General features: G+C 35.2%; 1 long non-coding RNA gene across 1 annotated transcript; it reads right to left on the minus strand.

Annotated features, from left to right (window-relative positions):
• Positions 1–36,288: 36,288 nt before the first annotated feature.
• LOC118500444 lies at positions 36,289–56,925 on the minus strand. The gene is made up of 3 exons (XR_004903020.1): positions 56,770–56,925; positions 48,298–48,302; positions 36,289–36,325 (listed from the first exon to the last, which is right to left on the minus strand). It is a non-coding gene; the product is annotated as an uncharacterized LOC118500444 (long non-coding RNA).
• Positions 56,926–72,089: the final 15,164 nt, after the last annotated feature.

Below are 72,089 nucleotides of genomic sequence, written 5' to 3' on the forward strand. Positions count from 1 at the left end.
AAGGCTTTTCTCTGACCCAATTAATTCCTATTTTCCTCGTTACTGAGACTTATTTCTTTGTTACTGTTATGGAGGCGAGAGACAGACCTAAGTCAGGAGGCTCCCCTCCCCCACCTTGGTTCTTGTCTCACCCTCAAGAGAATAATTGAAGCTGTAGACAAACAGGTATAATGGAAATGGGCTAGCAAGTTTACTTATGAAACACACAAACACAAAGCTCAAGCAGGCACCCAGCTAGTCTAAATGCACCATGCATAGAGGAAAGAAAGTTGTTAGTAAGTTTGTTAGTAAGTTAGTGAATTTGTTCTACACACTTGCGCCAGGACTATAATGGGTACTTAGCTAATCTAAGTATGCTGACTATTGGGGCTCAGGGGTTATTACCTCAGTCAGCTTCTAGCCACCCCCCTTCTTCCCTTGGGAATACTTCGCAGCTACAAAGCCTTTCTTTCTCAGTTAGTAAAGGCATTTTGTCTTAATGAAATTATTACAGAGGCTGCCTTTCTCAGCACAGAGTCTCAAGGACTCCTCTCCTCCTGCACGGTTCCTGCTTGGGATGTTCCGGACAACCGGCAATCTTAGTGAGATTGTCACAGAGGCCCCCTGTTTCTCAGCACAGTCTCGAGGACACCCCTTCTCCTGTGCTATTTTTGCTTGTGATGCTCGGGACACCTTGCAATCTTTTTTTTTAATCATTGTTCAAGTACAGTTTTCTCCCCGCTACTCCCATTCCAGCCCACCCACCCAACACTCCGCCTTCCCCCCCATTACCCCCCACCCCTAGTTTTTGTCCATGTGTCCTCCAAATTTGTTCCTGTAAACCCTACCCATTCCCCCCTGAAATTCCCTCTTCTCTCCCCTCTGGTCACTGTCAGACTATCCCCTATTTCAGTGTCTTTGGTTATATTTTGCTAGTTTTTTTTGTTTTGTTTAGATTCCTGTTAAAGGTGATATCATGTGGTATTTGTCTTTCACCTTGCAATCTTATCAAACCAGGCTCAGGACTGCTGAGTTCATTGGCGAAACATGTCTCCCTTTTGCTTCTAGCCTCCTGTATTAAGTTCTTTGTTAGATTGTAACGGTGAGGGCCTGCTTTTATCTCTTCTCTGGCCATTCATTCCTAACTGCTACCTAACATTACTAAAACCAGTTGTTGGCTGTCTCAGTCTTAAAAGTTGAGAAATATTTTTTAGTCCTATAGACAAGAAAGCTAACAGTAAATTGAGGTAGAGAAAATAGTTGCCATGTAAGGTGAAAGTTTTCCAAAACATGTAAGCTATTCAAGTTAAAAAGAGACTTTTTATGCAAAATTAATTCTAGACAAAAAATACACGGCAACACTGTCCAATAGACATATAATATGAGCAACAAACGCAAGGCACACAAGTAATTTTAAATCTTTTAGTTTAGTTTTTAATTTCTGGTAGCCATATTAAAATAAAGTGAATAGAAACATGGCAAATTAAGTAACTATTTCAACGATATATTTTGCATATATAAAATCTTATTTCAAAATGTAATCAATATAAAATTGTTAATATATTTACATTACTTTGTTTATACCAAGTCTTCAAAGTCCAGTGTATATTTTTACATGTCAAGCAAATCTAAATTTCAAGTGCTTAATAGCCACATGTGCCTAGTAGCTGTTGCACTAAACAGCACAGATCCTGAGTGACTTCTGTAGGCCTTACCAACTCTATCTGAATCTTTTCTTTTTCTAAGATCTAAGTTTCTTCAGTATGCCCTCATGAATATAAAAAGTTAATAAAGAACCACATATTTACCAAGCATCTCATAGATGCTCACACATCATTTCTCTCTGTCTGACTTCAAGTACCTTACTTTATAATAAAAGAAAAACATATATAGAAATAACCATAAGATGTAGAATAAAATGAAGTAACATTTTTAAAGATATGATAGGGCATATGTCTTGAAAGAAATTAATATTTAATAAAATTAATATGTCTTCTATGCCCCCATTTTGTAGCATTTGCTTTCTGCTCATATTGCCACATCAAATCATTTCTCCCTACTCCATGAATTAGTGATAATAGGAATTGAATTTATCTTAGTTTTAAAGCAGTTAAAGAAATCGAATATGTTCCTTATTTTAGCAATCATATAAAACTAGGAATTGTAAAATGTATTTTATATAATAAAAACATGCCTCTCAAAATAAAAAGTCAATGCTAGCAATCAAGAGATTATAAAGGAAAATAAAAGAAAGAAGAAAAAATTCAAAGAATAACATTCCCAAAGGAACTATTATTGCATATCATTAGGCTTTATTTCCTATTTCTCTGATTAGAGGATATAAAATAGTAGTGCACTGTTGGTGGGACTGCAGACTGGTACAACCACTATGGAAAGCAGTTTGGAACTTCCTCAGAAAACTAAAAATGGATCTGCCTTATGACCCAGCAATTCCATTGCTGGGACTCTATCCTAAGAACACTAAAACACCAATACAAAAGAACCTTTGCACCCCGATGTTCAGAGCAGCACAATTTACAATAGCTAGGTGCTGGAAGCAACCTAGATGCCCATCAGTAAATGATTGGATCAAAAAACTATGGTACATTTACACAATGGAATTCTATGCAGCAGAAAGAAAGAAGGAGCTCATACCCTTTGCAACAGCATGGATGGAGCTGGAAAGCATTATGCTAAGTGAAACAAGCCAGGCAGTGAAAGACAAATACCACATGATATCACCTTTAACAGGAATCTAAACAACAAAACAAAACAAAACAAAAACTAGCAAAATATAACCAAAGACACTGAAATAGGGGATAGCCTGACAGTGGCCAGAGGGGAGAGAAGAGGGAATTCCAGGGGGGAATGGGTAGGGATTACAGGAACAAATTTGGAGGACACATGGACAAAAACTAGGGGTGGGGGGTAATGGGGGGAAGGGGCGAGGGTTGGGTGGGTGGGCTGGAATGGGAGTAGGGGCGAGAAAACTGTACTTGAACAATGATTAAAATAAAAAAAAATAGTAATCCATTCTTAATAATATCAGGGTCTACTGGAAAATTCAGAGTAAGTAGTTCCTTTGTCAGTCCAATCTTTAAACTCTTTTTTTGTGCTATTGAAGATAGAAATTTCATTCTGCCCTCTTTTGCATATGAATATTTACTCTTAACCACAAATAAAGAAAAAGAAGCTGAATGGATTTACACTTTGCTGTCTCCGATATTTAACACTTCTCTGTGGGAGGTATATATGAATATCTGTTTTATTCTGTGGGAGAGATATGTGAATGTTTATGGTTTATTTAGTAGTTATTCAGTTGAGGACTAAGTCTCACAGATCGCTTAAGCAGTAGACATGAATTGGAAAAGGAGACAAAATCCTATGGCCAAATTTGCATGGATCTGAAGTAGTGTTTCTCTAAATGGGTCAGCATAGAGATTCAAACTATAAAGTTATGAGGAAGAATGTCCTCTTCAGAGGAAAGAAGGCCTATGTGCAGGGCACTGAACCTAGGTAGGAATATGTTGAGTCCACAAGAGAATTCCTGTGGATGGGGTTTAAACTTCATATGCATTGCCTATGAAATTAAAAAAAATCATATTTAGCAAATATGTAACCATTCAGTTTTTAATATGCAATCATTATATATTCAATATTCACCCACTCTTCAGTATAATCTGATACACCCGACCAGCTACAGTGGTGGAAGGTAAAGGACAAAAAAGAGGAATGGGATCTGCTTCATATCCATTTCTTCACCCAAGGCCCATGCAAAGGTAATACAGAGGTAATACAAAGGTAATACAGAGTCCCCATGCAGAGGACTGTCAGGGAGTAGAAGTTCAGGTAACCACCACAGATCTTGGTAAATTTAGAAGCAGCGTGCAGGAACATAAGCCACTGGGAATGGGGCTCCCAAGTGCTGAGCCAGTGATGGATTTGAAACACCCCTCTTTAGGTCATGTATCCAGAGAAGGATTATTTTATTGGGCAGAGATGACATATAGAAGACATATAGAAGGAAGACTGCAGGAATGTGTACCTCATTTTTTCCATTGTTATTCCTAAAGTAGAACACGGTAGTAATCAAGTAGTTAGGGGTCTTAAGTTAGATAGATAAATGTTTGTATACCACAACTACCCATAAATAGGTATGTGGACTAAGGCAAGTATCTTTTCTTGATGTTCTCAAAGGTAGCAGCTAGAAATGAGTGGCCAGAAGGGAAATAAAGGTAGGGCCCTTGCCATTACAATCTAAAAATGACCTTAATACAGGCAGCTAGAAGAAAAGAAAGACATGTCTCACCCATGAACTAAGCAGTCCTGAGCTTGGCTTGATAAGACTGCCAGGTGTCCTAAGCATCACAAGCAAAACAGTGCTGGAGAAGAGGAGTCCTTGAGACTGTCCTGAGAAATGGGGCTTTGGTGACAATCTCAGTAAGGTTGCTGGGTGTTCTGAACATCACAGTGGGGACTGCACAGGAGAAGAAGAGAGCCTATGCTGGGAAAGGGGGCCTCTGTAACAATTTCACTAACTAAGGCAAAGAGCCTTTACTAACTGAGAATGAAAGCCTTGTAGCTGTACATTATTTCCAAGATTTTGAAGGGAGAGAAAGGGAGGGAACCTAGAAGCTGACTGAGGCATATAACACACAGACCCCAATCGTTGGCGTACTTAGATTATTAGCTAAGTACCCAGCTCTCAGACTGTAGTACCCAGCTCTAAGTCCCCAGCTCCCAGGTCTGAGACTGTAGTCTCAGCTCAAGTGTATAGAATAAAATCACTCACTAACTTACTAACAAACTTACTAACAACTTTATTTCCTCTATACATGAGGCATTTGGATTAGCTGAGTGCCTGTTTGTGAAACTGGAAAAGCCGGCATTCATGCTGCCTGTCACCTACCAGACCCAATTAGCAGAGACAGGGAATTAATTTTTATGGGTGCTTTATTCAGATGGCCATGGATCTGAGAAGATGACAGGTTTGTACCCTAAAAGACCACCCTACATTTCCTCTCAAGCCAACCTTTTTATAACAGAGAACAAAGTGCAGTGAGAGGTTTAGAATTCAGGGAAAATTAGATTTAAAAAAACCAGCAGCTTCTTTCACCCTGGGAGGTTAACCATGCCTAGGCTGTCATCTGTCTCGCCCTGGAACACAATGGCTCACATACCATCTGGACTGCTTATGGTCTTTTTTGGAGCACAAAGGCCAATCCCTTGTGGTCTCCTGGAGTCAGGGTGGACCCTACCTGCAGTTCCTGAAACAATAGCTTTTCACACGCATTAACTACTAGGCTTATTAACTATTGCCTTAAACTAAAATTTTCCCACTCTTGAGTTCCCTGTCACTTGCAGCTCTGTGCTTGTGTGTTTCATAAATAAACTTACTATCTCATTTCCACTCTACATGTTTGTCTCTCACTTGAATTATTCTTTTGAGGACAAGACAAGAGCCAAGGGAGAAGAGAGAACCTTTGGACTAAGGTGTCTCTCTTCCGATCCATGACAGTTCTACCAATAAAATGAAAATAATATTAACATCTCCTCTCTAGTGTTGTAAGAAATAACATATTGAATATAAAGCTTTTAGTTGAATGTTTACCATAGAGTCAAATATTTTTAAAGATTTTATTTATTTATTTTTAGAGAGAGAAGGGAGGGAGGGAGAGAGAGAGAGAGAGAGAGAGAGAGAGAAACATCAATGTGTGGTTGCTGGGGGTCATGGCCTGCAACCCAGGCATGTACCCTGACTGGGAATCGAACCTGCGACACTTTGGTTCACAGCCCACACTCAATCTACTGAGCTACACCAGCCAGGACTTTCAAATATTTAATATTATCTAATACGATTGGTCTTTTTACTTTAGTCTCTATATTTTTATGTTAATATATTGAATATTTATTACTTTAATAATCAGAAAATAATTCAGTTTAACACTCTGAATAAAGATATTTCTATGCTGTGCAAAGAAAAAAGATGGCTATTAAGTGAATGTTCTGAAATTTCAAAGTAAGGCGTTCTTATTTTTAGATGAAGTTTTGACATTGAAGAAATCTCTAGTCAAGTTGCAAATCACTTTCAAAATACATTTATTTATTTTTATTATTTAAAAGTCACTTGCACTAAGAAAACTTGAGATAATACTAAAAAGTCATCTTTAGAGCAGTTATAATTGAAACAAGTGAATAGAAAGTAAGCAAGCAAATAACATGGATAAATCTAGGAAACATAAGGACTGCCAAAACAGTAAACAAGAGGCAGATTAGAAGCTTTAGACAGATTGGAGAACAAAAGTAAGCACAATATGTTGGAAACTAGGAGGAAGGAATTTCATGAGAGAGAAGATAATCATTGTCAAATGTATAGAGAGAACAAGGAGAACTAACAGGATTCTTAGTTAAATCTGGCAGAAGGTCATAATGAAAACATTTTTTTTAAATTAACAAGTAAGTTGCCTAAATGTTAAAATTAGCCTAATTTCTAAGAACTTTAAAAAAGAATGAATTGATAGTGGAAGAATTAATCAAAGGAGGATAAGTAAGGGAAAGAATATTTTTGGTATACAGAAAAGCTGACCACTTCAGAGGCAGAGAAAAATTTGGAGATGTATTTATTGGCTCTAAGACATTAAGGATTCAAGTGTTTACAATTGCTGAAAGGAAGTACAACCATTCAAAGCTGTCCCAACATCCCAAAGTAATAAATCTTGGAACAATCTTGATAGAAAAAGGAGCAAACATATGTTTGTCACCCTCTGTTCAGTGTGGGTCTGTCTGCATGGTACTTTACATAACAGCTCCCAACCCACAAAACAAAAACATCAGTATCATTTATCTAAATTTACTATCTCTGACAAGGCTATGCAGACTGTTAGGTCCCTTCTGTTTCCTTCCAAATCTTCCCTTTCTGAAAAAGTGAGTGTATCCTCCTGACAATCATATAATTTCTCTTCAAATTAGAACCACAGGGAAACCAACTATACAAGTTATTTCTCCTCTAAATTGGATCTTTCACCTTTGAATATTATAAAGTTCTTAAAATACTCAAAGTTTTTGAAAAGGGTTTGAAGAATCTGCCACTGTAACCCACTCCCATGCCAGATTTAATACTGATATATTAAGCTTTTTATTTTTATTTTTATTTAATCTTTTTTTTGTTTCATTACCATTTAGCCCCCAAATATCCTCCTTCCCAAGCATCACCAAATTGTTGTCCGTGTCCATGAGTCCTTTTTCCTTTTTGCACAATCCTCCCACACTCTAACCAGCCCCTCACTAGCTGTTATCTGCTCTCCATCTATGAGTCTGTCTCTGTTTTGCTTGTTAGTTCAGTTTGTTCATTAGATTTCAATTTAAGTGAAATCATATGGTATTTGTCTTATGCTGGTTTATTTCACTTAGCATAATCTTCTCCAGGTCTATCCATACTGTCACAAAAGGTAATTTTTTTTCTTTTTTATAACCTAGCAGAATTCCATTGTGTCAATGTCCCGTAGTTGTTTTATCCACTCATCTCTTGATAGAGACTGGGGCTGTTTCCATATCTTGGTGATTGTAAATAATGCTGCAATGAACATAGGAGTGTTTAGGTAGTAAAAGTGCACATAGCATTATTTTACCTGATATGTCTCCTCAGGCTAGGGAAACAAAAGAAAAATAAACAAATGGGACAATATCAAACTAAAAAGTTCTGCACAGCAAAGGAGACTATCAACAAAATGAAAAGATAATCCATTTTGATTGGTTGTGTCCTCATTTTCATTTGTTTCAAGGTATCTTTTGATTTCTTCCTTGATCTCATTGTTCACCCATTCATTGATTAGTAACCTGTTATTTAGCTTTCATGTCTTTGTATATTTTCAGTGTTCTTCTTGTGACTGATTCTAGTTTCATAGCATTGTGGTCAGAGAATATGTTTGATATGATTTCAATTTTCTTAAATTTTTTGAGGCTTCTTTTGTGTCCTAACATGTGGTCTATTCTAGAAAACATTCCATGTGCATTTGAAAAGTATGTACATTCTGCTGCTTTGTGATGAAGTGCTCTGAAGATATCAGTTAAATCCATTTGCTCTAGTGTGCCATTTAAGGCCACTGTCTCCTTGTAGATTGAAGCCAATGGGGTGTTACAATCCCCAAGTATGACTGTATTTCTGTTGATCTCTCCCTTTATGTCCATCAAGATTTGTTTTACATATTCAGGTTCTCCTATGTTGGGTGCATCAGTGTTTACTAGGGTTATATCCTCTTGTTGGATTGTTCCCATTATCATTGTGTAGTGTCCTTCTTTGTCTCTTCCCATAGCCGTGGTTTTAAAGTCTATTTTGTTGGACACAAGTACTGCTACCCCAGTTTTTTTCTTTTCCATTGTATGAAATGTCTTTTTCCAACACTTTGCTTTTAGTCTGTGTGTATCTTTTGCTTTGAGATGGGTCTCTTGGAGACAGCATACTATGAGTCTTGATTTCTTATCCATTGGCTACCCTATGTCTTTTGGTCAGAGCATTTAAGCCATTTACCTTTATGGTGGTTATTGATAGATACGCATGTAGTGCCATTTTATTTGTTAGAGTGTTTTCCTCTTTTTCTCGCTCTTTTTCTTAAAGCAAGCCCTTTAACATTAGTTGCAGTACTGGTTTGTTGTTAACAAACTCTTTTAGCTTTTTGTTGAGTAGAAAGCTCCTTATTGCTCCTTCGATTTTAAATGATAGCCTTTCTGGGTAAAGTAGCCTTGGTTGTAGGTCCTTGCTTTTCATCACCTTGAATATTTCTTGCCATTCCCTCTGAGTTGAGTAGTTTGAGAAATCAGATGCCAGTCTGTATGGTGATCCCTTGTAAGTAACTACCTGCCTTTCTCTTACAGTTTTTAGGATTCTTTTCATGTATTTCAGCCTTGTCATCTTAATGATGATGTTTCTTGGTGTAGTCCTCTTTGGGCCCAATTTGTTTCAGACTCTCTGAACATCCTGGACTTGTGTGACTTTTTCCCATACCAGATTAGGAAAGTTTGGGGTCATTATTTCTTCAAATAGTTCTTGACTCCTTGCTTACTCTGTTCTCCTTCTGGTACTCCCATGATGCAGTTGTTGTTACATTTCATGTTGTCCAAAGTGTTTTTCTTTGGAAGTGTTAAGCTCTCATTTTTTAAAATTCTTTTTCCTTTTGGCTGCTTTGCCTGGGTGTTTCTTTCTACCTTGTCTTCCAAAACACTGACTCAATGCTCTGTTTCACCTAACTTACTGTTTATTCCTTCAAAATTAGAAAGGAAAAAGTAAAGCTGTCTCTTTTTTTTGCAGATTACATGATACTGTACATAGAGAACCTGAAAGATTCCACCAAGAAACTACTAGAACTGATAAGTGAATTCAACAAATTATCAGGCAACAAAAATAATATCTGCCTCAAAATAATAAAATACCTAAGTAAACCTAACCAAGGATGTAAAATACCTGTACAGGGAAAATTATGAGACATTGAAGAAGATACAAATAAGTGGAAACACATACAATGTTCATGGATAGGAAGAATTAGTATCATTGAAATGTCCATACTACCCAAAGGAATCCATAGATTCAATGCAATTCCAATCAAGATTCCAATGACATATTTCACAGAATTAGACCAAATGTTTCAAAAATTTATATGGAACCTCAAGAGGCCACGCAAAGCAACAGTGATCCTGAGAAAGAAGAACAAGGTTGGAGGAATCATACTGCTTAACATCAAACTACACTGTAGTAATCAAAACAGCCTAGTATTGCTATAAATGTAGACACACAGATTGATGGAATAGAATAGAGATCCTAGAAATAAATCCACACCTTCATAGTCAATTAATATTCAACAGAGAAGCAAGTATATACAATGAGCTAAAGATACTTTATTCAAGAAATGGTGTTGGGAAAATTGGACATATACATGCTGAAAAATGAAACTAGAACACATTGTTATACTACACATAATAATAAATTCACAGTGGATCAAAGACTTAAATGTTAGACCCAGAACCATAAAAATCCTAGGAGAAAACATAGGCTGCAAAATCTCAGACAATGCTCATAGCAATTTTTATTGCTATGATTGATATATATTGATATATCTCCCAAGACAAGGAAAACAAAAGAAAAAATAAATAAAAGGTACTACATCAAACTAAAGTTTTTACAAAGCAAAGAAAATCATCAACAAAATAAAAATACAACCCGCAGAATGGGAGAACATATTCACCGATACATCCCATAAGGGGTTAATATCCAAAATTTATAAAGTACTTACAAAACTCAAAACCAAAGAAATGAAACAACTCAATTAAAAAATGAGCAAAGGACCTGAATAGTCACTTCTCAAAAGAGGACATACAGATGGCCAACAGACATATGAAAAGATGCTCAAGTCACTAATCAGCTAAGAAATGCAATTTAAAACCACAATGAGATGCTATCCCACACCTGTCAGAATGGCTATCATCGATAAATGAACAAACTACAAGCACTGGGAAGGGTGTGGAGAAAGGGGAACCCTTTTGCACTGTTTGGTGTCCGTGCAGACTTTGTAGCCACTGTGGAGAGCAGTATGGAGATATCTCAAAAATTAAAAATGGATCTGCCTTTTGACCCAGCTATCCCACTTCTGAGAATATAGCTGAAGGAACCTGAAGCCTTATATTCTTATAGTTGTGGTTCTCACATTGTGGTTCCTGGACTAGGAGCATGAGCTCCACCTAAGAACTTGTTAAAAATGTACATTCTCTTGACCCTCCCCAGATCAACTAAATCAGAAACCACGATTGGAACTTACCAATCTATGTTCTAAGTCCTAAAGGTGATTCTTACATGAGATAAAGTTATTTGTGTCAATATGGATAAACCTAAAGGATATTGTGCCAAGTGAAGTAAGATAGTAACAGTAGGACAAATACTGTATGATTCCACTTATATCAGGTATCTGTGACAGTCAAACTCATAGAAGAAGAGAGCAGAATGGTAGTTGTGAAGGCTGAGGGCAATGGGAAGTTGTTGCTCAATAGGTATAAAGTTTCAGTTATACAAACTAAGTAAGCCTTAGAAATCTGCAGTACAACATAGCATATAAGAAATACTGTGCACTTCGAAATATAACAAAAAAGATAAATGTCAATTTATGTGTTCTTATCATTAAAAAAACACAGAATAAACACAAGAAAATATTTGGAGGTGAATAATATGGTTAGTACCTTGATTGTGATAATGATATCAATGGTGTTTGCATGTGTTCACACATCAAAATGTAACCGTTGGATGTGTGCAATTTTTCTTTATCAATATTTTTAAAAACTTTTAATTTGGAAAACCACTGTATTAAATAAATTATTTTCAAAATCTTCCAACAAAGCAAAATCCAGGCCAAAATGTTTCATTGGTGAGCTGTACAAAACATTTAAGAAAGAAATATATACCAATTTTATACCAATTCTCTAGGTAATAGAGAAGTGGGAAACCTTCCAAATTTGCTTAGTGAGGCCATCCTAACTGTGCCACTAAAATCTAACAAAGTAGTAAAAAGTAGAAATGTACCTAAAAATATCTCTTAAAAGTATGGGTATAATTGCAAATATCATTTTCAATAATTAGCAAATCAAATTTAAAAACATATGTGGTAATTTCTTATTGCTGCTGTAATAAATTACAAAAAACTCAGTATGTTATAACAATACAAAATGGTCTTAGTCTTTTTACTTTTTAAATTACAGTTTCTATTCTTTATCAATATTATTTTATATTAGCTTCAGGTACACAGTATAGTGGTTAGATAATCACGTACTTGACAAGGTATTATCCCCAATATTTCCAGTACCCACCTGTCACCACATGTAGTTGTTACAATTTTATAGACCATATTCCCTATGCTGAACTTTACATCCTCGTGACTGTTCTGTAACTACCCATTTGTACTTCCTAATACATTCACTTTTTTTACCCATTCCCCAAAACCTCCTTCCCTGTGGCACCCATCACTTTATTGTCTGCTTCTAAAGCACAAATGTATTGTCTTACAGTTCTGGATGTCAGAAGTCTGAAATGGATTTCCAGCAGGACTGCATTCCTTTTAAAGCCTCTAGGGTAGAATCTATTTCCTGGCCTTTTCCAGGAAGGCTGCCTGTATGCCTTGAATTGTGGCCCCACATTACTCAGACATCTGCTTCTTTGATCACATCCCTTTCTCTGACTCTATTCCTTTTATCTCTCTCTTATAAGGATCCTTGTGATTACATTGGACCCACTAAAATAATTCCAAAATAATTTCCCTAGCTCAAAGTCCTGAACTCAATCACTATAAAGCCTCTTTTAACATATAGGATAACATTCACAGATTTCAGGAATTTGGATGTGGACATCTTTGGGACATTATTCTAGCTAGACAATAGGTAAAAAGATTACGAGTCACAATCAAGTGGGATTTATCTCAGGATTAAAAATAATGGTTCAATATATAAGAATAATGTAATTCACCTTATTAGCATAATGAGGGAAAATATATATATGGTCAACTCATAGTAACCAAATAGAATTTGATAAAAATTCAAATAGCGACATGATTAAAAAAAAATTCTCCCAAGGAGCTGAGGTGTGAGGTGTAGCCTCCTGACTGCTGAGGGCCACTCTTGGGGCAGCAGATAGATGCTAATGGAAGCCCCACAGCAACAGCTCCTCTTCTCCCCTCCCCTAGCATCACCACCAGACCCATGGGCTGCCAAGAGCCAGAGCCCAAGAGGGCTCAGCATCACCACTGTGTTTGCAGCCAGCGGCATTGTAGTTGCCCTGCAGCATTCCAGCAAGTGTATGCTTAGCAGGAGCCTGAACTTGAAGCTACTGCTGGAGCCCCAGGAGAAAGAGGCATGGAGGCTGAAGCGTGAGCCTGTCCAAGAAGCCTGCAGGTGCCGGCCACAGGTGGCAGCTTGCCACAAGGCTTTAGCTGATCAAGTGTATACCATACTTTTATTGTCTTTTTTTTTTTAAAGATCTTATTTATTTATTTTTAGAGACGGGAAGGGAGGGAGAAAGAGAGGGAGAGAGACATCAATGTGTGGTTGCTTCTCCAGTGCCCACTACTGGGGACCTGGTCCACAGCCCAGGTATGTGCCCTGACTGGGAATCAAGCTGTGACTGTTTGTTTTGCAGGCCTGCACTCAATCCACTTGAGCCCAGCCACACCAGCCAGGGCTGTCTTTTTTTTTTTTTTTTTTTTTTTTTAATTCTTTGTGTGGGTCCTACTGACAACTCCAGTGTTAAGTAATGAGGGAGAATCAGATACTCTCTGGGATGATGCAACTGATTTTCACCTGACATAGTCATCTCAAAATCAGAAAGACAAGGATTACCATATTTTTCAGACTATAAGATGTACTTCCCCCCGCTAAATTTGGGAGAAATAATGGTTGTTAATGCTGCTGTTGAGTTCTGTTTACATTTACATTGGTGAAATAGTATGTTATTTATGTTATTAAATATTTTACACATTTTTTGCTTCAAAATTTTTTTTCCTATTTTCCTCCTCTAAAACCTAGGTGTGTTTTATGACCCAAAAAATATGGTATGAACATGCAGAAAAGTGCTTGTAGTCACCTTTTGTCCACCTTTTAACTTCTTCAGTCTCTTCTCCCAGCACAAATGTTAGCTGAAGTAGCTAGATATTAATAAAGGAAGGAAGCAAAGGGAATCAGACATCAGGTCCCAGAGGGTGGCTGCAACCTCTGCCCTCAGGACCGAATCCAGGAGGCAGGCAGGAAGGATTTTACCAGTCATTAGCCAGGATTACTAAAGGGAAGATAAAAACAGTAGGGGAAATTCCTCTGCTGGGCCCATGCCCAACAGAAGGCGAGTTGTCACAGGAGAAGTCCCTTATCTTTGAAGCCTGCATAATGGGAGCCAAAATGGCGACCACGTGTGGGAGGAGCCTAGCCTGGAAAAGAGCCCAGTTAGATAAGGGACACAGACCCTGGAAGATCTAGAAAATGGATTGGTTAGGGGAAGGATCCAGTGCCAGCCAGGAAGGATTGGGAAATTGGTTATTTTGAATGAGGCATGGTCCTTCCCCATCTCCAGGAAATACAATCCAAGCTTAATAAAACTCTCACTTTTTCTTTCTCTCTCCTGGTAACATGCAACCGCCGACTTCATTTACCCATTCTCTCTCCAGAGCAGCCATGTGGTTCTAGCAGCTGTGCAGTGCCCAAGCATTAGCCTGGGTACAGCAATGCAGTGACTGCCAGAGCACACCTGGGAACAGAGTTTAAGTTAGCCAGATGGAGACAAAAACTAAAGTGGACTAAGCTTTAATATGGACTGAACCAATGGCACAGAATTTCTTGACCTTGGCCTTTGTTCTGGGCTTGATGAAGACAAGTGTGAACTTTTTCCACAGTGGGATGGACAGTGATGGGATATTGGGAACCTGAGGGAAGCCTTCCATTTCTATCCCAATAAATCTTACCACAACCCCCAAACCTCCAATTGTGTGGGTTCCTGGAAATGCTTTTCTCACAACTCAGTGAAAGAACCCCATTTCTACTGAAAGTACACAACCAGCTGCAAAGGGCTTTTGGCTTTCTCAGCTGCTGAAGCCACTGTTTCAGACACCACAGAGAGCTAAGTGGTGTGGAGGGCAGCAAAAGTGAGGGGCTCTTTGCAAAGCTCATGTAGTCTACCATAGCAATGTTACCAACGAAACAAAAACAACAGCCTGAGGGCCGGTCCCATTCAGACATCAGCCACACACTTGCACAGTAGAAATGCATACATTTGTACACACAGTACATATGCACATGCATGGACGTGTCTGCACACTCCCTCGACACCCTGTCAGCAGGTTGACCAGAGAAAACAGAGACAGCATGTCGGGGCCATGTTTCCCTTGAGCAGGGTCTTCTCTGGCCAACAAATGAGACCACTTTTAGGCAATTCAAGAATACAGTTTTTTCCAGGAAGAAGAACTGGGAGTGATGTGTAAGAAAAGCCAGATTTCTCATGGAGGCCTCTCAGGATGAGGAAGGAAAAGAAAGGTGGCATGGCCTGGTAGACACCATGACTCATGCTGGCTGCTACAGCCTAAGCAGCTCAATTTATTCTGAGCAATAGACATTCTCTGGATTATAAACTCTCTTCCAAAAGGGACCTTGGGGTGTTCCAGCAACATGGTGCTTTTCTCCACACTGACACTTCAGAAATAGTCCCCAGGACCACCCTGAAATTTAACTGTGACACCACATGCTCACTCAGAGCTGGTCCAGCAGGGAATCAAGTGGGAAAGGAGTGATTAGCTATCACTTCTGGAAACTAGAACTGGTTGTCAGGTCAGCACCTGTCAAAGATGTTAGTTTCCAACAGATTAAAGACCTAATCATATCGCTGTCCCTGGGACTGGCAGAGAAAATTTCTGCATGACTGCAGCAGGGAGAGAGAAGGTAAAAGGAGATAAATGAGGGTTGATGCAGAGCACTGTTCCCTCAGAGCTCAGTGGATTTCCTGTGGTCACCATTAGGCCTCCTCCAGAGAGAATCATTTTCTATCTTAGTTTAAATGTTTTATGATCCTATGTGGTTGGGCCTCCCTGAAGCTGTTGTTATAATCCAATAAGCAGGTACACATGTCTAAGTGTTTTCCTTTATTTAATTTTTAAATATATTTTAATTGATCTATTTATTTTTATAAATTTATTAGGATTATATTGCTTAATAACATTATATACATTTCAAGTGTGCAATTCTATAATACATCATGTGTTTATTGTATTGTGTGCTTGCTGCCTAGGGTCTGGTCTCCCTCCACCTGACCCCCATACCCTCCACACTCTCCCCGCATCCATTCCATCTGGTAACCACCATAATGTCGTCTGTGTCCATGAGTTGGTTTGTTGCTTTCTATTTTATATCCCATATGTGAGTGTAATCAAAGGATTCTTGTCCTTTTCTATCTCATGTATTTCACTTAGCATTATACTCTCAAGATTCATCCATGTTGATGCAAATGGTAGTATTTCATCTTTTCTTATGCATGAGTAGTATTCCATGGTATATATGTACCACATCTTATTCTTTGCACCATTGTTCAAGGTACCAAGACATGGAAACAACCTAAGTTACTTTTGATGGATGATTCTCTGAATATATCAGTGCACACCTCTTTCCCTCAGAGAAGCAATGAGAAAGAGCAATGGGAGTCTATTATGTAAATCTGTACTTCCACATAATATTTACTGCCAGCTTCTGAATACAGATAAGGGGATTCAACTGTGTCACAGGAAAGAGTTCCAGCCATACTCAGTTTTTATGTGTTTCCAGTTCTCATGTGTTGACTCAGGCATTTTAGTCCTGTAATGAAATGTTAGAGGGGCGCTGCCTGTTATGGGTACCAGATAAATGATGCACAATTTTATTTGAGCCATTGAGTTTAAAATATAGAGAGAAAGCAAGGAAGCAAAGATATGTATGTATACCCTCTCTCCAGACTTCCTTTCTCCTGCCCTATCATTGTGGTCTTTCTATTTTGAAATAAATCACTTAGTTGGGAGTCCATTGGACCCTCCACCAGCACAGAGGCCAGGCTAGGAATGGAGAGAGTTGGTTGCCCCTAAGGTGCTGAGGCTGAAGGTGGCCATTGGGCTGAGTCCCTTTTAACCCCTCTGAACAATTTGGACATGGGGTCTCCAGAATAAGAACCTATTGGCCAGTGAGAATCAAAGAGTCTGGTGGGCATCTGTGAATCCCCAGACTCTCCACACTGACCAGAGCACAGAGACATGACCACATGTTCCTTCCTTTGGATGGGCTGCCCTGGGGTGAGCATGCTGCAGCTGCCTGGGGTCCTGAGGCATGTCTCAGGGTACTAAACATAATAGGCCCATGGACAATATGCTGAGTTCCAGGGGCAAAAATGAAGGAACAGATGGACTGGAGGCACTAAAACAGCAGAAGGCCCACAACCTCTGTAGGAATTAGGAGGCCCCTGATAAGAAAGAGCTGGCAGATGCCAACAGCTATTTAAACACTGAAGGCAGATGTGAAGCTGGAAAAGGCCCAGAATTACCAGAGATCTAGGAAGTGGGCAAAAGGGAGTCATTGGACTTTGAGCAAAGCAAGTGCCTGGCTCCACATCAAGGGGCTAAAACAGGCCTTAGCACCTGAGCCTTTCCATTTGAAAATAAAATCTCAGGCTAAGAAAATAAGAAAATCCTCCAGCACATTAGAAAGAGGTCTGGGGGTGGGGGGGGCATGGAGAATTCCTCAATCTAATAAAGGGGATATGTGAAAAACCTATAGCTACCATCATAATTAGTGGTGAAATGCTAAATCCCTTCCTCCTAAACTGATAGCATGGCAAGTATACGCATACTCAAAAACTACAGTTCAACACTGCACTGGATGTTCAGCCTAGTGCAACAAGAAGAAATGAAACCCATGAATATTTTTTAAATAGAGCATTTTCAGATGACATGATTGTTTACATATTAAATCCTAAGTAATCAACAAAGTAATTATCAGAACTGCTAACTCAATTTAGCAAAATCAAAGAACAAGCAGTCAGTATATAAAGTTAATTGTATCTCTATATGCTGGCAACAGACAATAGGAATAATGTTTCAAATATAGGCAGGCTTCTTCTGGTCAAGATGGTGACATAGGCAGACATAGCTTGCCTCCTTGCACAACCACATTACAATTAAAATACAGAACAACCATCACTCAGGAACATCAGAAATTGAGTTGAATAGCAGTCTGACAACTACAAAACTGAGTTGAATGGGAGTCTGACAACTACGAAATTGAAGAAACCACATCCATCCAGGTTGGTAGGAGGGGCACAGATGTGGAATGGGCCTTACACCCACATGGATAAAAATTCAAGAGGAATATCTCAGGAGAGAAGGGTCCCAGAGCCACAGCAGGTATCCCAGTCCAAGGTTCCAGTGACAGGATGATAAGTCTCCATGACTTCTAGCTGCAACAACCAGTGGGGCCTGAGTCAGTGGAGGAAGCTTCTGGAGCCCTAAGCAGTTCCTCTTGGGGAACCCACAGACAGACTTGCTTATTCAGACTCACTCCCTCTGAGCTCCAGCACCAGGGTAGCAGCATGAAGGGCACCAGTGGCATACAGGGAGAGACTGAGGGTCTGGCATTGAGGTGAACAGAGGCCATTGTACCTTTGCTGAGCCCTTTCCCCATAGAGCTAGTAGGCTGTGTCACATCTAAGACTACATCAACCTGGCAAAGTGTGACACACTTTGGAGATCCACAGAGGCTCTGCCTTACCCAATTTACTTCGCACCCTAGCTGCTTTTCCATAAGAATGGGTGGCCTTGGCTCCTAAATCCTATCAAACAAGCAACAGCTGGCTTCAGTGAGCCCTAGTGGCAGCCAGATTAGAGTCACAGCTTGGTTTTACCTGGGACTCTCCAAGCCCAGCACAAGTTAGCAGCCATCTCAAGTTGCTTTATAGCTCAAGCAGAGTGGCCCCAGGCAAAATGCTGGTGGGGGCTGACCTTGGCCTGCACCATCCGGGAAACTCCAGGACCAACACACCTAGTGGACAGTTACAGACCAAGTCAGAGCACCACCACCCTGCCCCTGCACAGGTGTTCCTCCACAGAAAGCTGAAATTGATTGTCAGTGGTCATAGCCAGCCCTTGCAGCTGACTGGCCTGGGTAAATCCCTCCCATTGATCTGCCAACAGCAATCAAGGCTCATCTACAAGAGGAGAGAGTACTCTGCCCACACAAAGGGCACACCTTGAGTACCCTGCTTCGGTCATAGGGGAGGCTGTGTCACTGGATCCTATAGGACACCTACTGTCTTAATCCATACCATCAAGACACAGAGTTAAAGCAGGTCTACCTTAATACATAGAAACAAACACAGGGAGGCTGTCAAAACAAGAAGACAAAGAAACATGGCCCAAATGAAAAAACAGATCAAAACTCCAGAAAAAGAACTAAATGAAATGGAGATAAGCAGATGCAGAGTTCAAAACACTAGTTATAAGGATGCTCAAGGAGCTTAGTGAGGACCTCAGCAGCATAAAAAAGATCCAGTCAGAAACAAAGGATACACTAATTGAAATAAAGAACGATTTACAGAGAAACAACTGTAGAGTAGATGAAGCCCAGAATCAAATCAATGACTTGAAATGTAAGGAAGCAAAAAAAAAAAACCACACAGAAAAAGAAAAAAGAATCCCCCCCAAAAATGAGAATAGTATAAACAGTCTCTGGGACAACTTTAAAAGGTCCAACATTTGCCTCATAGGGATTCCAGAAGGAGACAAGAAAGAGCAAGAAATTGGAAATTTATCTGAAAAAATAGTGAAAGAAAACTTCCCTAATTTGGTAAAGGAAATAGACATGCAAATCCCAAAAGCACAGAGAGTCCCAATTATAATGAATGCAAAGAAACCCACTCCAAGATAAAATTATTAAAAAGCCAAAGGTTAAAGATAGACTCTTATAAGCAAGAGAAAAAAGTTAGCTACTGGAAGGTTGCCAGATGGGAGGGGAAGAATGGGTGAATAGGTGAAGAAGTACAAATTGGTAGTTACAGAATAGCCATGGAGATGTAAAGTACAGTATAGGAAATGGAGTAGCCAAAGAACTTATATGCATAACCCATAGACATGAACAATGGTGGGGGTATTACCTGAGGGAAAGGGGGTTGCTGGGTGGAGGGGGCAAAGGGGGAACAATCAGGACAATTGTAATAGCATAATCATTAAAATATGATTTTAAAAACTTCAGATGTAATCAATTTACAAAAAATAAAAAATCATCAAATTCTTGAGAAATTTACCAAATATGTATAAGACCTGAACAGTAAAACATGAAGAACATTTCTTAATGCAATTAAGATTTAAACAAACCGACTTTGATTCTCTTGTTTTAGAAGACTTAAGATGTCAATTCTCCACAAATTGATAGATTCAACATAATCTCAGTCAAAATTCCAGCAGGCTTGTTAGTCAGAAATTCACAAGATGATCCTAAAAATATTTGGGAATTTCAAATACCTGGAATTTCCAAATGACTTTGAAAATAGCAATATCAAAGGTAACCTGATTTCAAGACTCACTATGAACCTACAGTAAGTAAGACAGTTTGGTATTAGCATGAGGATAGACAGAAAGAACAATAGAACAGAATAATAAAAATAGACCCATCCATATACAGTCAACTAATTTTCAACAAAGACATCAAAGCAAATCAAGAGGGAAAGAAAATATTTTCATCAAATAGAGCTAGAATAATTATGTATTCATATAAAAAAGTAAGGAAAGGAAGGAGAAAGGGAGGGAAGGAAAGCACTTCATTCTTATTTCACAACTTTGAAAATTTTAATTTTATAAGAATTGTAAAAATAAACATAAGAACTAAATGTATAAAGCTTCACAAAAAAAAAAATGCTGATCTAGAACAGCTTCGCTACCCCAGGGTAGACAAAAAAACATAAAGAGAGACCATATTAAGCTTTTTAAAAAGCTTAATATGTAGAACTTTACTAACCTTTTCTAAAATCAGCAAAACAAAAAACATGCCTAAGAAAATGAATAATTAAGACACAGACTTGGAGTAAATATTCTCAGGGGTAGACAGAATACACAAAGAACACCTAAAATAATAATAAAGAGGCAATACAAATTTTATTTAATGGGCAAAAGACTTGAACCATTCATGAAAGAAGATATACAAAGGGCAATAAGCACATAAAAAATAATCAACATCACCAATCATGAAAATACAAATTAAAACCACAATGTGATACCAGTACACACACAGTAGAATGGCTAAAATTAAAAAGTCTAACAATACCAAATGTTGACAGGAATGTGGAGCAAGAGACTCATACCTTGCTGGTAGGAGTATAAAATGATACAATCACTTAGGGAAAAAATGTATTTTTCACTTTCATATATTATCCATCATATATATATCCAAACCTTAGTTTTTACCCAAGAAAATGTAAAAGGTAAGTCCATAGAGAAAGAAGGCTTATAGAAGAACATTTGTAGTAGTATTTGTAGTAGCTCCGACCTGCAAAAGCAACCCAAAGCTACAGAAGAGATGAACAAATTTTGATATATATTTGCAAAGATACAATGGATTCAAAGAATGAGAAACTAATAATCCCATATCTCATAGCAAATGGGTAAATTTGGGCTAAGTGAAAGAGATCAGAAACAAAAGAGAAGATTCTACAGGATTTCATTTACATGAATTTGTAAAACAGAAAGACTGATCTGTCTGATCTATGATGAAAATAATCAGAAATATTGCTTCTTAATTGAGTGGGGGCAGCTGGAAAGCTACACAAAGGATATTACTGAAGTGATAGAACTGCACATGCATTGGCCAATGTCTGAATTCTATAATTGGGGTTTGTTAATTTTTCTGTGTGTACCTAAAAATAACTATAAATATAGTGAAGCCTAGTCAGTGAGTTTGCTTTTAGCAGTTTTGTGGGTTAGTAATTCTGAAAGTACTTCTTTTGTATTGTAGACTTGAACAAATAGATAAAATAATGAGAATAACATGATCCAAGTTTTTCATTGCTTGAAGAAGGAGTTATATAATATGAAAATTAGGCAAACTAAATTTTACCCTGTGTTGCTGAAATGGAGTAGAAAATGACAGTATGTATAGATATTCATATAGGTATATAGATAAAGAGACAGATATATAGATAGCTATATATCAGTGGAAAGAAAAATTAGAAGTATTTGCACACACATACATCTAAACCCACACACAGACATACATTTCTGTCCACTGAGTAGTCTTAAATACAATGGCACTGGTAAAACCAGAGATCCTGATTTATTTAACCAATAGGGCCTAGAAGCAATGATGTACAAGTGGCAATTTATATATCTTAATGTCCGGACATTAATTTCAAAATATCATTATCCACTAAAAGAATACGTCTCTTTTGGCAAAATAGCTGATTTCAAGGCTAGTATCGAGAAAGTACTAGTATAGAGAAAGCTTGAAGAGGTTTCTATTTCCCAAATCTGGAACAATTTAAGCCTCAGAACAAATAATTACAGCCATGGATTGTTATCCATAGACTAAAATAAGATTCCATGGTACCGTGGATCAATCTGTCTGTCTATCCATCCAACTATCTACTTATCTACCAATAAAGAACAGAGAAGGGAATTTCTTCCTTAGAGTAGAATGGCAACTTATAAATATAGAAGGAATTATAGAGTTAGGAGGATCGTTAATAAATATTATAAATAGTGGATGAAAGTTTGATGAGTAACAGGATATTTAGACTTTCAAAATATCTACTCCCATGTTAAACTAAATCGTGTGATCCAACTTAACATCACTAATATTGGAACAAACTGACATCCTCATTGGATACATTGATTAGGGCAGAATACCACTTTTGTGAAAATGTCAAATTTTATAAACTAAATCTAATCATACAGAAACACAGACAAACCCAAAATGAGAAAAAAATATGGTCATTTTCTTCAAAATGTGGGTCAAAAAATACAAAGGCTGAGGAATGAGTCCATTAAAGGACATTCATTTATGATGTTCACAGCAGCACAATTTACAATAGCCAAGTGCTGAAAGCAACATAAGTGCCCATCAGTAAATGAATGGATTAAAAAACTGTGATACATTTGCATGATAGAAAAATACTCAGCGGAAAGAAAGAAAAAGCTTCTATCCTTTATGACAGCATGGATGGAACTGGAAAGCGTTATGCTGAGTGAAGTAAGCCAGTTAGTGAATGGCAAATACCATATGATCTCACCTATATGTAGAATCTAATCAACAAAACAAACAAGCAAGCAAAATTGAAATTAAGAACAAACTGACAGTAACTAGGGGGAGCTGGGAGTGGATAATGGCAGGGGAGGGGGGAAGGGTTTTCAGGAATAACTATAAAGGACACATGGACAAAACCAAGGGGGGGTGAAATCAGGGGAGGGAAGTGGAGTGGAGATGGCTGGGGTAGAGGGGGAGTGGTGGGGGGAAAATGGAGACAACTGTACATGAACAACAATATAATAATTTTTAAAAAAGAATATTCAATTGGCATGACATCTAAATGCAATGCTTGAGCTTAGATTAGTTCCTGGACAAGGGGAATAAGGAAATTGATGTAAGAAAATTTTAATATGTAATGTGAGTTAAATAATACTATATAAGTATAAAAATTATTATTTGAAAGTTATACTGTGGCTGTGTGAGAAAATATTCTTCTTAGGAAATACATATTAAAGTATTTCCTAAAACATGTAAATGTTTTAGGAAATAAATATAACTATAGTAATAAGTTCACATATTGTGTATGCATGTAAAAAATAGATGATGATAAATATATATATAGAGAGAGAGATGAATGGAATGATAAAGCAAATAGGAATAGAACAAAATATAAACAAATGTTAAATAGAGCATTTAGAATTTTAATGTACTATTCTTGCAATTTCAGACTAGGTTCAAAATTAAGTAAAAATAACAATTTAAAAGAAAAATTATTTTCTTGTGAAAGAGATGTGCCTATGAAAAATTTTATATGTGATATTGAAATATTTGATAACTAAATAGGTTATTTTAACAGATAACTGAAGGCATTTTTGAACACTCTGAGTACAGTAGCACATTACTTCATGAAAATGCCTAGGAAAATAGATTCTTAAAAAGATAATACAAGGTCCATAAGAATAAATTAAGATTTAAGTTATAGCCCTGGCTGGTGTGGCTCAGTGGATTGAGTGCTGGCCTGCAAACCAAAGGGTCACTGGTTAGATTTCCAGTCAGGGCACATACCTGGGTTGAGGGCTATATCCCCCATAGGGAGTGCACCAGAGGCAACCACACATTGAAGTTTCTCTCCCTCTCTTTCTCCTTCCTTTCCCCTTTCTCTATAAATGAATGAATGAATGAATAAATAAATAAATAAATAGACTTACATTGTACTCTATGTGATAGAGAATTAAATAAATATAACAGGTAATTTCTAATATGTACACTTCCATAAATTAAGTATCTTTTTAGAATTGAAACTTCTAAACAACATCTACCATTTTCATGAACTAAATTTTGCTGTCACATTAGGATTTAATATCTGTTATTTTTATTCACAATCATTATGAAGATGGACATTGATCAACAAAACAATTATGAAAAGAATTAATTTTTATCTAAATGGGAAGTATATGGGTCCATCTCTAAGCAGTATACAATTTAGAGTAGACAATAAAATTGTATTTTGCCACCATTATATGCAGAAATCTAATTTTATTAGGCTTTCAAATGCCTTTACACATCATTACCCTGTTGGCTAGGCCACTAGCCCATGAATTTCAAAACAATGCATGAGATTTTACCATACAACTCCTACCCACAAAATACTTGCTTTGCGCAATGAAAACCTATAGTGTCATGGATTTCAGAAATGGAAATGTTTCATTATGTCCTCCTGCCCATTATTTTGAAAGCTTTTTTACTCATTATATCATCTCTATTCCCAAATGGTTTACTCAGTCAGATTTAACAACTCTACCATTACAACTTTCTCTGCTGACATCTGAACACCATTTCATTTTTTAATTTTATTTTATTTATTGATTTTTAGAGAGAGAGATTGATTTATTTTTCCACTTATGCATTTATTGGTTGATTCTTGTATGTGCCCTAACCAAAGATCTAACCCTCAACTTTGGATATCAGGTTAACACTCTAACCAACTGAGCTACTGAACCAGGACCTCTGAAGATCATTCTATAGTGCCCTCTAATTCCTTTATAACCTATGTGAATATTTTCCATAAATAACTTGAAGGATGAAGTACCAAATTTTCTTGTATCTGCATCTAAAGTTTCTCCCTTGCATCTTTAGTAGTTCTTTGTGTGTTTTTTTTACTTTTCTTTCTACAACATCTCACAAAGTTTTGCTTCAAATTTAGACCACAAGCAAAGAAAATATAATGCTGTTGGTGAATTTTTTTTCAATGCTTGTGATTTGACTGGTCAAGGAATATATACCATAGGAATAATATGGTGGCAGATGCTTTGGGCCCTGGCTGGTGTAGCTCAGTGGATTGAGCATGGACCTGTGAATCAAAGGGTCACAAGTTTGATTCCCAGTCAGGGCACATGCCTGGGTTATAGGCCAGGTCCCCAGTTGAGGGTGTGTGAAAGGCAACCACACATTGATGTTTCTCTACCTCTCTTTTTCCTTCCCTTTCCCTCTCTCTAAAAATAAATAAAATCTTTAAAAAAATGTTTCAGCCATTAAAAGGAATTTCATTCATTACTATTCAAAAACTAAAACTGGTATTGTTCTCTAAAGTAAAATTTCACAGCAAAATTCATTTTTATTTAATATGCCATATGTTCAGATGAATAAGCAAAAAAATAAAGCTTAATTTTTCTCAAAAGCATTATTTATATCAAAGTCATGGGACCAGTTGTTATGTATTTCAGTTATATTTTAGCATTACTTGTAAATCAACATTCTGGGAACTGTCAATTCTTCTTATTTAGGTTTTGCCTTCAGAAACTGGTACTTGAACAACAATAAAATGTGTGTATATACACATAAGTATATATATAAATTGAAATATGCATTGAAATACTGAAAAAAAATAAACCATAGTACTTTCCTTTAGATGTTGGACCTATGAGTGATTTTTAAAAATCTCCTTTGTATTTTCTGTCCTTTCCAACTTTCTGTAATAAAAATTAAATTGGTTTTGATGTTTTAAAAAATAAAAATCAAATGGTTTTGAGATCAGGGATTACAGTCTCCACCAAAGAATTTTAAGGTAACTACGAAGCTCAGAATATATTTCCAAAATATACAGTAACTGAATCTCTACATTTCTGTATCATTTCTATATTAGTGAAATATAAATAGAATATTATGATTGAGCCTAGAACATATAAGTACTTTCTGTAATAACTTAAAATTAATCAAGTTACCCAGCTGTCATTTTTAATCACATGAAGTATTTATTTTGAAAGGCTTTAGTGAAATGTAAGATGATCAAATTAACTTATATTTATTTAAAAATATTTTGTATTTAATCCACAGTAATCTTCAGTTGCAGCCTTAAGAATTCTATGGCCAAAATCAGAATCTTTAATATTTTTAGGAAAAGCAAAGACACTGAAATAAAATCAGCAAACACAATTTGTATAACACCTAAGTAAAGAGATTTACTCATCATTAACAGTCATATAAAATAAGTGCAGTTGATATGTGCATGGAGATAAAGAAGGAAACAGAGTCATGATGAAATATAGTGTTCTGAAGAAGGAAAAGTTATGAAAAGCATCGAATACAAAGCTGTAAATTTATATATATAATTGTTAAAATCTAAATATCCTTAGGTTTTTGACTAGCAACATGAACACAGTAGGTTGGAGTCTTTGATATTCAGCCTTAAAAATTATTCCTGAATATCATGTTACTACTATAAAATTCAAGTTGAGAATTGAGAAAAATATTTAAAAAATTAATATCTACCTAATGGGATTTTCAGAAAATGAGCCATGTAATTTTGGCTATCTTAAGAAATTCACTGACCTTCCATCAAAAATAGACATAGCCAGAGGTGACCTCCCAGAGAGACAACCAAAGGAATAAAATTTCTTCTCCCTTCTCACTCTCTCCAGTTGTTACTTGGCCGAAATCAATATGAAGACAGAGACCATGGGAGTCTTACTACAGCAATCACACAAGCCAGCTTCCTGGGTCCGAGAACACCGTGGAGAAAAAAGATAAGTATATGAAGGAGGACAGATTTCCACCCGAGTTTCATCCAGTTCTAATTGAGTTGTCTGTTTCTTGTTCATTACTGGATGTAATATTTTTGTCTTCTCTCATTTTGCAGCTTACTCTTTTACCCTTTATAGTTTTTTTTATACACAGAGACCTCACTTTTATATAAACTTTATACATAATTTTTCTCTCTAGATTGTTTTCTGTCATCTTTATATAATATTATGTTTAACTCTCACAGCAAACATGTGTTATCTATACCAATTTTTCTCATTTTACAGATAAGGAAACAGCCTTAGAGAGGACAAATTAATTTTTGTAAAAACAAAAAAGTCAAGCACACATAATGAAAATTACTTAATTTTTTCCTTAAAACACTGATATAGTACTGTCAATCCTAAATTGTTTTACAAATGTCTTTTCATTAAATCTTCACAACTCTATGATGCAGTAGAGAACTTGATTAGCCAACTCAAGGAAGAGGAGGGACTCAAACCAGGTAATCTTGTTTCAGACCTAGCAACACTAAGCTGCTGTTTCTCTTTTTGGGCAATAAGCAAAAGAGGAATATTCTTCTCTCTCATGATAAGACATGGTCACTTTTATTGTCCAATCATATCTTCTCAAATTCATCAGTTATCAATGAGATGAAATGACAAAACTTAAATTTCCAGTGCATCTTCCCCAAACTCAATATTAGTCTATTTTTTCTGTCCTGAATTATAAAATTAATTCATAAATTTTATAGAGACTAATATAGTGTCAATGTAGACAACTTGAAAAAGAGATAAATTTTAAATAAGATAGAAATCTCCTTTTATGTACTGAAATATATTTATCATATAACATTGGGTAAATTTAAGATATCCAATGTGCAACATGTTTATCTGATACATGCATTGCAATATGATTGCCATTGTAATAATTGTACCACTATCACTTCACATAATTACTTCTTTATTTGGAAAATAATAAGAGGAAATAATTGAGATGTTATCTTTTAGCAAGTATGATGATTATAAGACAATATTGTTGTCTATATTCACTATATTGTACATTAGACCTCTAGGATTTATTTATCTACTAGTGCATGTCTGTGCCCTTAAGCAGTATCTTTCCTCTTCCTGCATCCCCCAGCCAGTTACCCACAAGTTTACTCAATGTATTTACAAGTTTAGCTTTTTGAGATTTTTCACATAGGTGATTTTATACAGTATTTGTCTCTCTGTCAGACTTTCATCACTTGGCATAATGTCCACAAGGTTTATCCATGCATTACAAATGACAGGATTTCCTTCTTTCTCGTGGCTGAATAATATTTCACTGCATATGCTAGATCATATCTTCTTTATCCATTCATCCACTGACAGGCAACTTGGATTGTTTCCATATCCTGGCTATTATGAATAATGTTACAATAAATGTAACAGTGAGTATTACCTCTTCACTATCCTGTTTTCATTCCCTTTGGGGATATTTCCCAAAGTAGAATTGCTGGATCATATAGTAGACTTATTTTTATTTTTTTGAGGAAGTTCCATACTGTTTCCCATAGTGGCTGAACCAATTTACCTTTCCACCAACAGTATGCAAGTTTTTCTTTTCTCCACATCCTCACCAGCTCTCAACAGGTGTGAGATCATACCTCATTGCGGTTTTGATGGGTATTTCTCTGATAAATAGTGATGTTGAGCATCTTTTCATAGACCTGTTGGCCATCTGAGTTTGTCTTCAAAATTTCCTACTATTCTGTTGCTCATGATACTTATAAAACATACTAATTTATAATGTGTTTTTATATTTTAGTGAGCTATATATTTATAAAAGTGATCATACTATTGTTGGGACCCTCCCTGCTCTCCCCCCCACACCCCACAGCTAAGGCTGAGAGACTGACCTTCCAACCATAAGCCACTAAGGGGACAAAGCTTATCTCCCAGCCAGGAGTACCGCTTCTGCTCCTTTTACTTTATCCATAACTTGCCTCCAATGCTTGATCAGTTAGCCAATGATGGGTAAGATTCCCCAAGGTGGGAACAATCTAAGACAGGCATAATCACGTGGAGGCCCCAGGGAAGGACTTGGGGGGCTATAGCAAAAGGGAGTAATGGACCCTCCCCCCTCGGCTTTGACATAGCCTGAGTCCTCATTCTGTCTGTGAGAAGTCTCCTTATCTCTTGGCTGCCTTACTTCCCCTGCCTGACTTAAGCCTGAAACAATGACAGAGGGCAGTGCAGCCCTGTGCTGGAAAGGGCAGGTTCCCCGGGTGATCAGGCCTGAGAAAGAATACATAAACTCCTGGGAAACCTGCTTTGCTAAGAATGCTCTTAATTAAATGATAAAGGTCTGGGCAGGAAGTGAGTTTGCTTCCCAAAGTTTTGTAGCCCTTTAGCTAACAGACCCTGACTCAGAATAAGCCCTCAAAGTTCTTTGTATGCTATCTATTGTTTGATCCTTACTGCCTGACAATGATTAATGAACTTTACCTGTATTCCTGTGCAATTTAAAAGCCAATAAAAACTGGTGAAGGGAAGAATCAGGGCGCTCTCCTCTTGAGAGAGTTGCCAGGCCACTCTGAGACACCCTCCCTTTGAGAGGGTAGCTGTGCCATCACTTTTCCTCCACAGGACTTGGTAGTCTGTGTGAATTTATCTCATATCTCATCCATAACACCACAGACACTGCCGGCCATTGTCTGCATCATACTGTGTAAGCAGTTTGACTTCCTATTTGTTAAATATAATATTACAGTCAAATTCCCATTTTGATATAATTTTAGCAACTAATAAATATTACATTATATGGTCATACCAAAATGTATAAAACTCTCCTGCTATTGAACATCTGAATAGCTTCCATTTTTTCCTGTTATAAACAAATATTACAAAACCATTTGACCTTCTCAATTCCATTTTTGCATATACTATTTATTTACCATGACTATATTTTCTCATTTTCTCCCTGAAAATCTCTCACTCACCTTATAACATCCAGCTCAACTGTCATTTTTGACAATTATAAACTGTCTTTGTAAGTATAAATATTCTTTTTAGTCTTTCCACATAAATTTGTTCATGACTCTGCTATGGCATTTATCATTTTGTCTTATCATTTATCTTACTGAATGTAAACCTCTGTGAGATGACAGGATACATTATAATAAAAATTCTGTCATACTCATTGATCTTTCCCTAATACCTAGTACAGCACCTAACACATAGACCATCAAATCCATTTGTGCAATTATTAAATGAACAGATGATAGCTGAATAAGTGAATTATAAATAGAGTCATATGAATAGAAAGATAGTGCAGTACCATGTTGACAAAGCTCTGTGGGCCCTGAAAAGATGTTAGGCATTTATTTATAGATAATTAGGAGCCAATGAAGTGCTAAGTAAATTAGTACCATGATTATCATAATTTTAGTGTTTACTATATATCCACTTCTCATAAAGATATTTTTATCTTGCTTACATGTCTATAGAGTATGGGCCACTATACACACAGCAATATATATATATAGTACATATTGTACATATATGTAGCAATACAAAACTATAAGTTCAAATTCTAACATACAGGTGGATTATGACACTGAAAGGATTTATTAATTTGGCATTGTTTTAGGATTATAATAATAAATAATAATAGCAATGGCAACAGGAATTACCATTTACTAAATATCTTTTCTAAAGAGACAATTATGAAATTATTATAAAGTATCCATATAAACAACTTATTAAATATAGCATTAATTCCAACTAGAGATAAAAACACTGATTTAGAAAGAATTAGCAGATTCTACAGGGCTTCACAATTAAAAATGCGGTGGAAATAAAATTCAAACTGGAGTTATATATCTGATTCGAAAGTCAATTTTTTATCTCATGGCACAAATGCAGCAAAAATAACTTCTGAGAATATAATATAACTTTCCTGAAGTTGAAAATGAAATAAATTTCTTAAAAGAGTTAAAGGAGTTATCTTTTATCAATGTCAAATCATCTTCTAATTATTATTTACCTATTAATTCTTTCATTTTAGAAAAAAAAAGGTAATACAGTCCTCCATAATCATTATAAACTAGGCTCAAACTGAAGTTTAAGTAAAGGTAGTTCATTGAGTAATTCTAATTTCTTTTCATATTCTAACTATGCTGCCTTCAAGGGGAACCTATTCAGATCACATGCAAGAGATGGAAATTGTTCTATAATGTCTAGTCATGGGTCTGAAAGAGTGAAGGTCTTAAGCACACTGAGCACTTCCCCTCAAGTAATTTTCCTAAAAATTTTGAAATATTTCCTATATTACTGCACTAAGATAATTTAATTATGTAGCATTTCTATAATAAAGGTTATTTTACAAAACTGCCTTAGAAAGACACTATTGAAATTAGAAATTCATAAAATTCTTACCATTTTTATTTGACTGCCAGGAAACTAGAAATATAAAATGCATGGTTGCATTAATAAAAGTTCTATTAAGAGGATGCACTGATTATGTAATATATTTATTATAATTTTCCAAATAATATAGTGTCTTTTCAAATAACACTGCAGAAAGTGTTTTTATGCCAAAGCTCACTGTATTAGCTCTTCTGTATGCATTACTACATTACAGAATTACTGATGAGTTCTTTATGTCTTCCATTTAAAAAACATAATTATTTCAAGAGCTGATAGTCAAGCTATCCATCAAATTATTGTTGTACTGTTCCCTTGTGAATACTCAAAATCTGTCTTTCACTCCTCGTATAAGTTTCTAAGCAGAGTCTGTAGTAACTCTTCTGTATTGAATGCATTAGCAAATAGCTGCAGCCAGGTGATTCAGTAGATGTTTTATGTGAAATTTTGCCAAATATTCCCTATAGAAACCCTTCTCTTAAATGTGATGGGAGTTTTGGAAAAATCATCTTAAAATTAAAGTGAGTTTCTTATTTTCCTAAATGAATGGTTTTAATTCCCTAATGCAAAATAGTCTTTTGTGGGTTTTGAATAATGCCTTTGAGCATCAGTGGAAAAGAAGAAAATAAAATTAGACAATGAGAATAGAATGTCAGAGCATTAAACTGTCAACATATTTATGTTCTCAAGATTGTCCACATTAGGACATTACATTTAAAGACCAAGATAAAGTTTAGTGAGAGCTCTAAGTCTCTAAATTTCTGCCAATGCCTTTAGGAAGTGTATAGAAAAATGTACTGTTTTGGCTTAAAATCACTTCATAAAATGAAGGCTGTCAATGCTTTCAAGTTTAGACCTTCAGCAGAACAAACTATTCCCTGAAATTCCAACATTTCTCCTATTTCTGATTCTATTGTCACATCTTCTGTCAATTATTGTAATTCTAATCAAATTCAGCAAAATGATCCCAGAACAACACATTTATAGAGAAGGATTTCACATGACAAGTTAACAAACAAGGGCAAAACATTGTTATAATTTGTTAGTATATTTTCCTTGATCATCATTTAGTAATAACACTGAACTACAGACATCCTTATATCCCTATTTAAAAAGCACCACTCAACATATACTAAAATGGATGTATATACTCTATATGACATGGGAAAAAACAGTATGTCCCATCTTATTATCTGTTCCATAATCTAGTCAATTCATCAGTGTTCAAGGTATATATATATATATATATGATATAAGATATAAGGTGTGTATGTATGTGTATATATAATATATACACATACATACACACCTTATATGTGCATATAAGCACAGCTTAAAAGATATTTATAAAATTATATTTGACAAAGTGAATCACAACTCTCCCTCAAACAATAGCATTTGAGAAAAAAAACTCCCTGAATGCTTGAGAGAGTGCAGAATTTACTGCAGAAGAACTGAGGACAACAGAGAGATTCCTATCTCACATTTCATTACTTTCTAGCGTGGTTTTGGACAAGTAAGTTAACACTGGTATGCCAGTGCTTCACCTGATGTATAATGAGGGAGTGTATGCAGAGTAGAGAGGGGCAAATCATTTTTTCTTTATGGAACAATTCTGAATTGATGGAAGTGGCTACATGAAATACATTTTGAAAATTAATGAGAGGTTATGTGAACTTAAGGCTCAAAGGGTAAGAATTGATGCATTAGAAACATCTGCCTTAATCATGGGATGGGTCAGGTGGTGACATCTAAGCCTGAAATTAACCATCATCACAAGGCTGCATGATACCCAGACATCTCCTAGGTACATCTACAAATGCAGTAGCTCTATATAGATGTGCTTCAGAGACTGCAACAGGGAAAGAAATAAGGTCAGGATATTAGAGCTCCAATCACCACCACTCACACACACACAGAGACTTCAGTCATTAAATTTTCTTTCAGGTTATTTTAAATACTGACGTCTTCCAAGTTGTTCTATTGCACACATAACATGCTAATGCTTTAAATCATTGTATCAGGGTAAAGAATGGATTTACTTTTATGAAAAATTTAGTTTGTCCATAAACAAATGGTATGGAAAACAATTCAATGTGAATAAAAGGATTTAAGTTCCCCCAGCTCAAAAGCCTGAGGTAATTAGAGATTCTGAAAAGAAAAATGTCAATTTATCTCTCGCCCCATAAATGGACTCTCTCCCCAGTCCAACCACTTCGCACAAGCTCCTTAATATTAGAGATTATTTTTCCACTGACAACCCTAGAGGATCTGGATTTATTAAATGTTTGGTAGATTATTTAATATGTGGTTCCAGGAGTGGAATTAGTAGGTAGTCCTCAAGAAAAGATGAATCTTGACCATAAGAGCTGAGACGACAAGGTTGAGGCATTGTCTGCAGAAGGAAATTCTCCAAATCTTGAAAATGTGAAGTTTAAAACAATCAGAAGTTTCCCTTATGCAAAGATGTTAAGGTGTTAACATCAATCTGTCTCAGGAAATAAATCCTGAAAAAAATTTATATACTGAACAAATTGTCATGTTTATAAATATTGTAAGGGATAACTATGGAAACACAAAAGAAGTCTTCATCTATTTTCTAGGGGACTTAGGAAAGTGTCCTTGAGTAAAAAGAACTTTAAAAAATTTTTTTTCTTCTTTAAAATTTTTTAATTAAATACTTTCGATTTTTATTGTTGTTCAAGTACAGTTTTCTGCCTCTTTCCCCCACCCCTCCCCACCACCCCAGCCATTCCCACCTCCCTGCCCTGTTTCCACCCTCCTTGTTTTCATCCATGTGTCCTTTATAATTGTTCCTGAAAACTCTTCCCCCTTTCCCCCCTATTATCCCCTCCCCTCTCCCCTGTGGTTACTGTCATGAAAAAAGAACTTAAGTGTAAGAGTTTACCAAGTACAAAGATAGGGGAGAAGATACTTAGATGAGGAAACCTTTACTGATCGTAGTGGAGATAAGAGATAGTTTCTACATAAGATGAAATGGAAAAAGTCCAGGAATGACTGGAACAAATAAGAAGGGAGAGGATTACAGGAAATGAAACTGGGGATTTAAACAGAGGTCTCATTATAGAGAATTTTAGAATGATATTATGGGACTTCAATTAAAGAAACAGATGAGTTTTAAGCAAGCAAATGCTTGATCATGTTTGAATTTTGTCCATATCACCCTGGCTACAAACTAGACAGCAGGTAAAAGTAGATGTTAGAAAACCCTTTAAAACAGTGATTTTCAACTGGTATGCTGCAAAAATTTTTCAAGCAACACCTGACTATTTAGTTAGGAGCACTAACCTCTTTTCTCTTAGACTGTCAAATTTAAAAAAATGACTGTGTGAATTAATCAAAATCATACTTTTTTTCTCACATTGGCAAAAATATTATTTTTGTGTGTGTGCTACAGAATTTTAGTATTTAGTTTATGTGCCATGAGATGAAATAGGCTGAAAACTGCTGCCTTAGAAGGCTATTGCATTAGCATTGCAGGCAGAAGTTGGTAATGGATGTGGTTAGGGCGGTAGTAATGGGTTTAGTGATATATATGGAATTTCAAATTTACTTAAAAATCTGAGATAAGAATGAAGTTTGGCATCACAGGGGAAAAAGTGTTTTTTTCTTGTTCAACCTTGTATCTAAACACCTGCCACCTACTTAATATAAAGTGGAAGGTCAATGAATTTTACTGAATTGCAGGTAAATTGAGACAAATCATTTAATTTGTCTTTTTTTCCCCAAGCCTAAAACAAATCCACAGCGCAAAACAACAGTAAAATTTGTTAACAATTTATAAAAGGTAGATAAATTTTTTAAATATGATTTCATTTGAAACAATAAATTACCAATACAGTCTATGTAAATATAATTAAAAGATTTAAAATAAAAACCTTTTGTTTCCTATTTGACTATTAGAAATAACATCAATTTAGCCATATTTTTATCCTTATGATGCTAAAAGGAGGGCATTGTGAACAAATGTGTTATTAATATTCTCAGAGTGTCCTGGCAATTTTCCTAGTTAGATTTCAATTTTTAATTCTTTTTACAAAGAGATATGATATTTGTAATGAGAAAGCAAAATTAAATTGACAGTGACTAAAATAATGATTGTATTATAATAAAAGTGAAACCCATGTGTGTACATGCTTATAACGATAACACCATACCTATGAATTAAAATTCTTGTAATTATATTGTACAAATGAGTTGAAAATTCTAAAACATGCACATGAGGAGAATGCTCAATAGCTGTGCATGTACACCATCAACACCAGCTGGAAGTAACAGCACAATATTTGACTATATTTACATGCAATATGAAATCACAGTGGGGCAACTACAGGGAATAAAGTTGATGTGAATCTCCTTCAGTCTTAAAGTCATTCTCAGAAGTGTAGCATCTAGACAGGTAACATTTCACTACATTCCTCACTTCTGAGATCATTTCTGGCAACCACTTTTAACAGGTATAATGATATAACCGATATATTGTCTTTAGCTACTTGAATTATAGAGCAAGGTCAGAGCACACATCCATGAAATCATGAAAATTCATCCTTCTTCTGAGCACTAGATCCCTTCCTATGATCAGAGGCCTTCCATCTGTGCTAAGCCAAATATTATTAATGGGGATGCTTATTATGTCCACAGTGGTTAGCCCTGAATATGTTCTCTCATAAAAAGGGGGACCCTGAAATACCATTTCAAAAGAACCTATACACCCCAATGTTCACAGCAGCACAATTTACAATAGCCAAGTGCTGGAAGCAACCTAAGTGCCCATCAGTAAATGAATGGATCAAAAAACTATGGTATGTTTGTACCATGGAATACTACATACCAGTAAGAAAGAAGGAGCTCCTACCCTTTATGACAGCATGGATGGAACTGGAAAGCATTATGCTAAGTGAAATAAGCCAGGTATTGAAGGACAAATACCATATGATCTCACCTATATGTAGAACCTAATCAACAAAACAAACAAGCAAACAAAATATATCTAGAGACAGTGAAATTAAGAACAAACTGACAGCAACCAGAGGGGAGGTGGGAGAGGATAAGAAGGGGAATTGGGGAGGGGTTTTCAGGAATATTTATGAAGAGCACATGGACACCTGGCTGGTGTAGCTCAGTGGATTGAGCATGGGCTGCTAACCAAAGTGTCACGGGTTCGATTCCCAGTCAGGGTACATGCCTGGGTTGCAGGCTATGACCCCCAGCAACCACACACTGATGTTTCTCTCTCCCTTATTCTCCCTCCCTTCCCTCTCTAAAAAATAAATAAATAAAATCTTTCAAGGGCACATGGACAACACCAAAGAGAGATAGGATCAGAGGCGGGGGTGGCTGGGGTGGGGGAGAGTGATGGGAGGGAAGTGGAGACAATTGTACTTGAACAACAATAAAAAATGAATACAAAAATAAAAAAATAAAAAATAAATCTAATGCAAGAGAGATTAAAATTGTATTTATTGTGAAAAAATCTTAAAAGGGGAAAAAAAACACCTTTTTTATCTGACTTACACTCCTGTTCTTTGTTGGACAGTCCAAAAGCAGTTTCTTAAGATATGGGTAACATCTCTCTATATTATTCCAAAATATAAAGTTGGCTTATAGGTGTATCATGACACAATAAGCCTGGCCTCCCAACCTCACAGATCTTTATTGAAATATTCTTTAACTTTACAACAGTTGTTGCCTAGCTGTTGCCATAACATGTCCAAAGAACCAGGTTGCTGGGTGGGGAAAGGCACCACAATTAGCACCACCTCTTTTCTGAGTCTGCTCTTCACAAGACAACCGTTAATGATTCTCTGTCTTCAGAATCACCAGACTAGATTCCCCCCTTCCTCATGAAGAGCCTTCCCTGGCCTTTGGAATTATTTCCTGTCACTTTCCAACAGTCAGGGCCACCTCAATCCACAGAGATGTTATAAATGTATTGAACTGCAAAGGGAAAAGGGTCTCAAGCAGTCCTCCCACAAGAGACCTTAGTCTCTGTGCAAATGTGCATATCACAGTCTCAAAACTTTCCATTTCTTGGGCTTTCCATTTGTGCAATATGTAATTCAATATAGATACAAAGCTGAAATTTCAGCTTGTACACCTCACTCCAGAACTGTTGGTATACATTCACTTTTAATATGAGTAATTAAAATGAACTATGCCAGGGGCATGGGGAGAGGGGGAAGAAAATACAGACAACTGTAATTGAACAATAAAATTATTTAAAAAAAATGAACCATGCAAGTGTTTAAATTATTTTTTATGGGAACTTGATGTCTTCACTTCTAGAAATAGAAATGGCTACTATCTTCTCTTGTAACAATATAAATAATACCACCAAAAATAGCAGCAGGAGGGCAGGTATTCATAACTTTATTTACCTTTTACATTTTAAAACTGGATTTACATGAAGCTTCAAGAGGTGTTCAACAAATATTTGGTGATCAACTAAAAATGATGTGAGGTACTCCAAGTACATCCGCTACTATTTTTTCTTTCAATTTTTAGCCAGGGCTAAAAAAATGCAGTTTTATTAGAAATATGTTATCAATTTGAGGACTGAAGTGTTTGAATCTAAGTATATTTATAACAGTCAAATATGATAGAATAAATCTGAGATCCTTTTTAATACACCATTTTTAAATGACAGTGAAACATGCAAAAATAGAAAGGGAGTAAAAGATCAGTCCTGCCGAGGTACATTAGAGTATCATTTGTATGCATATGATAGAGAGCTGGCATACACTTGGCAATGCAGACCAAAAGCCTTAGAAAAAGGCCTGCTTCCGTCTCACCTGGTTATATTATCTCAGGAATTTATTCTAAGAAAATAATTCAAAGAAAGCAATATGTTGCTTTTACTGTATATTAATAGTTTTGTTTTTTTTAAGAAGAAGAAAAAGAGGGAACAGGAAATGACAAATGCTCACAAGAATGTGGAGCAAAAGGAACTCTCATTCACTGAAAATGAACAGCTACTTTGGAAGACAGTTTAGTGGTTTCTAACAAAATTAAACATATTCTTACCATACAATCCCGCTTTCATGCTCCTTGGTACTTATACAAATAAATTGAAAACTTATGTTCACACAAAAACTTGTATATGAATGTTTATAACAATTTTATTCATAATGGCCAAAAGTTGGAAGGAACTAAAATGGCCTTTAGTAAAGAAAGGATAAATTGTGGTAAATTTTGACAATGGAATATTAATCAATGCTAAAAAGAAATGTTCTATCACATCATGAAAAAATCATGGAAGAACCTTAAATAAATATTACTAAGTGAAAGACACCAATCAGAAAAGTCTATTTGCTGTATGAGTCCAAATGTATGACATTCTGGAAAAGGCAAAACTATTATGGAGACAGCGTAAAGAACAGGAATTGGGAAGAATACATAGGTGGGCACAAAGGATTTTTTAGGGCAGTGAAACTATTCTGTATGATACTGTAACGGTGGACACACGCCACTATAAATTTGTCAAAATCCATACAAAGTCCAACACTAAATACTGAACCCAAAGGTAAAGTATAGACTTTGGGTGATAATGACGTGTCAGTGTAAGTTCATTGATTGTAACTAATGTGACACTGGTGCAGGGTGTTGACGGTTGAGAAGGCTGTGTAGGAGGTAGGGGTCAGGAGGTATATGGAAACTGTATATTTTCCATTCAGTTTTTCTGTGAACCCAAAATTGCTCTAAAAATTTAAGCCTATTTTAGGAACATAAGAAATATCTCAAGCATTTGATGCATTCTAAGCATCAGGGTAATTATTAAACCTAATGAAAACAATTAGAAGCTATGTAGCAACACAGAAAAATATCTAAACCCCAATGTTTATAAACCCCATTATTAGAGTTATGGAAAATATATATGGAAACAGACATAGAGAAAATGTAGTTTAAGTAGTTTAAGTGAAAGTGGGAATGTGAGTCATTTTTGCTGGTAAATTTTTACAATTATCCTACTATGTTACACAGAACAAATGCATTTTCAGAGGAGGACCATGTTATTATAGGGTTCATTCAGTTAATATAGCACAGTGAGAAATACTATTAATGTCCACTATGGATAGCCTCTACTATATTTTGGAACCCTAAATTGTAGTTCAACAAATATTAATGGAACATTTTCTAAGTGTTGCAAAATCTACTATTAGGCACTGTGGATACAATTGTGCCCCAAACCTGATATAGTTTCTACTTTCATGGAGCTTGCACACTTATCTAAGAAAATGTAAATAAAATTACAGGTTGGATGATAAAAATATCCCACTGCATGTATTCTACAGAAAAGAAGTATGCAAAGCTTATGTTAGTGACAAATAATGGGTGCTCTGATCTGTTAGAAAGGTGAGGAAAAACTTCAAGGAAGGCACATGAGCTGAGTTCAGAAGGATGAGTCAACATTAGGCAGAAACAGGAAGGAAAAACACACCAAAGATAGGAAATAAAGCATGCAAGTGTTTTGGCTGAAGATAACATGGTAAATAGATGATATTTAGATAAATTCAGTGTTATTGCAGAGAGAAATAAGGTAGGTAGGGCCTGTCAATTTAGAACTTCAGGAAATGATTATCATCCTAAGAGCCACAAAAGGCCTTTGAGGAATTTCTAAGAAAGGATGGGTGATCATTTTAAATCTAAATTATGAAAAAAAAAATCATGCTTAATGAAAGTTGAAGTAAGTTGATACAGGAGCTACTTCAGAGTTCTAAAAAAAGAGATTGGGATATTTTAGACCAGGGTGGCAGAGACAAAATAAAATGAACAGATCTGAGAAGTAACAAAAGTCATCTGGTGAATTAGACATGGACAGATGAGGAACACGGGCCATAGGATACAGGTCATTTTAATTAGCATACCCTGGAGTGACTTTCCAGAATTGTTCCAAACTGCCACCATCTTCATGTTCTACCATGACCTTTTGCAATCTATGATCCACTCACACTGGACCAGCCACCATTTCCTGAACATGGTGGGCTCTCATCTATCTGCTTCTTCTTATTCTTAAAATGTTCTATATTTTCTGGCTCAAGACTGACTGGCCTAAATTTTGTCTCTTCTATGACTGTTTGTCTTTTCATTTTATTCATACAGACATACAGACATAGTTGCTGCCAGATTATAGTTGTCATATGCCTTACCACATGTTATGTATGGAATTGTATCCCCCCCAAATTCATATGTTGAAGTCCTAAAACTACAGTACCTCAGAATGTGATTATATTTGATGATAAAGACTTTAAAGATTAATTTAAAGTAAGTGAAATCATCAGGGCAGAGGCCTGATCTAATAGGAATGGTGTCTTTATAAGAAGAACTGCCAGGGGTGCATGTGCACAGAAGAACACATGTGATCCTCCTGCAAGCCAAAGAGAGAGATTTCAGGAAAAACTAAACTGAAAACATCTTAATCTTGGACTGTAGTATCCAAAACTGTGAGAAAATAAATTTCTGTTGTTTAAGCAACCTAACCCGTGATGTTTTGTCATGGAAGCCCTAGCAGACTGATATGACACATTAAACTATATTTATATTAATTTTCCTCTTTTTCAAATAGACCATTAATCGTAAAATGGTAAATCTACTTTCTACTTTGTATTTCTAGTATCTGATATATTGCCTATACATATTAGATCTGTCTTAAAATTTGAATGAATTAGTAAAATCCTAAAATTCTCACTGTATATGTTCCCCGCCCCCCAAACATTGTCTTTATCCTCTACTCGATTATCTCTAGGAGTTTAAATTTATCTCTAAGCTTTTCCTCTAATTGGAGTTAGAGTAAAATATTTCCACCTGCCTTCTATTAATTTCCAGTTGTTAATCACAACTTTAAAGTGAACTTACCCATAACTTATTCTGTATCTTTGCCTCTACAAACTAGCTTCTTCTCTTAATACCTCTCTCTTTATACTTACTTTTGGATTCTTAGATTCATTTCACAAATCCTTCTACTGCATCCCACTGATGGTGGTACTTCTCCAAAATGCCCCTCCAAATTGTACAATTCCTTTTTCTTAGTACTTCTCTCAAACCAGCTCTTACATGTACGTGTACCATTGCAATGGCTGCCTATCTAAGCTTTGTCCTTTCTGTTTCTCCTCTTTTTCAGATCTTTAACAGATACCAGCTCTTATTTATTACTTACACATTCAGATGTATAAAATATCAATAGACCTTTAAAGAGGGGTGAGGATAAATTTTGTGAAGGGCAATAGAAATTAAGCTGACAGATGCAGTGATAGGAGTTGAGCAATAGGAATACACACATTTACATATATGAAAAATGGCAAAACGTGGTAATGCCAAAGTAAATGCCACATTTAAGTATCATGACTATAAATCAGCAGGTGCAGACCCTGCATGCCATAAATTTTCAGTGATCTGGGAACTAGCCACCTTTTTTGGAATTATGTCTTATGCTCTCTTCCCAAACAAACATAATGATATGTTTCTATCTCTGTTCACCATTTTTTCATACAATAATAGGACAAGATGTAATAACTACATTAAGCAAAGAGTACACAGCTCAGACAATGTGATTTGTTGTTGCTATTGATCAGACCAAAAAGTACCAAGATAGATAATTCTCAACTATTATTATAGCAAATTTATGGAAAACAATTTCAGTTTTTCTCCTTGTTAATGTATTGAAAATCCAACAACTTAAACCATCTGTTAAATTTTAGTTTTCAACTTATCTTAGCCTTGGACTTATTCAGATTTTTTTCAGGTCTTACTTCAAAACAGGCAAGTAATCTAGTGAGACATTTTTTAGCATTAGAGAAAAAATAAGTGTTATTCTAAATGATTTTTAATATTTATTTTGAAGTAAGTTTCACAACCAAATTACAAAATTTTAGTGACCTGAGAAAGGCAATAGGCAATTGACTTTCAGTGTTTCTGGAGTACTACAGTCTTTTATATTAATTCTCATTCATTTTCTACCTTCCACATACATGTTTAGTCAACTTCGATTTTTTTTGGTGTCAAATCTATGAAAGGAAGAGTAAAGTTATGTCTTTTCTTTAGAACAATTTAAATCTCAGTAATGAAAGTGTTGAGGAAACATCCAATCTGGAAATAAAATCTATTGTTTTTATTTTTTTATCAATAGTAACAAATCAGAAATAGGTGATAGGTATGAGTTCACATGGTAGCACTTCAATGACTTCTTCTCTATTTCCTGTTCTTCCACCTTTGATATATTAAAAGCAAAGAAACTGATTCCACATATTATTTCTTGTTTTGTTAAAATTTACATGAAATCTTCAATATATGTTAAAATATTTTTATTTAAATCATTTTATTGTTATTCTATTATATACAGTTGTCCCAATGTTTCCCCCTTTGCCCTCTGCCCATTCCGCCCCACATTCCCACAGTCAATCCCCACCCTGTTGTCCATGTCTGTGGGTCATTCATACATGTTCTTTGTCCAGTCCCTTCCCCTTCTTTCTGCCTTTTCCTCCTCGCCCCTCCCCTCTGGTGTTAAATTTTTTTTAAGTTTATATGAACTCATCAATGTATGTGTATGAGGAAGATTGAAGTATGACTTATTTTGGTTTTATTTTTATGACTATATTTTATTTTTTCTGAACCCAGATTTCTAGAAAAAGAAAATAATTAGTAACCTATATTCCAACAAAATAAAATATTTTACTAACTAGTTATATCATCCAAGATGTCCTCTTGAACATCAGGTACACATCTGTATGGGGACTGTGTAGTGTAGATGAACTACCAGACAAGTTAGGCAAGCAGTTTAAGCTATTTTTAGTTGTAAAAATAGTTAAATAATTTTTCACATTGTTTCCTTTAACCCTTTGAAATAATTCACTGACCATTTCTAGCATTACATGAAGAATTATTTTTTTACCATCCAAGTAGAACATTAAAGGGTTCAGTAACAGTTTACATGACTGATATTTTGTGTGCTTAGCCTGTCAGTCTGAAAATTTGAAATCATTCTTTGACTCCATTTTATCAGTCACCATTTAGTTTCTTATGGATATTCTGCATGTCAGTGCTTACATTAGGTAGCTATGCTTAAATAAACCTCATCAACACTCTCTGAAAAGAATATATGTTAGTTTTAATAGTATACCCCAAAGTGCTACTTTATGTGACTACAGATTCCACTTTTTCATCAGGTTCCCTGAATTACTAAACTATTGACAGTGTACACAGCACAAGGACAAGTTTCACAAAGATTTCCTGCATGACAGGTGCATCATGACACACTCATCAATAACTTTGCACCCTGATATAAGCAATGCCATTTTTTCAACGTGTTTTATAGTGTGAACCAGTAAAAATATTTTAAAAACCCATATCGTGCACTCACTGCAGAAAGAATAGATTCACATGTATACAAAATTTAGATAAGTATGAAAAACATTAACTTTTTAAATTCCTGTTTTTCTATTATTTAAATATCCCCTGGAAAAATGGAAAGATCTTCTTTTTCAAGAGTTGACTACCCCCACATTTTTCCTCTTTTCTCTGACAGTGAGAATTTTCACACAACAGTGAGAAAAGCATTTCTAATAAGTAATATCTTGCTAAGGACTTCCTAATGTGTCCAAAACTAAATTGTAAATTGTATATTAATTTAAATGATTGAAGAATTTAAGTATAAATTGTTTACTTAATATAACTTTGATTGCTTAAATCAAAGTTATATATTTATTCATGAAAATTATATATAGTCATGGTTATTTACAAATAAAATTACAGGTGATAAAAGCTCTCTTCTGTGGGTTTAAAGTAAGTTTATAAAACTTAACCATAATAACAAACACAGGTTTTATTAATGGTTTCCAATATGTTCCCTGACTCACAATGACTAATGTTCCTCCCAAATGTAAAAGAACATTCAATGCTTCCAAGGTTTCCAAAAGTCTCATTCCATTACAGCATCAGGCCAAAGTCTGAAATCTCATCATCTCATTAGTTCAAAGTTCAAAATCTAAATCAGGTCCAGGTGTGGATGAGGCGCCTTTATTTAATCTAGAACAGCTGCTAAGAAACAATTCCTCTTTATCTGTTGACCTGTGAATTTAAAGAACAAGTAATGTAACACTCCCAACATACAGAAGGAGTTGAGGGGGCAGAAAAAGAATAACAGTTATAGATATTCCAGTTCAAAATGGGGAGAATGAATGCAAAAAGAACATGGTTCTGAAATCCAGCTAGACAAATGATGGATTTTTCTACGTTAGGTTTCAAGGTTTGGGAAAAATTTCTGGCGCTTCTCGCCGCTACTCTCTGGGCTCTTGATTCTGCTCTTTGAGTCATTCTTTTCCATAAGAGAGTAATTATACTACTAGTACCTATCCATGATAAATGAAAACAATTTTCCCCAAAAGCCTAGTGTGTGTGTATGTAGATTGTGTGTATACATACACATATATGGATATATATAACTTCATAATAAAAAGGAATAAACTATTAGTGTATGTAATAATGTGAATGCATCTCAAAAATATAATACTGAATAAAAAACAGAAAATGGCATACCATATGATGATTCAATTTTTAAAGAAATTCTATAATATGCAAAAATAATCTATAATAGAAATCAAATTATTGGTTGCTGTTTTAGTGGAAAGAGGGTGGGCAGTTGATTGTCTAGGAAGAGGTATCATGGAACTTCTGAATGTGATAGAAATATTTTGTGTCAACACAGATATGGGCTATCCACATGTAAGATTTGTTAAAATTATGTTAAAATTATGTTGCACTGAGTGGCAACCTTAAAATCTGAGCATTTAATTCTTTATAAATTATATCTTAATAAAAAAATAAAAGGGTGAATTTATCAAAACACAGTAATACATTTTGTGAGTACCTTTAATCATTATTAAAACAGGCACTACTAACACTGCCAGCAGCTATGGACAGTATTTTCATTTTATCTACTTTGACACTTCTTAATAGAAGATATGCTTATTTTTTAAAGTGAAAGTATTGGTAAAGTACATAACTTTAACCATTAAAAATGAATTAGCCAACTAAAATTGGCTTGGTTTAAAAATGGATAATAAACTTTTATTAAGCTAAATAGAAGTCACTGAAATTCAAAAAATAATTTTACACTTCAGAATGGTTTCAACCCTCAACTCTTAATTAAGCAAAAGAAATAAGTACAACCTACAAAGGCATAAATTTGTTTTACTACTTGATTCACCTTTCAGGAATATTATAAAATTAAAGTTATCAAAGCATCATATTTTATGTTACACATGTATCTCCTAATAAGCCTACTGCTTTGTTTTTTTCTCACAAATGAAGTTCAAGGTAATTATCCTCACTGAAGGTCAAATATTGTTATTAATATTTGTTACTGTTATTTCAATCAGCCATTCCTAAGAATATACCTTAAAAATTAATGGATGAATATAATCACATTAATTCAAAAGCTTTACTACTGATCCACTTACAGGATATTTAATACTTCAATATTTTTCTTCTTTCAAACTGCATAATGTGGCAATACAGAACAAATGGGTCCAATTTGGGGTTAAATTTTTTTTCTCTTTATAAATTTGAAGGTAATGAGTTATAAGACAGTTTTAGCTAAATTGATAAACGATGATTTTTATTGTTTTTTCACTCATTGTCTAGTTCTATATATCAACCAAACTGTTTCTCTTACTATATTAGAGACTCTATAGACACATTCATGTAACTTAATTTCATCAAATTCCTCACACCCAAAAGCAATATACTATTTATAATAATTATAGAAGGGCCATCCTAATGATAAAGGGATCACTCCAACAAAAAGATATAAAAGATATATCTTGTGCAAACACTTATACGCCCAACATAGCAACACATAAATATATAAATCAAATATTTATGAACATAAGGGAAAGAGTGACAATAATATAGTAATAATAGGAATTTTAACATCCCATTCACATAAATGGATAGATTATCCAGACAGAAAATCAACAAGGAAACAGTGGTCTTATGTGACACATTAGACCAGGTAGATTTAATTAATATTGTTAAAACGCACAATGAAACCTCTTCCAATTAGACCATATATTAGGGCCCAAAACAAGTCTTAGTAAATTTAAGAATTTTGAAATCATAAAAAGCATCTTCTCTGACCACAATGGTATGAAACTAGAAATTAATTACAAGAAAAAATCTGAAAAACACGCAGATACACGGAAGCTAAATAGCACACTACTAACAATGAATGGGTTAACAATGAGAACAAGTAAGAAATCAAAAGACATTTTAAAACAAATACAAATAAAAATACAATGACCCAAAAATCTATGGGAAACAGCCTAAGCAGTTCTAAGAGGGAAATTCGGAGCAATATAAGCCTGCCTCAAGAAATAAGAAAAATATCAAATAAAAAATATCACCTTACACTTAATCTATGAGAAATAAGTGAGTGGAAGAAAGAAACTAGTAAGTATTAGATTGGAAACAACAAAAGAGAGACTAAAATATCAATACAAAAGATTGATGAAACAAAGAGCTGTTTTTTAAGATAAATAAAATTAATAAACCTTTAACCATATTCATTAGGAAAAGAAAGAGATGGGAAACATAAAATCAGAATTGAAAGAGGGGTATTTACAAGTGGCACAACAGAAATACAAAGAATTAAAAGAACATTTAATTATATGAGCAATTTATTATAATTAAAAATCCTGGAAGAAGTGATAAATTCCTAGAACCAATCTTCTAAAACTGAATCAAGAAGAAACAGAGAAATCTAAACAGACCAATTTAACTACTAACAAAATAAAACCAGAAATCTAACCACAAATCTCCCAAAAACAAAATTCCTGGACCAGACAGCTTCACAAGTGAATTTTACTAAACATTCAAAAAATTAACACCTATCCTTTTCAAATCATTACAAAAAAATCAAGAGTAAAAGCTTCTAAGCTCATTTCATAAGACAAGTATTATCCTGATTTCAAAACCAGACAAAGCATTACAAAAAAAGAAAAATTATAGGCCAATATCCCTGATGAGCAAAGATTCATAAATTCTCAACAAAATATTACCAAACCAAATTCAGCAATACATTAAAAATATTATACTCCATGATCAAGTGGGATTTATTAGTGCAAGTTTCAATATCTGCAAATCAAATAATGTATTACACCACATAAATAAGAGGGAATATTAAAAAATGTGATCTATCAATAGATGCAGAAAAGCATATGACAAAATCCAGCACCCCTTTATGATAAAAACTCTCAGAAGAGGGAATAAAGGGAACATAATATAATAATAATGGCCGCATATGGCAAAACCACAGCTAATACCATACTCAATGGGGTAAAGCTGAAAGTATGTTCCTCAAGATCAGGAACAAGATAAGGATGTCCACTTTCACCACTTTTTTTCAATATAGTACTGGAAGTCTTAGCCACTGAAATCATAAATTTTTTTAAAAAGCATCCAAACTGGAAAGAAAGAAGTGTTATTATTTGCAGATGACATGATATGGTATAATAGAGAACCCTAAAGTATCCACTAAACAACTACTAGAACTGATAAGTGAATTTAGTAAAGTTTCTGGATACATTATTAATATTGAGAAGTCATTTGCATTTTATATACCTGTAACAAACAGAAAGAGAAATTAAGAAAACAACAACCCAATTTACAATTGCATCAAAAAATTACATATTAATAGATTTAGCCAAGGAGATATAACACCTGTACTTAGAAAATTTCTAAGACATTGAAGAAAAAAATCAAAGAAAATACTAATAAGTAAACCATATATTGTGCTCAGGGATAGGAAGAATTAACATCATTAAAATGCTCATTCTACCCAAAGCAAACTATAGATTCCATGCAATTCCTACCACAATGCACAAGGTTTGTCAGTTTGTTTGTTTTTTCACAGAACAAGAACAAATAATTCTAAAATGTGTATGGAATCACAAAAGACCCCAAAGAGACAAATCAACCTTGAGAAATAAGAAAAAAAGTTGGAGATATCATGTACCTGACATTAAACAATACTACACGGCTATAGTAATCAAAATAGCATGGCACTGTCATAAAAACAGACACATGGATAAATGGAACAGAACAGAGAGTTCAGAAATAAAACCACACCTATGTCAGTTAATCTATGGCAAAGGAGGCAAGAATATACAATAGGGTAAAAACAATTTCTTCAGTAAGTGGTGTTGCCAAAACTGAACATGATTAGAGAAAAAAAATAAAACTAAACATTTTTATAGCATATAAAAGAACAAACTCAAAATGTATTAAAGAATTAAAGGTAAGACTGGAAACCATAAAACTTCTAGAAGCAAACATAGGCACCAAACACTCTGTCATGGCTATTGTTTTTTTTTTTTTTTAATATGTCTCCTTGGGCAAAGGAAACAAAAGAAAAATAAACAAATAGGACTAAATAAAACTAAAATGTTTTTGCACAGCAAAACAACAACAAAACAAAAGAAAAAACTCTACTGAATGAGAAAAGACATTTGCCAATGATACATCCTATAAGGGGGTAGTATCCAAAATATGTAAAGAACTCATAAAATTTAACATAAAAAAAGAATCTGATTTAAAAATAGACAGAGGACCTAAGTAGACTTTTCTCTAAACAGGACATACAGGTGGCTAACAGACATTAAAAAAAGAGGTTCAATGTCACTAACTCGTTAGAGAAATGTAAATTAACACCTCAATAAGATATCATCTCACACTTGTCAGAATGCCTATTATCAATAAGCTCATAAGCAACAAGTGTTGACAAGGATGTGGAGAAAAGGGAACCCTTGTGCCTGTTGGTGGGAATGCAGCCTCTATTGAAAACAGTATGGAGGTTACTCAAAATATTTAAAATACAACTACCATATGATGCAGCAATGCCACTTCTAGGTATCGACCTGAAGAAATTCAAACAGTAATTTGGAAAGATATATGTACCCCTAAGTTCAATATTTATGTAGCATTATTTATAAGAGCCAAGGTACAGAAGCAACCTAAGAGTACTATGATAGAGCAATGGCTAAGAAGACATGCTACAATAAACAACCTAACCCTACATCTACAAGAACTAGAAGTGCGACAACAAAAAAAGCCCAGAGTGCATGGAAGGAAAGAAATAATCAAGATCAGGACAGAATTAAATGACATAGAGACTAGAAGAACAATTTTAAAAAATCAATAAATCCAGGATGTGGTTCTTTCAAAAGATAAACAAAATTGGCAAGTCTTTAACCAGACTCATCACGAAAAAAAGAGAAAGAACCCAAATAAATACAATAATATAGAGAAATTACAACCGATACTACAAAAATAGAAAATGTTGTAAGAAATTACTATGAAAAACTATATGCCAAGAAATTTGATAATCTGAGCAAAATGGACAAATTTCTAGAAATGTATAATCTTCCAAAACTGAAGCAAGAAGAAGCAGAAAGCCTGAATAAACCGACAACAACTAGTAAAATTTAAACAGCAATCAAAAATCTCCTGTTACACAAAAGCCCCAGACTGCAGGGCTTCACAGTGAATTTCCCCACAAAGTTAGGGAATAACTAATGCCTATCCTTCTCAAACTATTCCAGAAAATTCAGGAAGAGGGAAGACATCCAAACTATTTTTATGAGGCTAACATTATCCTAATTCCAAAAATAGGTAAAGACACAACAAAGAAAGAAAACTATAGGCCAGTATTGCTGATGAACACAGATGCCAAAATTCTCAACAAAATATTGGCAAACTGGATCCAGCAATACATTTAAAAGATCATAAACCATGATCACTTGATTCATCCCAGGGATGCAAAGATGGTATAATATTCACAAATCAATAAACTAATATACCACATAAACAAAATTAAGGATGAAAATCACATGATGATATCAATAGACACTGAAAAAACATTTCACAAAATCCAGTACCCATTTATGATAAAAACACTCAGCAATGTGGGAGTACAGGGAGCATACCTCAACATATTAAAGACCAGATACAAAAACTTAGAGCCAACATCATACTCAATGGGCATAAACTAAAAGCTTTCCCCCTATGATCAGGAACAAGACAAAGGATGCCTGCTTTCACCACTTCTATTCAACTTAGTATTGGAAGTTCTAGCTACAGCGATCATCACACAATAAAAAGAAACAAAAAGCATCCAAATTGGAAAAGAGGAAGTAAAACTATCATTATTTGCAGGCAACATAATAGTGTACATAGAAAACTCTATGGGCTCCACCAAAACACTACACAATCTAACAAAAGAATTTGGAAAATTAGTGAGATACAAAGTCAATACTCAGAAATCAAAGACATTTTTGTACACCAACAATGAAATACCAGAAATAGAAACTAGGAAAAAAATCCCATTTACTATAGCAACAAGAAAATAAAGTACCTAGAAATAAACTTAACCAAGGAGGCATAAAGCTGTACTCAGAAAACTACAGAACACTGAAAAGAAGAAATCAAGGAAGATACAAACAAATGGAAGCATATACTGTGTTCATGGATTGAAAGAAATAACATCACTAAAATGTCCATAATACCCAAACCAAACTATAGATTCAATACAATCCCTATTAAAATACCAATTTAGAACAAATATTTAAAGAAATTTATATGGAACCATAAACAATCCCAAATAGCTGCAGCAAACTTGAGAAAGATGTACAAAGTAGGAGGGATCACACAATACCTTATATTTAACTATACTACACTGTAATCAAAAGAGCCTAGTACTGTAATAAGAACAGACACATAGATTAGTGGAACAGAATAGAGAGCCCAGAAAAAAAAAAAAACATGTTTCTTTGATCAGTTAATATTTGACAAAGGGAGCAGAAGCATAAAACGGAGTAAAAGTAGCCTCTTCAACAAATGGTGCTGGGGTTTCTGGAATGGTAAATGCAAAAAAATGAAACTAGAGCACCAACCTACATCATACACCAAACTAAACTAAAAATGGATAAAAGCTTTAATCAGAAGCTGTGACACCATAAAACTCCTAGAAGAAAATATAGGAAGTAAAATTTCAGATTGCCCGTGAAGCAATATTTTTACCAATACATGCTCTAGGGCAAGGGAAATAAAGGAAAGAACAAAAGGGACTACATCAATTAAAAAACTTCTGCACAGCTAAAGGAAACATCATCAAAATGAAAAGGTACCAACTGTATGGGAAAATATATTTTCCAATGATATCTCAAACAAGAATTTGATCTCCAAAATATATAAAGTACTTATATGACTCAACTCCAAGAAGACAAACAATCCAATTAAAAAATTAGCAAATACCTGAACAGACACTTCTTCTATGTAAGGAGGACATACAGAGGGCCCATAGGTATATGAAAGAATGCACAACATCATTAGCCATCAAAGAAATGTAAATTAAAATCACAATGAAATAGCACCTCACGCCACTCACGATGGCCATCATTAACAAATTAACAAACAAGTGCTGGCAAAGACAGGGAGAAAAGGGAACCCTACTGCACTGTTGGTGGGAATGCAGACCGGTGCGGCCACTGTGGAAAACAGCATGGAATTTCCTGCAAAAAACTAAAAATGGAACTGTCTTTTGACCCAGTAATTCCACTGCTGGAATTATACCCTAAGAATCCTAAAACACCAGTTCAAAAGAACCTATTTACCCCAATATTCATAGCAGTGTTATTTACAATAGCCAAATGCTAGAAACAGCCTACGTGCCCATCATTAAATGAGTGGATCAAAAAATTGTGTTACATTTACATGATGGAATACTATACAGCAAAATGAAACAAGGAGCTCCTACCTTTTGCAACAGCCTTGATGCAACTGGAGAGCATTATGCTAAGTGAAATAAGCCAGTGGCAAAAGAAAAATATCATATGATCTCACCTATAAGTGGAACCTAATGAACAAAACAAACAAATGAGTAAAATAGAACCAGTGGCATGGAAACAAGGAACAAACTGACAGGGACCAGAGGGGAGTAGGGAGAGAGAATAAAGGAGGAAACAAAAGGAAAGGCCTAGTTAAAGAGTAAGTATAAATGACCCATGGACATTGACGAAACGGTGGGATTGACTGTGGGTGTGGGTGGTGGGGTTGCTTGGGTGGGGTAGGGGAGAGCAATGGAGGAAAATTTGGACAATTGTAATAGGGCAATTAAAAAAATAAAAAAATAAACATATGAAAAGAAAAAAGAAGACATGTTACATACCTACAATGGAATATTATTCATCCATAAAAAATAAAATCTTACTATTTTCAACAGTACCTAGAGAGTATTATGCTAAGTACAATAAGTCAGAGAAAGACAAATACCATATCATTTTACTTATATGTGGAACTTAAAACAACAAATTAAACAAATAAAACAGAAATGCATTCATAGATAAAGAGAACAAACTAAAGATGCCAAAAGGAGCTCTGGGTGTCTGGGTTAAAAGGGAAATGACTAAGAAGTGCAAGCTGACATTTACAAAATAGTTCCGGGGATCTAAATAAAGCATAGAGAATATAGTCAACATCGGACTTATCAAGGCCAGGATGTCATAAGTTATATATACCTGAAACTAATATAATTTTGAATGCCAAAGTAATTGAAATATAAAGTTAACTGAATACAATAAAATAATTGTGCTGACTTAAAGAAATATAAAATGAGATATTCTTTTTAAATCACACCTTGATTAAACAAACTGGTAAAATATGGCTACTGTCCAGTAAGTCCAGCTGGCTCAGCAGCTGAAACCGATCATTCAGAAAGAGAAAATCTTTAGCCTGAATTTACATTATATAAAGGGAAATAATTCCCCACTTTTACATATCTGAAATATGGGGTATATTTATTATTTCTTCAGAAAATTACATGGGGAAAATATTTCATACACAAGCCAAAATGGATTTTCATTCTGAATGATCATTTTTCAACATCTCCGTAGACCCAATTTACCAATTTGTCAATATTTCAACTTCATTTTTCACTGTGAAAATCTGACTATTCAAAACATACTGCTAGAGCTTCCACTTGTTGAGTGCTTAGATATGCCAGATACCACTCACCATTCTCTCATACATATAGTGCTGATGGATTCTGCATGACATTCTTTTGTGAAAGATATTTTTCTTATTTCCCCCTTAGACTGAGGCTGAAGATACTAAGCAGCCTGTCTGAGGTTGGACTGTAGGAAAATGGTGGAGCTGGAAAGCAAGTGCACATCCTCTGAGGTCAAAGAACTTATAACACATTGCCACCTACAATTTCAGAAAATTCTAAATGCCTTGAAATTATTTTATGTACTATTGCTTTCAACTCACTTGTTTAATAGTTAACTCATAGAAGAGGTAAAAAGCATTTTTAATTAGACAGAGTGAGTAATACTATTGGAACATTCACATTGTACTGTTCCAAATGTGTTTCTGAAAGAGAGATTAAAAGATATTTTGATTTATTATTATTTCAACTTAGGGTAGTATATTTTAGACATTCTTAATTATTCTTTAATAACTTGTTTGCAGCTATTATTTTATGGTTAATTCAATATTTGCTAAACATCTATGAGCTTCATGTCCTAAGCATCAAAAACTGCTTTCTACACTACTTTATACAGTTTCTATGAAACCTGCTATACTGTTAGTCCTGGATTTGCCTATCTATATATGTCAAAGAGAACCACACTAAGTTCTTATGTTTTTACCTATCACATCTGTCTCTCATGGTGAGTGAACTGAAAGCTGAATTGATGGTTCATAAAATCCCAGAAGTAAATCCACTTCAGGTTGATTTCTTATTTCATTTTTTCAAGGACATATTTTACAAAGGCCATCAAAGTCACATTTTCATTTGGTGTGAATTAAAGACAGATAAAATATGAAATACAGCAATGTAAAAATCTAAACATCTTGTTGATGCACCACTTAACAAAGCTATTTATAATTTCATGTTTTATCTCTTATTAGCATAACAAAAAAGCATGGATGTGGTATGAAAATGCTTAGTTTTGACTTCAACATTATTCTTAAGCATCAGGTCCTACTTTTGTAAAAGAATAACTACCCTGCCTATGTCAAAGGAGAAAGTCAGCATTCATATGATATAGAAAATACAAGAGAGTAAAAATAAAACAATAGGAAACATTTTACAACAAGTTTGAACTTTAAGAGGGAATTCCAAACAAATAATCAAGCCAGACTGAAGGATGTCATGACCAGGGAAGCTCATTCTTTAGTTTTATTATAAACAATGCAGGCTATCTCTTCTAGAACTAAAATAGTCTCCCTGTACTCACTAAAATGTCCTAATTTAAACTCTGAAAGATTTACAACTAAATAAATGTCAAAACTTACCAATCTTCAATACTTTTCATAGGTTATTTTAATGTGTGTGTGTGTACATATAAACATATTCACTTACTTATCTAAAACTATAGCTGAAAGCCCACCTGAAATCTGGCTGAATAGAAGTCCTAAACAAGGAATATAAAGAAGAAGTCACATTGAGACTGGCTGGAGGGGCAGAGAAGTGAAACAGGCTGGTCACACACTTGGGTGGTGGATAAAAGTCATGATGAATTACTTGGCTAAAGAGGTCCTCTCTGAAAAGCAAGGAGTTCTAGCCCCAAACAGGCCCGTCACCCAGGATTCCAGTACTAGGAAGAAAAGCTCCAGCCCTGGCTGGCATAGCTCAGTGGATTGAGCATGGGCTGGGAACCAAAGTGTCCCAGGTTCAATTCCCAGCCAGGGTACATTCCTGGGTTGCAGGCATGTACCCCCAGCAACCGCACATTGATGTTTCTCTCTCTCTCTCTCTCTCTATCTCCCTCCCTTCCCTCTCTAAAAATAAATAAATAAAATATTTTTTAAAAAAGCTCCAATAATTTCTGGGTGCATAAACCTGTGGGGATTGAGGCTGAGGGAGACAAATGGGTTCTGGGGTCCCAGGTAACTCCTCTTAAAGGCCTGCATGAACTTATCAGACTCACTTCCTCTGAGCTCCAGTACTGGGGTAATTGCTTAAAAGGCACCAGAGCCATATGAGTAGGAACTGAGTGTTGGCATCAGAGCAAGAGCTTGGAGGGGCAGTTTTCTCCCAGGCAGAAAGTCTGGCAGAGGTCATTGTTCCTTTGCTGAGGCCTTCCTCCCAACAAAGCCAGTTGGTGGGCACCATATCTGAGACTCCATCAACCTGGCTATCACTGTTAGTTCCACCCCAGTGATTCTCTGAGGCCCCATTCCACCCAAATCTTAAGCCCACCCAATCTATTTCAAATGGTTTTTATATACAAATGGCCTGTAGTGGCTCATGCTTCAGACTTTCCTAAAAATTTTCAAACAAGCAGCATCAGGCTTCAGCATGCCCTGTGCCCCTTACCTCTCACTAAGTGGGCCTAGGCACAACATTAGCATCAACCTGTCTTAGTTTGCAGCTTGGCCTTTCATGGGCACCTCTAAGCTCAGCAAATAACAGCCAACTGCAGATTACTTTGTAGCCCATACCAGTGGCCCTGGGCAGAACACAGACAGCTGTTCACATTGGCCAGCACCTCTAGGAAAGCCCCAGAGCCAGCACACATAGTGGACAGCTTCAGACCATGTCAAAGCATCACCACCCAACAACTTCCACCAGAAACACACTCAAGGGGCACACATAGCAAGCACCAGAGACTTGCTGAAGTAAGCATAGCTTTGTGAGGTGGGCCTCTGCACAGATAGCTGATCCTCCATGGTGGTTGAAGCTTAGAGGTCAGTAGTCTCAACCAGTCCTTGCAGCTGATAGCCTAGGAGCAAATCACTTCCATTGACATGCCAACAGCAATCAAGTCTCAACCTTCCTGTGCACATAGCCCATACTGAGGCACACATCAAGTGCCCAACTTGGCTGATTGGGGAGGCTATGCAACTGGAACCTACTATATTAGACAACTCTACCAAGCCTTGGAGACATAGCAGTTCTACCTAATACATAGAAACCAACACAGAGAGGCTGCCAAATCAGGAGACGAAAAAATATGTCCCAAAAGTAAAAACAGAGCAAAACTCCAGAAAAACAATGGGAAAAAAATGGAGACAAGCAATCTACTTATCTGGCTATAAGAATGCTCAGTGAACTTAGAACCTCAACAGCATTAAAAAGGACCAGTCAGAAATGAAGGATACACTAACTAAAATGGAGAAAATTTTACAGAGAATCAACAGTAGAGTACATGAAGCTGAGAATCAAAACAATTATTAGAAATAGAAGGAAGTAAAAAATACCCAATCAGAAAAGCAAAAGGAAAACAGAATCCAAAAACAAAAAAATGAGGACAGTATAAAGAGATGCTGGGACAACTTCAAGCCTACCAACATTTATATCATGGGGATGGCAAAAGGAGAAGAGAGACATAAAAAAATTAAAAATCTATTTGAAGAATATAATGACAGAAAATTTTTCTAACCTGGTGAAGGAAATAGACATACAAGTCCAGGAAACACAGAAGGTCCCAAACATAATGAACCCAAAGAGGCTCACACCAAAACAAATTATAATTAAAATAAAAAGTTTGGCCCTGACTGATGTAGCTCAGTGGATTGAGTGCAGAATGTGAACCAAAGGGTCACTGGTTCGATTCCCAGTCAGGGCACATGCCTGGGTTGCAGACCAGGCTCCCAGTGGGGCCCACATGAGACGCAACTACACACTGATGTTTCTCTCCCTCTCCTCCCTCCCTTCTCTTCTCTCTAAAAATAAATAAATAAAATCTATAAAAAATGTTTGAAGACAAAGAGTTAATCTTAAAAACTGAAAAAGAAAAGCAGTTACCTACAAGCGAGCTCCCATAAGGCTGTCAGCTGATTTCTCAATAGAAACTTGGCAGTCCAGAAGGGATTAACATAAAATATTCACAGTGATGAAAACCAAGGACCTATAACCAAAATTATTCTATCCAGCAAGGCTGTATTTAGAAGCAAAGGATGTATAAAGAGCTTCCCAGATAAGAAAAAGCTAAAAAAGTTCATCAGCACCAAACCAGTGTTACAAGAAACATTAAAAGTTCTTGAAGGAGGAGGAGGAGAGGAAAAAGAAGAAAGTGAACAATAAAATGACAAAAAAAATGCATATTGATCAACAATTGAATCTAAAAACAAAATAAACAAACAAGCAGAACAGAAACAGACTTCTAGACACAGAGAACATTTTGACAGTTGCCAGGTGTCTGGGGAGTTGGATGAATGAGTAAAAAAAAAGTAAAGTGGTGAAGAAGTACAAATTAGTGGTTACAAAATAGTCATGGGGATGTAAAGTACAGCCCAGGGAATCTAGTCAATAATATTCTAATAACTATGCATGGTGTCACATGGATACAAAATTTTCAAGATGATCACTTAGTAAGGTAGCTAATAATATCTGATTACTGGGGTATATATCTAGAACTCATAAGGAAGTTTATGTCAACTGTAATTGAAAAATAAAAATGATTTAAAACTACTGATTTTGATTATATGGGTCTTTCATTTGTGTTTGTGTGTTTATCTGTGTTTGCTTTGTTCCTGACCACATCTCACTTTCCTTTACAAGTTTTCACTGTCCTAATATGTTTCAAGTAATCAGGTTTTAAAAAGTAAATTTCTATTGGCATTTAGTGAATGAAGCAAATATTTTGGGTAAATATTGTTTTTGACATTCATTTGTTTCCAAATTTTCAAATTGATCTATTACTACTGATTTTGGAGGCATTCAAAATCCTTTGGGTTCATAGTGACAATTCCAAATCAAACTGAAGGAGAAAAAAACTTGTTTTAGAATATTTAGAATTTTTAATTTTTTCCTTATATATGTATATATGTATATGTATGTATAATTATTATAAAAACAATACACATGCATTTTTGAAAAAACAGCAGAAACCAAAAAGAAGTTTAAAAGAATCACCTATAATTCTATCACACTGCCTATATTTTGGAGTATAAGTTTCATAATATTTTATGCACATGCATATACCATACTTTTAAAAATCAAATATTATTCCTAGTTTTATAATTACCTTTCTCACTTACATGTGTTAAACATCTCTTCAAGGCATAACCATGTATGTGATATAATAATTATAATTGCTTCAGTTTATTCCACTGCATGCACCAAATTTTATTTGCCAACCTAATATAATTAGATATTTACATTGCTTTATTTTTATATAAACAATATTATTATAAATGTGCCTGGATCTGTGTACAACTGTCCAATTACTTTCCATAGAATAAATTCTAAAATTTGAATTCCCTTTGTCAAAGAATATGTCTCTTTTTAACTTTCAGTATATTTTGACAAATCCTCCAAAATGTTTTACTTTATTTTCACTCTACTAGTAGGGCTGATAAATGCTTCTTTTCTATATTCTCATTAACACTGAGTTTTAATTTTTCAAAATTTATATGTAGAATATCTTGCTTTACTCACATATTTTTAATACTACTAAGGTTAATGTTTACATATATCTTAGTTGGCCATTTGTTTTTTTATTATATGAAATGCCACTTCTCATCCTTTGCTCAGTTTTTCAGTTGATCAGTATTCTTTTTATAAAATGCTTAAAAAAGAACATTTTATATGTTGATGTTGATCATATTTACCTGTGTATATGCTACAAATTTTTTTCAATTCTTTTCATCTTTTAGGTGTATTTATTGTAGTTTTTAGTATATGGAGGGGTTATTGGGGGTTTTTTTGGAGGGAGAGAAAGTGGAAGAGGGAGAGAGAAAGAGAAAATATCAATGTGAGAGACAAACATTGATCAGTTGCCTCCTGCTGGCACCCCAAAGGGAGATCAAACCCACAACTTAAGAATGTGCCCTGGCCAGGAATTGAACGTAAACCTGTTGAGGTAGCAAAAACCTTTCCTACCAACTGAACCAACCAGACAGGGAAGCATATGGAGGTTTTAAAATCATATGTATCAATTTTATTATGGTTTCTGTTAGCAAGTTCTTCCCAGCACTAATGTGCATAAATATATAGTAGGGTACCCCAAGTCTCCTTGGGATTTAGATTCCAAGTTAGTGAACTTTCCTCTATCCCCTTAGTGTGTATGAGGGCGCATCTTTTGTGCCTACAACGTTCCTCTGCTTCCCTACTATAACATTCAACAACTATACTCCCAATGTCTATTTTTCTGTCTCTACCTCCGTGAGGTTATCAACCACCTTACTTATATCTTGGCATAAATGGACACTTCTAAATTGGTTCCCTCAGTTATTATCTAATATGCATTTATAACCTATATTTAAACTTACTGACATAATTATCCTAACCCAGTGTTATTGGTAAAAGTAATCAATTATACAAGCACTTAGTACTATGTACTTCTTCAAAACATGTCATAATTGTAATACTCATATTAATTATACAATTGCTAGGTTAATATTTATTGCCTTTCTAGAGAAAATCAGTTTATTTTGTACATTACTGGATCACCATTATATTTCATTAACTATAATAAGAGGTATAGAATAAATGAGAATTGTGAATGAACGAGTCAACAAATAAGTAATATAGTTTATAACCAGGATCTCTAACAAAATACCACAGCATTACTCTGATTTTCTTTAAAATAACTTAAAATATTTTAGTATTTCTATCCATATTATGATCAGAACCACTATAATAGGAAAGATCATGAAGAAAATTTCTAGTTTAATTTCTGCTTTCATTAATGTGTCATTGAAATAAATTGAGAAGCCTATAATATTTAAATTTTAAAATAACAATTGAAATCATTCTATCGAATATTTTACATCAAAAGTATTTTGCTTCAAGTTGCCCATTTTTTTAAGCAAGTCTGTTTTTTTTTTTTAAGATTTTATTTACTTACTTTTAGAGAGGGAAGGGAGGGAGAAAGAGAGAGAGAAACATCAATGTGCAGTCGCTGTGGGCCATGGCCTGCAACCCAGGCATGTGCCCTGACTGGGAATCGAACCTGCGATGCTTTGGTTTGCAGCCTGTGCTCAATCCACTGAGCTATGCCAGCCAGGGCAAGTTGCCCGTTTTTTTAATCATATATATAAACAGCAAAGCACAATGCTAGACCAGAGAATAATAAAAACAGACAGAAGACATTTTCAGTTGGATGACCTTTTAGTTCACAGGACTGAATGAAGAAGAACTAGTTATGCTAAATAACTAGTGGTATGTCCAAGCACCTGCTCTGTCTCCTAAATACATTCAACCTTTGCTTCTGAGTTCTTGAGAATAACAGGAGCTTATGACAGAAGGCAGATGTGACTTGACATTGATGTGGCTATACAAATCAACCTAGTGACTCCTCAACGGTAAAACAATACACAACCGTGAAAATGAACTCTAAATATAACAAACATTTGCATAAGGACTTTACTCATACTTTAAATTTCTCAATGAAAGCAGTGAATTATATATTTATTGTTTTGTCTTTTAGCATAAGTGGAAACAAAATCAAACTGGATTTATTCACAACCTTTAATGATATACAAGATTAAAAGTATGTTAAATTCATTTTTAGTATATGAACATATTTTTTTTACAGAAGAATAAAGTAGATCAGATGCTGGTGTTTACATCCCTGAATTCACATCTTGGTTCCAGCTCTATATTGGACCAGTTATTGGCTACATGAGCTTGGACAAGTTCTTCAACTTCCTGTTCTCTGGGGGACTATGAAATGAGGTTTATAATACCAACTATTAACAATTATCTCAATTAACTATTGAATCATTTCATATAAATCATTACCGTAGTGTGTACATTAAAAACATACTTATTAGAATTATTTGGATTATGAATAAAAAACTAAATCATAGCAATTTTATAGCATAGATCCCTATGTATTCCTCAAGACACAGATCATATGTAACTAGTTTTATGAACTACACCTTACCCACAACAGATCTGATTGCTTATTCATCTGAGCTTCTATTTCCTCATGATTAGTTAATATAATGAGATTTATTTGTTAAGTTACTATTAAGTCACTTGGGCTGGTTGAAACCCTTCAAATGGGATTGCTTAAGGACCAAAAAGTATTCACAATTACATTAATTATGGAGGTTTTGCTTTCCAGAGTGAAGTGACCAGGGAAAACTTCTTCACGTAGTAAAGAGGAAAAAGTGGAGAAATGAGGTAGCAGAAATAATTGAGGAACCTTGGAGAAAAGAACATATACTTGAAGAAATTTATTAAGTTTCTGGTATATATTGTACAATGTGAGCTTTCTCCCCCACCAAATCTTTAGTAAAATATTTATTTACATTGATAGCCTTGTAAAATTTGATGGGTTTGGAAGAGGAGTTTAACCAAGTACCAAATGCATTCTGAATGGTTTAAGAGGAGAAAGAAGACTGCCAACAAGAACTCTGCCATCTGCCAATTTCTATGGCTAGCCTGTGAGTCCCTACAGTGAAACAATGTCATCAATAGATCATGCCAGCCAGAGTCTAAAGAGATGCTGGGGATTATAAGAAAAGTTATTACTTGTCTTTAACCTTTCCAAACTATAAAATCTTGTCTTCTGTTAATATTGTGAGGTAAACTTGTAAATACAGTTATGTTATCCCTTTAAAGGGAAGTGAAACTATGACAGAAATGATATATCTAAACCCAGTAACAAATACATCTAAACAGAAATACATATATTAACCTATTTCTTATTTTGCTTTAGTTTTAAATAAAGTTTTCCAAAAAAAGAGTTTTAACATGACATTCTAAGAACTGATTTTTAGAACCAGGATGCATCAAAATAATATTTATTAAATTCAATTTATAAAAATTACTAATTACAGAATGGTTTTCAATAGTCTTTAATTAAACCATAGTTTTTGCCAGGTAAATTATGATGCCTATTTTACTGGGGAAAAATGAAACTAAAGCAAAATTTAAGGGCTCAGGAATATCAAAGTAAGGAAAATGCACGTTTTAAAACACTATGAGGAAAAGGAAAATTAGGGCAAGAAACCTGGTGTCTCAGGTTCGATTCCCAGTCAGGGTACATGCCTGGGTTGCAGGCCATGACCCCCAGCAACGGCACATTGATGTTTCACTCTCTCTCTCTCTTTCTCCCTCCCTTCCCTCTCTAAAAAAATAAATAATATAAATAAATAAAATCTTTCAAATTTTTTAAAATCTTAAAAAAAGAAAGAAAAGAAACCTAAACACACTGCAATAAATACATCACTTATTTTAATAAATTCCAGATATAGTTTTCAAATAAGGTCTAAAAATTGTCATTTCTATCACTTTATCACAAAAATCCACTGGTGCTTATAGTCAAAAACATTAGAAACATTAGCACCTAATTGCATGTTGGCAGATTTGTCAATGCATACATCTTTGATAATACAGATAGACTTACTGGACTGTATTTCTTTTGCCTTTAGTTTCTACTTAAAGACCATGAGATTAGACATGGATAATTTAATACAGTAGGAAGAGTATTTGTATTACTGTTTATTCTATTACCATTCATCCCCCTTACATTTCCTCCCCACTGCAATCACCACACTAGGACTCATAATACATGTCCATGAGTCCTTTTTTCCTTTTTGCTCAGTCCCTCCACCTCTGCCAATAGCTGTCATCCTGCTCTCTACTTGTGAATCTCTTTCTACTTTGCTTGTTAGTTCAGTTTGTTCATTAGAATGATATCAGTGACATCGTACTCCACTTGGGATGGTCAAAATCTGTACAATTCTTAAACAATATCTCATACATGAGTCTACTATTTTGATTGAATTCACTACTCACTATTGTAACCAACTTTGCTATTTAGAACTATTGAACTCAAACTGATGGAATCATTGTCTCTGAGGAGCAAAAAGAATTCCAGAGCCACTCATTTCTCAAACTCTACAAGACATTGTAGGAAAGGGAGATAACGATGAAGGGAGAGCATCAAAGGCATACATAAACTTTTAATGTTTTTATGCTCTCTGCTTGAATATTCTAGGAATGTCTATGCCTACATCCATCCAACTGTGATGCTATGTCCAATTTAAAGTTTTAAGGAGATTACATAACTGAACAAAACTTTCACATCTTTCAAGTTATTAGCTGCTAGAGTTTCTCTCTTTCTTTTTTCTTTCTTTTTTTTTTTTTTTTTTTTTTTTGTCTTCATGCGGCTGGATCCTTTTATATTAGGATCCTATTAGCTAGCTTTGAGATGATGATAACAAAGCTTGGCCAGTTCAATTACCACATTTTGTCAGTCATTTTCCTCTCATGCACTTAATGTCTGCTTTGTACAGGATGAAAGACACTTAATGCAAATCCCCCTTGAAACTGAACACAAATAAGTTTATATAGTCATAAATTAATGCCAGGCAATCTTTCATTCCTACCTGCTTGTATCCTTTTGTCTGATTGCTCCATTAGCAATCTCTTCTGAAGTTTCAAATGAAGAAAATATAATGCCATTTTTAAGTACAATTAGAATGGATAAATGAACAAAAAAGGAAGTAGCTTTCACAGCCACTAATTGCTCTAACAGGCTCAGCCTGGGAAACATGAATAATGAGTATGCTAAACAAAAGAGAATAAACACATTATGCTTAGAAGCAAAGTAAAAATCTGAGAGAGATCATCATCACAAAGACAGAAAACATGGGATGCACATTGCTTTAGCAAATGATGTCTGCTTCTTCATTGTGATATTGTTATAACAAGTATGACAGTCACACTGGTAGAAAGCTTTGCATTTGGATGGGTGAGTTCTCACTGACAGAGCTAATATTAAGATGCAAAACTCTTTCTTAGATTGTGTGTATATATTCAAATGATATGATTATTTAAATTACTTTTGCTTTTTTATTTAAATGTATGAGACTGTGTTATTTGTATATGTGAAAAGACAAACTGAGACATATTAAAATTTTAAAAGTTTATTTGAGTAAAATTTGGGCAGCACCAAACCAAAAGTAGTTAGAAACTTTAGGACTTTTATAGATAAAGGGTAGAAGCAAAGCAAGGAAATTATTGTCTATAGCCTAAAGTCTAATTGGCTGTTTGTGATTTGTTGTCCTCAGGTTTTAAGTTCATAACTCTCAGGTATTTAAATACATAGATTTTGGGTTGCTCATGGAGGCTATCACAGCATCAGAATCACCTCCATCAAATGGACTCTTTGTTTAATTAATTCAATACATGTGTTGTATGTATGTGCATGTGTATTTCTGATTATGAGGGAAAACTTTCAAATTAGGCTTAGTTGCTAACATTCTGGTAAAGAATATATGACAAGAGGTGAGAGAGAACAAAGAACCATAATTCACAAATTTCTCTCCTCTATCAGAGAGATTAGTGTGGTAAGGGAGTTAGGGCTCAGAAAGCATAGTCCTCAGATCTAAATCTCAGCTCTGTCACTAACTTGCTTTGTGATCTTGGACAAATTAATTTTTCTCTACTCCTGCTTTCTTTGTGAAGTGGGGATATAGCAGCAAGCTAATGGAATTTTGTGAGGAATAAATGATTAAATATGTAAAAAGTGCCTAGAATAGTGCATAGCCCATGGCAAATACCCCTTAATTATCAAGATAAATACAAAATATCATAATGAGATGATACTACTGAGTTCTGGTTGATGTTAGATACTGACATCAGGTTATCATTCAATAATCCAGGGTTCAAGTAATCTATCCAGAGTCTGAAGGAAATGGCATTCACACAATATAAAAAATACTACATATTATTTATACTAAAGAACTGAAATATTGAGCTGGCTACAGTAGATTTTAACAAAATAAAGTAAGTTTGTTATTGTTGAGGCTTTGAGGTTATTGTTTGTCCTGCTAACTTTGAGCCCTTCTGGGACCACTTATAAGTGTGCAGTAAACCAGATATTCAAAGTTAGTGTAAACTGATAGTTCAACATCCCACAAAATGAAAAAAAAAGACTAAAGGTTCCTACTTCTTATTTGATACTCCCCTTGTCTCTCACCTTAGCAATTCATCAACAGACAGACACAGAGAGAGAGTTTGTAACCATAAGCAGAGAACTAGTCTGATATGGGGAATCTTTCTGAAGCACCTTCTGACATAGCTACCTTTATCTGTAAGCTAGTTTCTCCCATTTGTGTGCACTCATCATTATGATCCAAGACAATAGGGCAGAGAAAAAGGGAAAACAAGAAGATATGACTCAGTAGGAGATCTACTAGGCCTAAAGAGAAAGTAGGAAGCAATATATCCCCTCATCTTTTCACCCTGTGGCTTTTGAAAGGAATAGGCAAAACGCAGAGCATGCCTCTGTTCCTATCTCTTATTACTAGTTCAAACGTGATGTGTGTTGTGAGGAATGGAAAGCAAACTGTAGAAATATGCAGCTAGGCATAGGGGACCATGGGAGCTATGGGCATATTTCCTTGGGTATAGCTTGGGGAAGTCTACAAGCTCCCAAGAGACAACCTCCAAGCCCTTAGCACCACATTCGTTATCACATGGAAGTGACAGCAATTGTCACACATGACATAGAGAACATGCAAACATGCAAATGGTGACAGAAAAGCCCATAATTGGGAAGAAGAGCAGGCAAAGACAGAAGCCTACCATCTGAAGGCAAGGGCCAAATTAGCCATGATAGGCTATTACATTTCAAAAGGCAATGTCAGACACAGTCCAGCCGAACAAATGCTGAGAGGGAGCTAAGCAGGCCAGCCTTCCTAGATGGAGAAGGGCCCGAGTGCACAGACAGGAGGCTCTGTCCCCTGGCCCATGAAGCCACATTTTTCCTCCACTCCAACACACCCAGGTACAAAAGCAGGAGAAACAGAGAGAATATCTGAAGGTCTGATCATTTCACCAAAAAAAAAGACTTAAATAACCACATTAAGGTTGCTTAAGACCAAAAGAAACTAATATACTTTTAAATTTATGTTGAAAGTATATTTCTGCAGGTTCATAAATACTGCCCCAAGTCCAGCTGAGTGAATGTTTCTGTTAATAATTAAATCAGATATTAAAAAATATAGAAGCTACATTTTCTTTTTGATAGGAGTATTTCTATAAATGTGACCCTGTTACACTTCCTTTCCATGAAAATCAATTGTGATGAAATACATGAAAATTGGTTCTATCCATACTATCAAAAGGGCAATTGTGTTCTCATTCAGGAGTCTAAATAAGTAATTTTTTTAGTACAAGAAATAAAAAGAATAAAGTATAAAGGGTGGCATATCTTTAATTAACAGAGAATTTCATGTTTAGAGGGTGGATAATTTTGGGGTTGTTTTTAGTTTGCTTTAGATGTAGTTAAATCTTTTTGTTTTCATGCCCATGAAGTGTCAAATGGCCAAGAAAGCACTTGTCATTGAAGCAAAGAGGGCACACAGCAGCCCAGAAGAGATTAGTATGGTTTTCTGGAATTAGAATTTGCATGCAATTTGGAAGCAGTAGAAACCCAAGGGCCAAGAGTACATTGGGTTTGCACTACTTAACATCCTAGGTTTCCCTGAAAAATGTTTACAATAAAATAAACCTCTTTTATCTCCCTTTACAGGATTTAGCTTTACAAATCTTTTCTCAGGAAAAATGTAAACTATATTTTCTACTTTGAATTAATTATTTCCCTCTGACACTTATCCAGTATGAAGTTACATATTTGATAATCCATGAGGACAAGGGGATAAAAAAGATATTCTTAAGTATCCCAATATAACATAAAAAAATTAGCCAGATTGTCTTGAATGACCACAAAATAGCCCTAAACTTTAAAAAATATAAATAGCAACTGACAAAGATAAAGTTTTGTGTTGGTAATTAATTATTTCCCTTTCTTACTAAACATACAAAATATGTTTCCTAAATTGTCATATACAATATATATTATCTGGAGTTTGAATATTTTTAATTAGACCTGTGAATTATACTCTGGAATAGATACATATTTAACTGCATAATATAGATGCAAGTTTAATAAGGAAAAAGTTAATATATATATTCACAATTCACAATTTCAGAAGCAAGACATTAGTATTCATTAAATGTATGAGTTAAGAGAAAGAGTTTTTCAGTGTTTAAGAAATAAGAGAAACATAGTAACAGGGAGATATGAAAATCTGGTCCATAGAGTTGACTCTTGGAGTTCATCAGGTTTTACTGGGATACAGATTTTAAGCACATCTTTTTATAACTTCTAGTTTCAGCCCTCCCAGAGGGACTACAGAAAATCTAATAGGTCAATGAGAAGTTTAAGATCAGGTGTTCTTGGTAACTATGATAGCCACATCATGGTCAGAAGTTGGGCGATATCCTGGATCTTTAGACTCTTCCTTTGTTGGAACCTTGTCTCTGTCTGTATGCTCACTATTCTATCTCCTACTAGTAAATAGAAGGAAAGTAGGATTTTGAATAAAATTTAAAAGATGATAAATAAGATGTCATAATTCATATCCATGTTTCACTTCTTTCTTGAGTATCTATTTATGTAAATATTTTAACACCATTAAAGAAAGATAAGGGTGAAATGCATAATTAACAACATGAATCATCAACTGATAAAAATTTTTTGTGGATGCAAGATGGCAGGAATTAATATTATATTTGACTCTGGCATAAGCAAAAGTCTATTTTCAAATCTCCTATTAGTTTTCCTTTTTTTGTAACTTTGGTCTTCTTACTCACTCTTGACTCATTGGATTGTTTCACTGGCTCTGAGCTCATGAATCATAACGACACCTGCATCAGCTGTTCATGGATGGTGCTGTGTTTAGAAAGGCCCATGCATACTACACCTGAAAACTAGATGCAAGCAACAGAGAAATAATTCATTTTAGAGATTCTCCTTAGAAGTAAAACTCTAAGAGACTAATTGTTTTCAACTAGCTGTATTCTTCTCTATGGCATTCATTCCTTCACTATCTACTTGAACATCTGTTTTATTTCTCTCCAGGAAAATGATTTTGTAAGAATTGTTCAAGTCTTCCTCAGCATCAAAGTAGAAGCTTCTTAAAGGTTCTATATGTGAACCAGCAAAATCATCAGGCAACCAGCAGTCTAGTGTTAATGTAAATTTTTTGTTCTATTTAGTATGGAATGTAGAACCTCAAGTTTATAGTTTCCAAGGTTTAAAAAGAGGCTAAGTTAAAAACTGTGTAAGTACTATACATTTGCAACAAATGGCAGTGTTTGTCAATAGCAGAAAGTCATAGCAAGATAAATCAAGTAGATCATTAGAATTATGACTAGCTTAGTCATATATGAAGAAATATTTCTCTATCATTGTATTTTATATTTTTAAATTTTACAATATGTTTACATTCAAATGATGATAAGGCTCTCAGATTTTATCATATATCTTACAAGAAAAAGTGAACTAAGATGTTTTATAGTTTCTTAAACTATAGAAAATAATATGTATGCCAATATTCATTAATTAAAAGTATTAAATTTGAAATTTCCTTCTGAAACACCTATCACTAAAAGGAAGGAAAAAAGGTAACTTTATTAACTTTCATATACATAGACTATAAATTAGTATAACCAGTCTAGAATATTATTTGATAGAGACTACTGAAGATGACATATGCAAACTCTATGACCCAGAAATCTCTGCTTTTAGGTATATATCCAAAAAAACTAAAAACGTGTGTTTACCAAAAGATATAAATAAAAATGTTTAGAGTGTCAGTATTTGTAATAGTTCCAAATGTGAAACAATCCAAATTTTCATTTATAGTAGGAAATACAAAGCATTTGATGGAGTCATGCAATAAAACACATTCCAGCAACAAAAATGAATGGACTAGCATAAAAATTCAACACAGGGATAAACCTTAGAAACAAAGCCTTAAATAAAATAAGCCTAATGCTTCAAAAGTATATGACTCCACTCACACAAAGTTCAAGGATGGGTCAAACTAAGCTATGATATTAGAAAGCAAGGCAGAGTTTATTCTTGGTAGAGGGTAGGAAGAAGGCTGGGTGGGGAAGAGGGGTGACTGTAAAGAGAGAGGAGGGGGTTTCAGGTTCTGAGAATATTCAGTTTTGTTCTTTACCTGGATGCTGGTTACACATGGGAGTTCACATTTCTGAAGATACTTCAAAATACACCCTTACACGTATTTTGAGAGTTAAATCTCAATAAGATTTACATAAACAAAAGGACTTCAGCTCCATATTTAGTCATATTCCCTGGGGATCATGAAATATGAAATAAATGTCACTTTCAAAATGTTTGACCTGATGTAAAGACAAATTTATGAAATTTCCATTGCCAAAGGAAAGCTCCAGCGTTACTGAATTTGATATTTACTCTTCTTTTTCAACATATTCATCCCAGCACATTCCCAAAATGTCCATGTTACATATACAAAAGCACACATACTTACCTATACCTTAAATGCACAGTCAGCTGTAATCCAGTGTACACTCATTTCTATTACTTTCCTTTTGTTCAGGTCTTCTTGCACATTACCAACAAACTTGCCATACAGCTTATACTACCTTAAATTAGCTAATAAATATTAGACTGGTTAATAAATGTCTGTTTGAAGGAAAGCAAATTATAATATTATAACCTTATCTTCTGCTATTAGAGATGTTACTTAGCTGATAGAAAAGATATCTTGAGATTACAATATTTCCATTTCTTAACACATTCACAAACAATAAACAAGTATGATTCCTAAGCATATGTATATATTGGTGTTAGCCTTTATTTGCACCCAATATATTGAATTAATTTTAAAAGTACTCATTCAGTACACACTTAGGGAGAAGTTACCATGTAGTAGGCACTGAAATAGGTTCCAGTGGTACTAAGTTAAATAAGAAATAATAACCCCAGTGAACTTTATTCTATTTGGGGCAAGACACATGTAAATACAAAACTACAATGAAGTATAAAAAAATATATGGAAGGAACATGCATGTTGGCGTGCTGATAAGAGCATAAAGGAAAATAGGGAATCCATACTTAAGGTCTTCATGGGACAGGTCACCCTCAGGAGAAGTTTTTAGCAAATGTGTGGAAGGGAGGGGAATGGGAAATACAGTATTTTGCCATGTATAATGTACACCCATGTTTTTGTGTGCATTATACATGGAATTATTATAACCATGGTATGTAATCATTATACCTATGTATAATGCACATCCTTATTTTTTCCTCAAAAACTTGGGCAAAAAAGTGCTCATTATACACAGCGAAATACAGGAACTAATCAACTAAGAGAAATAATAAGGAAGATCCCGGTGAGTAAGGTTGGCATATGACCAAATCTCAAATCTTCCTGATCCCTTGGATTTTAAGTATAATTTCCAACTTTTATATAAGCTTGACTCTAAAATAGCTAGATAACTGCAGATAGTTTTCATGTGTTCAAGTGGCAAGAGATGAAGTTAGAGTAATAGGCAGAAAGCACGTTACAAAGGGTCTTATGTGTCAGTTTAAAGAATATCTTTATCCTTAAAATAATTTGTTCAAGATCACATAACTGATGAGAAACTAGGATTTCAATCCTAGTCTGACTCCAAAACTCAAGCTTTTAACCATTATGCTATACTGCAGTGAACTTCAGAAAAAAAGGCATCGGTGTGGATGTAACAGGGTACAGAACATGGGTCCCCTGAGAGCTATGGAGTCCCAGTGTTACCCCAAATCCTACTGGGGGGCAGGAAGGGGGCCACAGGCATGCTCACAGAGTAGAAAGTACAGCATTTAAGACACATTGCATAACAAAGGCAAATTAACAGCTCATACCTTCCTGAAAACAAGATCTCTAAAGCCACAGAATTGCATATGTCAGGGGTCCCCAACCCCAGGCTGCAAATTGGTACCAGTACGTGGCCAATTAGAAATGGGCTGCACAGCAGGAGTTGAGAAGCAGACAAGCAAATGAAGCTTAGCTCACAACACCCAACAGCGCCTGAGCTCCATGCTCTCCTGTCCCCCACTCCACTATCTATGGAAAAATCGTCTTCCACAAAACCAGTTCCTGGTGCCAAAAAGTTTGGGGACCAGTGGTGTACGTGACTGTGAGAACATGCAGTGACTTGTGACATAGGTGGGGGGAAGCTCATACAGAGCCTGCGTGATCTACAGTGGGGTGAATGCCCTCCATGGATGCCTCTGCACGATTGGGAACTCGTGCCCTGACCAACGATGGCAGCCAAAAGAGGGTCCAGGACGCTAGGGAGCTAACAAAAATGGCAGACATTAATGCACCATAGGAAGAGCTGATGTTAGATCACACAGGAAGTTTAGGAAGTTCTGAGCCAAGCATTTAAAATTGGAATGGGTGGTATGAAGATCAGGCAGCCGTGAGGTCTGCAGAGAGGTCTGCATGGAGGTCAGACATGAGGTCTGGAGAAGTTTGCCATGCAGCCAGGGGGTCTGCCTGGGAGTCTGCCTGCAGAAAACAGCCACAGAGCTGGCAATGCTGCAAGGACTTGCCTGGTCATTCACACAGAGACATGAGAGGTGCTTAGAGCTGAACTGTGATGGGGAATGCTGTGCGGCAGACTTCTGCTTTTCTGAAAGACTGTACCTCTGACTGGCATATTCTGAAACTGGCCTGGCTTGGCAGAGAGAAGCAGGGCTATTTGTTTTGGGGTGTTTTTAAAGGGAACATGACTTAACAGCAGAAATTTGCATTCTAAATCTGTAGAGTCTTTAAATAAATAACCCATATAATTTTTCACCAAACTCTTCCCTTGGGAGTCATTCTTGGCAGCAGGTAGCTGAACCCTATGGCTGTTCTAGAACACCATTGGCTGGTTCTGTAACATGGATAGTGCTTTGAAGACAGAATTGAATTAGATTGTCAGAGCAATTAGGAAGCTCTCACAGTGATTTAAATGATTATCTAAGTGGAAAAAGAATTCGGTGTGGGGGATAGGGTGGAAAATTCAAAGGAAACATTAAAAGCCAGTTCAGGGATTTAAAAATATTAATAAAATAGCCCCACAAA

The sequence above is a fragment of the Phyllostomus discolor genome, chromosome 1 (genome assembly GCF_004126475.2).
Source record: "Phyllostomus discolor isolate MPI-MPIP mPhyDis1 chromosome 1, mPhyDis1.pri.v3, whole genome shotgun sequence".
NCBI lineage: Eukaryota > Metazoa > Chordata > Mammalia > Chiroptera > Phyllostomidae > Phyllostomus > Phyllostomus discolor.